The 60,948-nt window shown below is 37.2% G+C and overlaps 2 pseudogenes; one reads left to right on the plus strand and one right to left on the minus strand.

The window, feature by feature from the left end:
- Positions 1-31,630: 31,630 nt before the first annotated feature.
- LOC147582591 (transcription factor IIIA pseudogene) lies at positions 31,631-33,025 on the minus strand (annotated as a pseudogene).
- A 17,631-nt stretch (positions 33,026-50,656) lies between these two features.
- Positions 50,657-51,414, plus strand: LOC112869614 (general transcription factor 3C polypeptide 6 pseudogene; annotated as a pseudogene).
- Positions 51,415-60,948: the final 9,534 nt, after the last annotated feature.

Here is a 60,948-nt window from a genome sequence, read left to right on the forward strand (position 1 = left end):
GAAGAAAGGATCCATCTGCACTGTCAGTGATGCAGAAAGTGAAGAGAGAGGTACTAGAGTTAAGAAAAAAGGACAAAGTGAGGATTTAAATGTACTGAACCATTTTATTTCTTAAAAGGGGCATACTGAAGGAAATATGATAAAATATTAACATAAGATATAATCTAGATAGTACATTTGTAGATATATTATACAGTATTATATTATTTTGTATATTTCATACACTTTCTATGTGTATACAAATATGTAATATATGATTACTAAATTTTAACAGAAACTTGAAGTGAAAAAATTAAACTGCTGACTAGTTCGGGAAGTTAGAAGACATTAGCTACCCTATGAAAACACTTTCCACAAAAGGAGTAGACACACAAGTCAAGTCATGTTAGCTACAGGGAGATTGACAGTGGAGTAAGTGAGGACCAGAAAGACCAGTTATTCCAGAAATTTAGAAAGGTAGAAATGGTGGGGGTGATAGGATTGAAGTTTTTAGAACAGCGCACTAGTTTGTGGACTCCTGGCAGATGAAGAGAGGTGGAAGATTTAGTAGACAGAAGAAATTATTGATGAAGAATCATGGAGAAGATAGGCCCTCTTCAGATTAATAACTAAAGGCCACATGGAAAAATTTTAAATGCAGTATTCAAATAATCAATTACTGCTGCGTAACAGTTTGAAACTAGCACTGGTTTTCTTGGATACAGAATATATTCTAAATTGAGGCTTCCCACGCAAGCTTTACAAAATTACTTCCAGAGGACTCACTTTCAGAAAACACCGCCATTTGTCCTGGAGGTGAGCTGGAAGGGGCATGTTACACTGATGCTCCCCACATCTGGATGAGCAGTGGGGTGGGGGGGACACAGTTAACACTCAGATGCAATGTTCATCAATAAGTGTACTGGTGAGTATTCCTTGCTAAGCAGACCCTCAGAGAATACAGACATCTCAAATTCTCATGATCCCAGGAAAAAGAGAAGCAAAATAGATCTTCAAAACTTCCTTCAATTGCAGTTTCATCAACATGTGAAGTTTATGTTGTGTAAAATACAGTAAAAGGGATCTAGTTTCCATGATTTAGTTTTATTTGATTCACATTTTTTTGTATATTTGTCATAAAATTTTAGACTTATTCAAATAAAAGGAGTTCTATATAGTGTAGCATCCAGGGAAGATTATCTGTATCTTTCCTTTTAAGCATCTTCATTGACAAACATTTTTAAAACATCAGCTATATAGGAAGCAGTGAGTTAGGCATGCGAAAGATTATGATAATAAAAGGTGTGCCTTCAAGAAATCTGTATTCTAACAAAGCAGACCAGTGGTGCAGGGCCAAGAAAACCAGCAGGTGAAAACAACCAGAGCTGAGTGTGGGCTGAGCATGGAATTAACTTGTTTCAAAATGGACACATTGTATTAATTTTATATTTCAGCTCAATAGCAAGTAGGCAATTTTATCTAGGTGTAAATGTAAGAAAAAAGTAAGACTGTGTGGGTTACCTATAAATGTGAGCATAATCCTTGAGTTGAAGGGAAACAGGCATATGGTTAACATGTGGTGCTCACCACAGGAAGGGACTAAATGGCAATTGACATTTGGAGGGCCTGAATGACACCAGACTTGACACCAAGGATTTGAATTTGTGATTTGTGTCCTGCTTTGCCACTTACTACCCTATGTGAGTTTGGGGAAGAAATTTAATCTCTCCAAGTTTCTGCTTCCTCATCTGTAAGCAGGATAATGATTCTTATCTCTGAAATTATTCTAAAGATTAAATGAGATAATGTATCTTAAACTGTCTTATAAATATAAAGCTTTATGTAAATGTTAATTATACATAAACATTAAAGGAAGTTATAAAGAGACAAATGCTTTAAATATAAATAAGCTAATACATCTGTAGAGAATATGTGCTTTACATGAAAGTAAATTCTGTCTATGTTATTCAGAAATAAAAAATTCATTAGCTTAATAAAAGCAATGAAAATTATGTCCTAGGATTTCTCTCAGTATCCCCAGAAATGATGCATGACTTTGGATTTGGTAGGGTTCCACAGAGCAGACTTGTTTTTAATCTTCAGCTGCATTTTAAATTTTAGAGTTGGTTTACCAGGAGGCGGGGAAAGTGGGCTCTTTCCAATACATTTTACATTTTGATAAACCTGGACATAGCCAATAAAACTACAAACCTTCAAGCAAAGAAAACACATTTCCTCTCTGAGATCATAAAAATAAAATCCAAATTACATTGACTAGTTAAATTAACTCACAGTTCTAGGTTTAATCACATTTGGTGATTGTACGAATTATCATTTATTGTCTCTGTGCATTCCATTTCTTTCCTTCCTAAAAGTCATATATTTTCACGTTTCCATGTATCATTTCTGCGAAGAATCAACTGTTAGTTTAGCTATATTTTAAACAAGCCCCAGATTGTTTTCACAGGAAGGATAACACTATATGAAGCCACCCACAGTGTCAGAGACAAACTGAAGGATTCAAACCAGAATGGGCAAAACATAATTGGATAAATGGAAGACAGTTGTTCTCTGGGTGAGGCCACATGTCATTTGAATTAATGGCTAACTCATTTCTGCAGTTTAACAGGCTTGCTTTTTTTTTCCAGGGTTGAAATGTAAGGATTTGTTCCATATTACAATTGGAATAACTTAAAACATCTTAGAAAGTGTCTTTGGAATGCATACATTTGCTTTCCAGATCATAAAACCAACACGAATAATTTAGGTCAGATTGGAAAGACTATAACTCACTGATCACCAGCAAAGCCCAGTGCTAATCCATATTTTATGGAATGTACATATTTAATGAAGCAGGAACAGTTTTCCATTTCAGAATGAAATGAAATGTTGGTTGTTCTGTAATTAAAGGGAAGGGTGATGCCACCCACAGCTGCTTTTACTTTTCAGGATCCAGCTTCCTGGTGGGGACTCACCCCAGGGAAAGACCTGCTGTGGTCCCTTTCTGCCACAACTCTTTCCATCTTTTATTAAACTGCAGGGCAGGGGGCAGGAACTGTGTTTACTTCTTCACAATCAAACTTTGCACATACCTGTCGGCAAATATTTAAGGCTATTCCACGTGTGTTTGCCTTACTACCCCCAGGGAGACCACACCAGAAGCCCACATGGCTTTCTTCTCCAAGGGCCAATTTTGTATTCTTCTGTAGGTTTTGGCCCACATATGAGACAGAACTGGGTAAAGGTTTGCTAGGGCCTGAGTGTGGGAAGAAAGACAAGATCATTTCTGACAGAATGACTCACTTCTGGGTCTCAATGAGACATGTGAAACAATGGACTGAACCTGAGTTTTGGTAGAGAGATAGCAGATACACAGTCTCAGAAATTTGACTCAAAGGCCTTCCCCAGTGTCCAAAATGTCACCTTTAATGATTTGATCCTCTATGTAAAAATGCATGTGTATCCAGAAAGAACCCTGGAATGCACAAAACCTTTTAAAAGTCACCATATTTCAAAGCATGATGAGTCATTTATATCTCGGTATGTGTTTGTGATCAGGTTACTTACTGGATTACGGGTGAATGGAGCTACAGGACAAGTGGGTTCTTATGAGAAAACCTAGACAGATCCAGGTGTGGATCCAGGAGTGATGGGTGGGCATAACATGTATGCCGGGTATCCTAGTAACTAGAGTTCAACATTGAGCCACAATTTCTTGGAATAAGGGGTGGAAGGAGACCTGATCGAAGGGAACAGAGAGGAAAATTTGAAAATCAATTGTGCATTGATGTACATTTCTTTCCATATCTAACTGATGAGCCTCCTGTTATAATGCAGGAATCAAATGAATATGTCTACAGGACTCAAGTGCAATGCAGACTGAAATACTTTTATTGCGATGGGCAAAACTAGAGGTACCGGAATGAGACAGAAAGAGAGAGAGAGAGAGAGAGAGAGAGGGAGAAGGGGCTATTTCTGAAGAGAAATATCACCTACTTTAGATCCTTGCTTAAGGTCAACTAGTTACTGCATTTGGAATAAGTATAGTCCATACTACTCATTTGTTTGTTTTTCTTTTTTTCTTTTATTTATATTGAGAGAGACATAGAATGGGGGATGGACAGAGAGAGAAGGGTATAGAGGATCCCAAGCAAACTCCATGCCAATTGTGGGACTTGAACTCATGAACTGCATGATCATGACCTGAGCTGAAGTTGGACACTCCACTGACTGAGCCACTCAGGTGCTCCTGTTTATTTTTCTTTTTAAGGAATGGAGTCACCCTACTGTTTCCAAATACACATGTTGTCTTCAGAGAGTGGGGAGTGTGGGGGAAGGGACAGATTGACAGACTTGGCCAAACATCAAGGGTGCTTGATCTCAGATGCCAACTCTTAATGGCCAACTGAATTGAGATCACTTTCTTTTCAAAAATATACTCAGTCATCCAATCCCCAAAAAGGATACGGGGAACCATGTTTAACTGGCAGGTTACCATATTATATAATATTGTGAGTGCACAGAAACTGTATTTATGTTTTCATTCCTTATGATGTTCATGGCTGTTCATTGACTTCAAAACTTTTAAAATATTATTCTGCAGTCTATAAGCAAGACAAAATTTGGGGCAGTAATAAGGAAGTGATTTCATTAGGATATTTCCAACAAAAATTGAAGGAAAAGCTGAAGAAAAAAAAATAGTGTGAATGCCTTTAATTAACATAAAAATAGAAGGCATCAAATTCAATCAGTAATCAGCTCCTAGCCCATGGATGCATTGACTGAATTATCCATAGTAAGTTTATCCTCAAAATAAGGGTGTAGAAAAACAAGTATCTTAATTTGCTTCACCATTAGATTTGACATTTGGACCCTAGTTGTTTTTAGGAAAATATGGAACACTAGCCTAAATAGGTATTTAGTTTTCTATGTAATTTCTGGCCTTGCTTCTTTGAAACCTTTTCCTCTATCCCCCTCTAGTGAGTCAAAAGCAATAAAACAGAAGAAACACAAGAAACTCATTCTGGTAAAAGTTTAAATTGTGGGAAAAAATAATAAAAACAGAGAACCCTCAGGACCCTTATGCTAAAGGTCAAGGTAACTTGTTTTTAAGCCTGCATTGTTCTCAGTTTGGATATTAACTCTATTTTTGTGGGGATTATTTCAGAATAGCAATGATGAGATCTTTAAAGTAATGCTATCTAGTAAGTCAGGACAAGGTAAGCTTCACTGATACAGAGCAGGCTTTGTCAGAACCAGATGGTGTCCATACAGGTAACATATTTCAAGTACCAAGGCAGATAGGTCAGAACGGAAGACGTGCAGTTGGATCCACCATCTAAATCATCAAGAAAACACAGAGAAGAGACCATGCAAAATCAGTTAGATAATCATGGCCCCAGATTTCTACCAAGCTCCTCAGAACCTGACAAGTCATGAGAACAAATCCACCAAAGGAGAGGAAGTGGAAAAATTTAATTCCATAAGTTCTTAGAAAGGATAAATGGAATAGAAAATGACTTGTGTTATATCTGTGGTTGCTGAACTGTGTGACTGAGAAGGCTATGAAAACACTTTCACTTTAACTGTGGGGTTTGTTCTCAGAGGATGTGGAGGCTTGAGTTACAAGCAAGGCTGGGATGGACTTCTTCCCACTCTCTGAGTCTGACTTTGGGGTCCTCTTGGTGGCTTATTAAGAAAACTGGTAACTCTAGCTGTTCCCAGCTAACACTGAGCAAAGAGAATAAATAGAAGTATATAAATCAAATAAATAAAATAGAAGTGTCTAGTGATATAAATACGGTTTTCATAAGCATATATCTTAACTTTAAAAAAGCAAAAGAAAAAAAAATAGATCTGCAGTATTTTAAAACCTTGGGATCTGCTAAGCCCTCTGTTGCTATGAGTCTCTAACCTTATCTGATGCTGAAAGCTTGGGTATGTTCTTCACATCTTTTAAACCAATGTTAAGTAGAAGCCATGACTGCTGATCCATCAAGCCAAACCACATGATTGAAGACATAATGGGAAAGCCTTCTCCTCCCACTGATACTCAAAAATGCCAACTCAGGTATCTGTTTATGGGAGGTCAACTTGCTGTCATGAAAGCTAGACTATAAAACAGCTCCACAACTAAGTTTAGAATAAAGATAGTAAACAGATAAAATTTGAAATTTTATTTTTTAAAAAATTTTAACATGTACTCATTTTTGAGAGACAGAGCATGAGTGAGGGAGGGGCAGAGAGAGAGGGAGACACAGAATCTGAAGCAGGCTCCAGACTCTGAGCTGTCAACACAGAACCTGACACAGGACTCAAACTTAAGAGCCGTGAGATCAAGACCTGAGCCAAAGGCAGACACTTAACCAACTGAGACACACAGGTGCCCCTGAAATTATCTTGCTATCATTAAGTGGGACCACCATCAACTTTGATTCAGTAAATGGCAACAAATAAAATTTCATTTTAGATATCACCAAGATGGTGACCTAGGAGGCTCATAAATTTTCCTTCTGCCACAGATATGCCAAATGTAGAGCTACACACAGGGCAATTTCCTCTGAAAGAAATCTGGGAACTGGTTGAATGATTCCTATACCTCAGATGACTGAGAAAATACCCACACTGAAATGAGTAGGAAAGGCTGAGACACACTATTGTTATCAACCCAATACCTGGCACAGCACCTTACAACGGGGAGGGACCCTCCAACTCCCTGCTTCTCCCTGAGGAACAAAAGTTTTGGGCCTTACATCAGGTGTCCCAACTTTTAAGGTTGCATCCTGATGGATAGGTGTCCACATCATGTAGTTCTGAAAGCCAGCAGGGCTTGTGGTCACAAGTACCACATAAGTATAGCAAACAAAGGGCAGTTGTTAATGGGTACATGAGCACTCACCACAGCTATCCTCTCAGGGTCCTATACAGAAGGAGCATGCATCTAGGTACTATCTGCAATCATCCTGGGAGCCAGAAAAATCAGTGGCTCTTCTGGGTGGGCTCTTCTGCCACCTGGGCCATTCTAACAATAAAACCAAACTTCCAGCTTCATCTTAGAAGATTGTCCATACATCTGGTGCCCCAACTTTTATGACTGCCATTAAAGGGATGGGTCCCCAAATTACCTATCCCTGATAAACAATGGTGATTACATTAATGAGTCTGACAGGACTATAGCAAACAAAGTAGTTGTTAAACGGGAACACAAGCTTTGTGTACCTCATAGCTGTTCCCCTGGGATCAGCACAGGAAGAACGGGAAAAAATGCCCATCTCCAAGTTTCTCCCCAAAAGGTATTTGAGTGCATACATTCCTAACGACTTCCTGAGGTTCTGGCTTCTACTCGATTTGCAGGTGGGAGCTGCCTACATTCCCCCAAGAAACCTATTAGAGCTAGTGGGCACATCCTCTGCTGCTTCCCTTTATCTTGCTCCAATAGTAAAACGAAGTCTCCAGCTTCTTCCTGGAAGGAGCTTGTCCACACATCTGTACTCTAATTATTATGGCTGCCAAGGAATAGGCTCCCAAGTTATCTAACTCTGAAAACTGATAAGGTTCAACATTCATAAGTCCCCTAGGATCACACAAAACAAAGACACAGTTCCATCTGGAAGGCCAGTAACTAGTCCCTCTAACTCAAAACAGTAAGTAAGCAAAAACACCCAGGTCTCAGTTTCACCCAAATAGGGGGTAGATAGACTACACATATACCTAACAGCTTCACTTTCCAATGTGCTGTCCCAAAGTGGATTAATAATTAGCCTGCATCAGGGAGCTGAAGGGACAGGCAATTTAGTCATGTTCCAGGAGCCTCAATAGGTGTATCTCCCACACCTTTGGGAGATCTTGACACATGCCCAATTACTGGGAACCACTAAAAAGAAAGATAATGGTTTGTACAAACACAAAAGTTTGAGTGGCAACCAGGAGCTTGGTCTCAGGCTGACTGATGAAGCTCATTTCCCTACCAGGAAGTCAAGATTGAGACAGGTGGCTCTTATATCTAATGTGCAGAAACCAACACAGAGACTCAAGGAAAATTAGGAAATATGGTAATAAGGCTCAAACAAAAGGAGAGGAATCTCAAAAAAAAACCCACAAAAACAAACAAACAAACAAACAAGCAAAAAACAGTGCTAGTGAAACAGAGATGAGTGTTTTGCCCAATAGAGTCATAATAATGGTCATAAGCATGCTCATTGAGGTCAGGAGAACAACGTGTGGACAAAGTGAGAATTTCAACAAAGAAAGAAAACATCAAAAGTGTCACACACAAATAATGCATCTGAGAAATAGAATAGCTAAACCGAAAAATTCAAATGAAGGTTCTATTACCAAACTAGATCAAATGGAAGAAAGGATCATGAACATCAACATGACACTGGAATTCATCTAACCAGAGGTGGAAAAAGAGAAAAAGAATGAAAAAGAATGGAGATAGCTTCAGGACTTGATAGACCACCATCCAGTGGACCAATATTCAAATTATAGAGAGGACAAGAGAAGACAAGAGAGATATAAAGGGCCAGAAACTTATTCAAAGAAATAATGCCAAAAACTTCCTTAACCTCAGGGAAAAAACAGATATCCAGATTCAGGAAACACAAAAGTACCAAAAAAGATTAATGTAAAGAGACCCACAACAAGGTACATTATAATTAAATTATCAAAAGTTAAAGACAAAGATACAAAGAGCACCTGAGTGGCTCAATCAGTTAAGCATCTGACTCTTGATTTTGGCTCAGACCATGATCTCACAGTTCATGGAATCAGGTCCTGCATCAGGTTCTGTGCTGACAGCATGAAACCTGCTTAGGATTCTCTCTCCCTTTCTCTCTGCCCCTCCCCTCCCCTCCCCTCCCCTCCTCTTCTCTTCTCTTCTCTTCTCTTCTCTTCTCTTCTCTTCTCTTCTCTTCTCTCTCTCTCTCTCTCTCTCTCTCTCTCTCTCTCTTTCTCAAATAAAGAAATACTTTTTACAAAGGCAAAAATGTGTGCCTGGATGGCTCAGTCAGTTAAGTGTCTGACTCTATTTTGGCTCAGGTCATGATCTCACGGCTTGTGGGATTGAATCTCACATCCAGCTTTGCACTGACAGCACGGAGCCTACTTGGGATTTTCTCTCCCTCTCTCTCTCTGTTCCTCTTCCTCCTCAAAATAAATAAATAAGCTTTAAAAAAAAAAAGACAATGAGACACAAAAGCATCAAGATAAATGCACCTTACTACACACAAGGGACCCCCACCCATAGGACTATTAAAGGTCTTTTCAGCATAAATCTTGCAGTCAGAAGGGAGTAAAATGATATATTCAAAGTGCTGAAAGAAAAAAAAAATGCCACTCAAGAACAGTCTACCCAGGAAAGCGGTGATTCAAATTGGAGAAAAGGTAAATAATTTCCCAAAGATAAATTGAAGGAGTTCATATCCATTAGACCAGTCTAAATGAAAAGTTAAAGGGAGTTCTTCCAGCTGAAATGAAAGGATGCTAATTAGTAATGGGGAACATACAAAATATAAAACTCACTATTAAATGTAAAGATAGTGTTAAATAGAACACTTTAATTTTTTTTAATTTTTTTTAATGTTTATTTATTTTTGAGACAGAGACAGACAGAGCATGAACAGGGGAGGGTCAGAGAGAGAAGGAGGCACAGAATCTGAAACAGGCTCCAGGCTCTGAGCTGTCAGCACAGAGCCCGACGCGGGGCTCTAACTCACAGACTGTGAGATCACAACCTGAGCCGAAGTCGGCCGCTTAACCGACTGAGCCACCCAGGCACCCCAGAACACTTTAATATTATAACAGTGATGGGCCAATCATCTATAACTCTAGTATAAAGTTTAAAAGACAAAAGTTTTAAAAATGAGTATAAATGCAATGTGTTGTTCATGGACACACAATATTATGAAATGTAAATTGTAACATCAAAAATATAAAATGTGGGAGACTGTAAAAATGTAGAGTTTTTTTGTATGTGTTCAAAGTAAAGTTGTTGGCAGCTTAAAATAGACTGTTATAGGGACATCTGGGTGGCTCAGTTGATTAAGGGACCAACTCTTGATTTCGGCTCAGATCATGATCTCACAGTTTGTGAGATTGAGTCCAGCATTGGGTTCCACGCTGACAGCATGGAGCCTTCTTGTGATTCTCTCTCTCCTTCTTTCTCTGCCCCTCCCCATCTCTCTCTCAAAAAAAATAAAACTTTAAAAAAATAGACTGTTATAACTATAATGTGCTTTCATGTAAACTTCATGGTAACTAGAAACAAAAACCTGTAGTGGATATACAAAAGATAGAGAGATAGGAGTCTGAACATACCACTACATAAAATCACCAAGTCACAAATGAAGAGAGTAAGAAAGAAAGCAAAGAACAAAGGAAACATAAAAAATCCAGAAGACAAATAACAAAATAGCAATTATAACTCCATATTGATCAATAAATACTTTGAATATAAATGGACTAAATTTCTCAATCAAACTGAGGATGGCTGGAGGGGTGATGGGCTAAATGGGTGATGGGCTTTAAGGAGGGCATTTGTTAGGATGAGCACTGGGTGTTATATGTAAGTGATGAATCACTAAACCCCACTCCTGAAACCATTATTACACTATATGGTAATAACTTGGATTTAAATAAAGTTTAAAAAACACACAGAGGGATGAATGGATAAAAAGTTAAAAAAAAAAAAAAAAGAATTCAACTGTATGCTTCCAATAAGACTAACTTAAGCTTTAAGGACACAAGTAGACTGGAAGAGAAGGGATGGAAAGAGATAATCCAGAAAACAGAATGAAACAGAAAGCAGTGGTAGCTACACTTACATCAAACAAAAGTAGAATTTAGCTAAAAACTATAACAAGATACAAATTAAATCATTATATAATGACAAAAAGCCCAATTCATCATAGTAATATAACAATTATAAATACTTATGCACCCACATTGGAGCACTTAAATATATAAAGTGAATATTAATAGGCACAAAGGAACGAATAGACATTTGTTCAATAATAGTAGGGAATTTTAAAACCCACTTTCACCAATGGATAGATTTTACAGGCAGAATATCAATGACATATTGGACTTAACTATACATTAGACCAGATGGACCCAACAGATATGTACAGAACACTCCAACCAACAGCGGCAGAACAAACATTCTCATCAAACATACATGGAACATTTTCTGGGATAAGTCATATGTTGGTCCATTAAACAAGTATTAATAAATCTGACAATACTGAAGTCTTGTAAGACATCTTTTTGGACCACAGTGACTAGGAATCAATTACAAGAAGATTGGAAAATTTACAAGGACGTGGAAATTAAACAACATGCTCCTAAACAACCAATGGGTAAAAAATAAAAAGGAAAATGAAAAAATATCTTGAAATAAATGAAAATATAAACACAATATATCAAAACTTGTGGGATGCCCACAAGCAGTTCTTAAAGAGAAATTAATAGCAATAAATGCATACTTAAAAAAAAGAAAGATCTAAAATAAAAAATCTAAATTTGCACTTCAAGAAAGTAGAAAAAGAGGAACAAATGGAGCCCAAAGTTAGTAAAAAGAAGGAAATAACAAGGATCAGAGTGGAAATAAATTAGATAGAGACTAAATGGACAATAGAAAAGATCAGTGAAACTAAGAGCTTAATTTTTGAAAAGGTAAACAAAATTCATAAACCTTTAGCTAGACTAAGAAACTAAGAGAAAGGACTCAAATAAAATCAGAAGTAAAAGAGAAAATATTACAAGTGATACCACAGAAATACAAAGGATCATAAGAGTCTACTTTGAACAACTATATACCAAAAAATTATATAACCTAAAAGAAATGGAAAAATTGGTAGAAACATACAACCTATCTGAAACAAATCATGAACAAACTGAAAATATGAACAGACCAATTACTGATAAGGAGATTGGATCAGTTCTCAGAAACATTTCCCTCCCCCTCGAAAAAAGTCTAAGACCAGATGGGTGGTGAATTCTACCAAACATTGAAAGAAAAATTAAGGTCAATCCTTCTCAAACTCTTCCAAAAATAGAAGGAACACTTCCAAATTAATTTTTCAAGGTCAGCACTACACTGGTACCAAGTAAGATGACACTACAAGAAAAGAAAACTGCAGGCTAATTAATATCTCAAATAAATATACGTGCAAAAATACTCATCAAAATATTAGAAAATCATTGGAGTGTCTAGATGGCTCAGTTGGTTGAGAGTCCAACTTCATCTCAAGTCATGATCTCATGGTTTGTGAGTTCAAGCCCCACATCAGGCTCTGTGCTGACAGCTTGGAGCCTGGAGCCTGCTTCAGATTCTGTGTCTCCCTGTCTCTCTGCCCCTTCCCTGCTCACACTCTGTCTCAATCTCAAATACAAATAAAGAATTTTTAAAAAAAATAAGAAAAATAGCAAATCAAATACAATAGCACCTTAAAAAGATCACAAATTATGATCAAGTGGAATTTATCCCTGGGATACAAGGATAGTTGAACATACGCAAGTCAATTAATGTGACAGACCACATTAACAAAAAGAATAACAAAACATATATATGATGGTCTGAACAGATTCAGAAAATGTAATTGACAAGATTCAACATCTTTTCATGATAAAATCACTCAACAAATTTTGTCTAGATATAATGTGCTTCAACATAATAACGGCCATATATAATGAGACTGCAGCTAGCATCATACTCAGTGGTAAAAAGCTGAAAACTTTTTTTCTAAGATCAGGAACAATATAAGGGTGTTCACTCATACCACTGTTATTCAACATAGTACTGGAAGTCGAAGTAAGAGCAATGAGGTAAGAAAAATAATTAAAAGGAATCCAAATCTGAAAGGGAAAAGTAAAATGGTATCTATTTGCAGATGACATGATCTTACACATATATAGAAAACCTTGGGGCGCCTGGGTGGCGCAGTCGGTTAAGCGTCCGACTTCAGCCAGGTCACGATCTCACGGTCCGTGAGTTCGAGCCCCGCATCAGGCTCTGGGCTGATGGCTCAGGGCCTGGAGCCTGTTTCCGATTCTGTGTCTCCCTCTCTCTCTGCCCCTCCCCCGTTCATGCTCTGTCTCTCTCTGTCCCAAAAATAAATTAAAAAGTTGAAAAAAAAAAAAAAAAAAAGAAAACCTTAAAGACCCCACCAAAACAACTGTTAGAGCTAATAAACCAATTTCAGGATTCAAAATCAACATACTAAAATCAGTTGTGGTTCTATACAGTAATAATAAACTATCAGAGAAATTAAGAAAACAATCCCATGGGGTGCCTGGGTGGCTCAGTCTGTTAAGCATCTGACTTCAGCTCAGGTCATGATCACATGACCTGATATTGAGTTCGAGCCCCACATCGGACTCTGCTGAAAGCTCAGAGCTTGGAGCCTGTGTCAGATTCTGTGTCTCCCTCTCTCACTGACCGTCTCCTGCTCACGCGTCTCTCTCTCTCCCAAAAATGATAAGCATTAAAATTTTTTAAAAAGAAAATCCCATTTACAGTAGCATCTAAAAGAATCAACTACTTAGGAATGAATTTAACCAAGGAGGTGAAAGAACTGGGCATTGAATACTAGAAGACATTAATGAGAGGAATTCAAAAAGAAAAACGGAAAGATATTTTGTGTTCATGAATCAGAAGAATTAATATTGCTAAAACATTCATACTACATGAAGTGATATACAGATTCAAAAGAACCCCTATCAAAATTCCAATGGCATTTTTCATAGAAATAGAAATGACAGTCCTAAAATTCATGCGAAACCACAGACTCCAAATAGCCAAAGCAATCTTGAGGAATAAAAAAATAATAATAGTAATTTTTTTTTTTTAAAGCTGGAGGCATCACTTTTCCTAATTCCAAACTATATTACAAACCATAATAATCTAAACAGTATGGTACTGGCACACAGATACAAAGATCAATAGAACAGAATAGAGAACCCAGTCCTCATATGAGTGAAGTCATATATTTGTCTTTCTCTAAGATCGTTTAGCATAATACCCTCTAGATCCACCCACATAGTTTAAATGGCAAGATTTCATTCTTTTTAATCGTTGAGTAATACTCCATTGTATATCCACATCTTCTTTATCCAATCATCCATCGATAGACATTTGGGCTCTTTCCATACTTTCACTATTGTTGATAGTGCTGCTATAAACATTGGGGTGTATGTGCCCCATCGAAACAGCATACCTGTGCCCATAGGAAATATCTAGTAGTGCAATTGCTGAGTCATAGGGTAGTTCTATTTTTAATTTTTGAGGAATCTGTTTACAGTTTTCCAGAGTGGCTGCACCAGTTTGTATTCCCACCAGCAGCACAAAAGAGATGTTCTTTCTCTGTATCCCCGCCAGCATCTGTTGTTGTTAATGTTAGCCATTCTGACAGGTGTGAGGTGGTATCTCATTGTGGTTTTGATTAGTATTGCCCAGATGATGAGTGACGCTGAGCATTTTTTCATGTGTCTGTTGGCCATCTGGATGTCCTCTTTGGAAAAGCGTCTATTCATGTCGTTTGCCCATTTCTTCACTGAATTATTTGTTTTGGGGCTTTTAGTTTGATAAGTTCTTTATAGATTTTGGATTCTAACCCTTTATTTGATATGTCGTTTGTAAATGTTTTCTCCCATTCCATCGATTGCCTTTTAGTTTTGCTGATTGTTTTCTTCGCAGTGCAGAAGCTTTTTATTTTGATGAGGTCCTAATAGTTCATTTTTGCTTTTGTTTCTTTTGCCTCTGGAGAAGTGTTGAGTAAGAAGTTGCTGTGGCCAAGATCAAAGAGGTTTTTTCCTGCTTTCTCCTCGAAGATTTTGATGGCTTTCTGTCTTACAATTAGGTCTTCCATTCATTTCGAGTTTATTTTTGTGTATGGTGTAAGAAAGGGGTCCATGTTCATTTTTCTGCATGTCGCTGTCCAGTTTTCCCAGTACCACTTGAAAAGACTGTATTTATTCCACTGAATATTCTTTCCTGCCTTGTCAAAGATTAGTTGGCCATACACTTGTGAATCCATTTCTGGGTTCTCTATTCTGTTCCATTGATCTGAGTGTCTGTTCTTGTGCCAGTACCATACTGTCTTGATGATTTCAGCTTTGTAATACAGCTCGAAGTATGGTATTGTGATGCCTCCTGCTTTGGTTTTCTTTTTCAAGATCACTTTTGCTATTCGGGGTCTTTTCTGTTTCCATACAAATTTTAGTATTATTTGTTCTAGCTCTGTGAAGAATGCTGGTGTTATTTTGATAGGTATTACATTGATATATAGATTGCTTTTGGTAGTATTGACATTTTAACAATATTTGTTCTTCCTATCCAGAAGCATGGAATATTTTTTCACTTTTTTGTGTGTCTTCTTCAATTTCTTTCATAAGCTTTCTATAATTTTCAGTGTATAGATTTTTCACCTATTTGTTAGATTTACTCCCAAGTATTTTATGGTTTTTGGTGCAAATGTAAATGGGATCGATTCCTTGATTTCTCTTTCTGTCACTTCACTGTTGGTGTATAGGAATGCAACAGATTTCTGTGCATTGATTTTATATCCTGCCATTTTGCTGAATTCATGAATCAGTTCTAGAAGTTTTTTGGTGGAATCTTTTGGGTTTTCCATATAGAGTATCATGTCATCTGCAAAGAGTGAAAGTTTGACCTCCTCCTGGCCGATTTGGATGCATTTTATTTCGTTGTGTTTTCTGATGGCTGAGGCTAAGACTTCCAATACTATGCTGAGTAACAGTGGCGAGAGCGGACATCACTGTCTTGTTCCTGACCTTAGGGGGAAAGCTCTCAGTTTTTCCCTATTGAGGATATTAGCATTGGGTCGTTCATATATGGCTTATATGATCTCAAGGTATGCTTCTTCTCTCCCTACTTTCTTGAGGGTTTTTATGAAGAAAGAATGCTGCATTATGTCAAATGCCTTTTCTGAATCTATTGAGAGGATCATGTGGTTCTTGTCCTGTCTTTTATTGATGTGATGGATCATATTGATTGTTTTGCGGATATGGAACCAGCCCTGTATCCCAGGTATAAATCCCATTTGGTCGTGTGAATAATTTTTAAATGTATTCTTGCATCTGGTTGGCTAATATCTTGTTGAGGATTTTGGCATCCGCGTTCATCAGGGAAATTGGTCTATAGTTCTCCTTTTCAGAGGTGTCTTTCTCTGGTTTGGAATCAAGGTAATTCTGGCTTTACCAGAAAAAGTTTGGAAGTTTTCCTTCCATTTCTATTTTTTGGAACAGATTCAAGAGAATAGGGCTTAAATCTTCCTTCAAATGTTTGGTACAATTCCCCTGGAAAGCCATCTGGCCCTGGACTCTTGTTTTTTGGGAGGTTTTTGATTACTAATTCGATTTCCTTACTGCTTATGGATCTTTACAAATTTTCTATTTCTTCCTGTTTCAATTTTGGTAGTGCAGATGTTTCTAGGAATTTGTCCATTTGTTCCAGATTGCCCATTTTTTTCGCATATAATTGCTCATAATAGTCCCTTATTATTGTTTTTATTTCTGCTGTGTTGGCTGTGATCTCTCCCCTTTCATTCTTGATTTTATTTATTTGGGTCCTTTCCTTTTTCTTTTTGATAAAACTGTCTAGGGGGTTACCAATTTTATTAATTCTTTCAAAGAACCAATTTTGGGTTTCATTGATCTTTTCTACTGTGTGGTTGTTGTTGTTGTTGTTGTTGTTGTTGCTGTTGTTTGTTTCAATAGCATTGATTTCTGTTCTAACCTTTATTATTTCCTGTTCTGCTCGTTTTAGGATTTATTTGCTGCTCTTTTTCCAGCTTTTTAAGGTGTAAGGTCAGGTTGTGTATCTGAAACACTTCTTCCTTCTTTAGGAAGGCCTGGATTGCTATATACTTCCCTTTTATGACCATCTTTGCTGCATCCCAGAGGTTTTGGGCTATGTTGTTATCATTTCCACTGGCTTTCATGTTATTTAAAGAAATTTAATGTTTATTTTTGAGAGAGGGAGAGAGAGAGAGAGACAAATACAAGCTGGGGAGGGACAGAGAGAGAGAGGGAGACACAGAATCCAAAGCAGGCTCCAGGCTGTGAGCCCTCAGCACAGAGCCCTATGTGGGGCTTGAACCCATGAACCGTGAGATCATGACCTGAGCCAATGTCAGATGCTTAACCAACTGAGCCACCAGACACCTGGCTTCCATGTACTTTTTAATTTCCTCTTTAACTGTTTGGGTAGACCATTCATTCTTTAGTAGAATGTTCTTTAGTCTCCAAGTATTTGTTATCTTTCCAAATGTTTTCTTGTAGTTTACTTTGAATTTCATAGCATTGTGGTCTGAAAATATGCATGGTATGATCTTGATCTTTTTGTAGTTCTTGAGGGCTGATTTGTGTCCCAGTATGTGATCTATTCTAGAGAACGTTCCATGTGCACTGGAGAAGAATGTATATTCTGCTGCTTTAGGATGAAATGTTCTGAATATATCTGTTAAGTCCATCTGGTCCAGTGTGTCATTCAAAGCCACTGTTTCCTTGTTGATTTGTTGATTAGATGATCTGTCCATTGCTCTAAGTCAGGTGTTGAAGTCCCCTACTATTATGGTATTATTATCAATGAGTTTATGTTTCTAATAAATTGATTTACATATTTGGGTGCTCCACATTTGGAGCATAAATATTTACAATTGTTAGGTCTTCTTGTTGGATAGACCCCTTAATTATGATATAAAGCCCTTCTTCATCTCTTGTGACAGTCTTTATTTTAAAGTCTAGATAGTCTGATATAAGTATGGCTACTCCAGCTTTCTTTTATTGACCATTAGCATGATAGATGGTCTCCATCCCCTTACTTTCAGTCTGAAGGTGTCTTTAGGTCCAAAGTGGATCTCTTGTAAACAGCATATAAATGGATCTTGTCTTTGCTTATCCATTCTGTTACCCTGTGTCTTTTGATAGGAGCATTTAGTCCATTGACATTTAGAGTGAGTACTGAAAGATATGAGTTTATTGCTATTATGTTTCTTGTAGAGTTGGAGTTTCTGGTGGTGTTCTACAGTCCTTTCTAGTCTTTGTTGCTTTTGGGGTTTTTTCCCATCTTTTCTCGCCTCAGAGAGTCCCCCTTAAAATTTCTTGCAGGGCTGGTTTAGTGGTCATGAACTCCTTTAATTTTTGTTTGCCTGGGAAACTTTTAATCTTTTCTTTTATTCTGAATGACAGCCATGCTGGATAAAGAATTCCTGGCTGCATATTTTTCTGATTCAGCACATTGAATATATCCTGCCACTCCTTTCTGGCTTGCCACGTTTCTGTGGACAGGTCTGCTGCAAACCTGATCTGTCTTCCCTTGTAGGTTAAGGACTGTTTTTTCCTTCTTGCTTTCATGATTCTTTCCTTGCCTGAGTATTTTGTGAATTTGACTATGATATGCCTTGTTGATGGTCTGTTTTGGTTGAATCTTAAGGAAGTCTTCTGTGTTTCCTGGATTTTGATGTCTGTGTCTTTCCCCATGTTAGGAAAGTTGTCTGCTATGATTCACTCACATATCCTTCTACCCCTTTTTCTCTCTCATCTTCTGTGCCCCCTATGATTCTGATGTCATTCCTTTTTAATGAGTCACTGATTTCTCTAATTGTTAAATTGCGCTCTTTTGTCTTAGTCTCCCTCTTTTTTTCTGCTTCATTATTCTCCATAAGTTTGTCCTCTATATTTGCCTCTATATATGCCTTGCCACCATGGCATCCCTTCAAGATTGCAGCTCAGTTATAGCATTTTTTTAAATTTCACTCTGACTAGCTTTTACTTCTATTATCTCTCAGAGAGAGATTCTAATCTATTTTCAACCCCAGCTCATATTCTTATTGTTGTGGTTCTAAATTGAGGTTCAGACATCTTGCTTGTTTCTGTGTTGATTAAATCCCTAGCTGCCGTTTCTTCCTGCTCTTTCTTTGGGGTGAATTTCTTCTTTTCATCATTTTGAAGGAAGAAAAGAAATTGACTAGGTAAAACAATTTAAATTAAAAAATTAAAAACAACACACACAGAAAAAACATCAAATAAATGATGCTAGATTCTAGGTGTGTTTTAGTCTGGTTATTGAAAGGAGCTTGATAGATTAGAAAAAAGAAAAAAAAAGAAAAAAGAAAAAATAAAAAAAAGGAAAATGTTTGAAATCTTGAGAAAATGAATGCAATGAAATAGAATAAAGTGAAATGATAGAAGTAAAATAGAATTTGAAAAATTTACAAAAAAAGTAAAAATCTAGTAGAAAAAATAAAGGAAAATATATTTAATAAAAATTGAAAATAAAAATAATTGTTTTCTCTTTCTGTATTCAAGGAAAAGAAATGAAAGAAAAAAGAAAAAAAATAAAATTGAATACATAGACCAGCGATCTGACGGAAGTATGACAGAAATCACATCTGTTTCCCCTAGAAGTCAAACTATGAAGCACTTTTAGTCCATAAAGTAAGCTGGCAGAGAGATTTGTGGTGTTCCTAAAAAGCGAGGTTGGCCCAGTTGGGTGTGGCTTAGCGTAACAACTCAATTCTTCACTAGATGTCACTGATTAGCTTACTGTGGTCCATCGTTGTGGAGCTTGTAGGTGTATATGTACGTGCATGGGAGGGTTGAAAATGTCATCTCCTAACTACCCAGTCTCTAGTATTGGAACTCTGTGCTCTTCCTGACCAGCAACCAAGCACTGTCCTTTATCTCTGGCTTCCATCCACTCCCTGCTTTTACACTGTGTGTGACCGAGCCGTCAGGTTGCCAGGAAGTACCTCCCTCCTGAGTTTATCTCAGATGTGGCTGTGTTTCCCAACCCCTCAGTTTTGAGGGACTGTGGCTTTGTCCCGCTCAGATCCTCTGGGGAGGATGTCACCGAGCAATGGCCAGGGGCCAGCTGCACCCAGTAATGTTTACAAGACCATGATGCTGCTTATGCCCAGAGACTATGGCTGGGCACTAGCCTACCACAGAAAAAGTTCACATGATCATGTACACAAGATTCCATGTACACACAACACACATCTGGCAGCAGGTTTCATCTTAATGACATTGTTCCAGCACCAGCGAATGTGGTTGTTCTCTGGGGTCTGCTGGGACCGAGTGTCTGCAGAGCTTCTACCAAATGTCCTTCCAGCAGTGGAACCGCTTCTCTCCATGTGGCCTGAAAACCTCCTGGACCCCACTCTGTTCCTGGGGATTTGTCCTTCCCACCAGAGCTCCAACAGGTGTTGAGCTTCAGAGTTTCAGACTCTGTGCTCCCCCTGTTTATAGAGTCTTAATAGAATGTAAACCATCTCCTTTCTCCTTTCTCCTTTCTCCAGTTTTAGTTCAGTGCTTGTGGCCGTTTCCACTTTTCTACTTTCTCTCCAGCTGCTTTTGGGGGAAGTGCTTTTCCTGAACTCTCCCCCCTTCTCAGTCCTCTCTCTGCAAGCAAGAACACTTCCTTGCCCTCTGCGGATTATCTCTCCCCCAGTTCACCTGTCTGCACCACGTACCTGCTGAATTCTGTAGTTCAGATTGTGCAGATTGTTGTGTTAATCCTCAAATCAGTTTTCTAGGTGTGAAGAATGGTTTAGTGTTGATCAGGCTGTGTTTCATGGTTGCAAGACTCAAAAAAAGAAAAAAAAAAACTTTCATGCTGCTCTGCCATCTTGGCTCCTCTGAACCTGACACTTGATTTGGGCTCATGTCATGATCTCTTAGTTCATGGGATTGAGCCCTGCCTTAGGCACTGTGTTGACAGCGTGAAGCCTGCCTGGGATTCTCTCTTTCCTCTCTCTGCCTCATCCCTGTTTGCATGTGCATGCATACTCTTTCTCTCTTAAAATAAATAAACTTAAAAAAAGGATGAAATCTTGCCATTTGTGAAAACATGGATGAAACTGAAGAGCATCATGCTAATTGAAGTAATCCAGACAAAGAAAGAAATACTGCATGGTATCACTTACATGACTAAATAAATAAATAAATAAAAGCAATAAAGAAAGAAAGAGAAAAGAAAAGAAAAGAAAAAAGAACTCATAGAAAAAAAGAGTGAAATGGTGATTGCCAGAGACTTGGGGTTGACTTTCAGTTATAAGATTAATAAGGTCTGAGACTTATACATTAAGTATAACATGGTGACTATAGTTGATTATACCGTATTGTATAATTGAAATTTGCTAAGAAAGTAGAACTTATATGTTCTTATCTTGCCAAAAAAAAAAAAAAGTGTATGTGAGGTGACAGATGGGTTAATGAAGTTGATGGTAGGCATCCTTTCACAACGTATATGTATATGGAGTTATCATGTTGAACGCTTTAAATATACCACAATTGTATTTGTCAATTATATCTTGGTAAAGCTGGAAAAAAAACCTATCAGTCTCACTGCATTTAATAGCTGAGCTTCCCATCCAGTTCTGTTTTCCACCCTACAGACCTGAAGTGTAAGCCTTTATGTTTCTGAGTCTTAATCTTCTAATTCTTTAAGAGTACTGGGTGTGTGGAAGGTAGGGGTGAAAAATGGAAGACCCCGCAAAAGGTTATTTTATTCTCCCAAAATCTTAACCTATTTTCATCCCTTATGTGGGTTCACCAGCAGAGGGCCCCCCAATACCTTTTTTCTTCTCCCCCAAAGCAAAACCATTTAAACAAGTGGTCTGAAAAATCAGAATCAATTTGATTATATCATATCGATCACTTACCATCCTTACAAGCAATCAGAGATGCTCTTCATGGCACAGAGTGCATGTGTATATCTTTCTGGAAACAGAGGCAAAGCTCAGTTTTATGGAGGACACACTGAGAAGTGGTAGGTAGCTTGTAGCTATTTCAGCAAATGCAACACATTTGAACTAGCCTGGTAAAGTCATGTAATTTAATATGAAAATTCTTGCAAATGATGTTTCAGAATTAACATGAAAATGCTTGTTTTTAAAAGGTTCTGATTTTTGCGTATGTCAACTGAGAATTTACTCTTCAATCAAGTTGGAGGATCCAAGATTATTTTTTTAATCTAAGCTAATCAGTTAAATGAATGTTATTGGCTTCCAGCCTACTTTTAATTGGTAAATTTAAACCTTATAAAAGCAGCATGTTATCCCACTGTCTCTTCTAGGAGCAAACTATTCTAAATCAGTAATCTACCTGATTTCCTGAGCAGGATTGTGTTTCTCAAAGCATTTAATGGTGATTAAGGACTTTATTTGCCTATTTCATTTTCCCTGGGAAAACCATGTGATCTCTGACTTTTAACTTACTTAAAATTCAGTTTTGTGTTCTATCTGACACTGTACAACAGAAAAAGTAAGCCCTAATATGAATTATGGACTTAAGTTAATAATAATATATCAATATTTGTTTATCAATTCTAACAAGTATACCGCACTGAGACAAGATAATAATAGGGGAAATAGAGTGATAGGAAGAGAGTATATACAGGAACTCTTTGTACTATCTGCCCATTTTCTCGGTAAACCTAAATCTGCTCTAAGATATAAAGTCTATTAATTTTTTTTTAAGATAGAGGAAGAAATAGAATAAGATTCTAGCACTGTTTGGTAATGCCTGTTCCCACTAGATTCTGGGTAGAGCCTTGGAGAGTGCGGCCTCAGATAATTTTCAGTCTACTGACTATTTTATTCAGTTGTTGACTTAGAAGGTTATTTATGGGGAGAGGGTACACAGGACAAGTTCTGAGATGATGTTTCAAATATGTCCAGGCAGAAGAGCCACCTCACAGAGATTTCTGCTGCATCACAGGGCAAGGAAGCCACAGACATTCCCTGACCCTCAAGCCAGGCAGTCCCCATGATTGGAAGGGCCAGGCCTGTCAGCACAAAACCATGAAACTGAAAAACAAACACCACAGTGGACAAAGAACGTCTCCATATCCCTGTGGGGACCAGTGATGCTAGGACCTGACATCTCTTGCTTCCCATGTTGGCACTTCAGAAATCCCCCAACCTGATTAACACAGCCTTGGGAAAGGGAGAGGGCCTCAGTTAAGATTATTGTCACTGCAGCTGAGTGAGGGCTTGAAAAAGAAATAAAGCTCAGTTACAGTAAAAATTATATTTGTTACACATACACATAAGATATTGAAGTTGTGGTAAATCCATTGTTTACCAAAACTAAGGAAAAAGGGAAAAAACTTTAAGCAATTAATAGAGAAATTCATTCCTCATCATTTGTGTTATAACATATATTAAAATAAATACTTTCGGGCGCCTTGGTGGCTCAGTCAGTTGAGCGTCCGTCTCTTGACTTAGGCTCAGATCATGATTCCAGAGTCTTGGGATTGAGCCCTGCATGGGGCTTCATGCTAAGCATGGAGCCTGCTTGGGATTCTCTCTCCCTCTCCCCCTCTACCCACTCTCTCTCTCTTTCTCTCTCTCTCTCTCATATATATATATATATATATATATATATATATATACACTTCAATGATTTCATACTTCTCAGGTTTGAAGAAACATATTTGTTTCATCATAAAGACTGGTACAAATTGATATTTATTTACAAATTTTGATATGCTTATCAATCAGAGACAATGTCATAAGATTCAGGATATAAACAAAAAAGCACCTGAAATTTGTTGATGGTCTATTTATAAACTCTTATATACAGGGTAAATAGTGATTACATCTTTACATACTAATTTTTTGTTATTACTCAAGAAAGAATTCCACTACTTCATTCTGATAATGCTGGCTAACATAATTCATTAGCCAGAACAGTTCAATTTTATCACAAGAGCAGAATTAAAAAACATCATTGCAATCTTAAGCCAGCATTGACAGGGCAATTGTACTCACAATTGCTAAAATTGTTTCTGACAGATATTCCACCTGCCAAACCCATAATCCTGGCACAACTGTAAAGGGGGGAGATGTAGGAAAGAATGAAAGCCCTAAGTTTATTTGAACATTTGCAGTGGATTTTATACAGTTGCTCCATTCAAATGGATATATGTACTTACTACTGTCCATTTTCTGGATGGCTGGATGTTTATCCCATGTGAGAAATAGAAGGTCTAGAGAAGACAGTTGACTTTTGGCAGGCATAAACATCCAGCCATCCAGAAAATGGACAGTAGTAAGTACATATATCCATTATTCACCTATTTGTATATTGACATATTTTGTAAATTTTACAGAGAAAGTAATGTGAAAGAGCTTTGTAAGACATGGCTCATCATATAGGAACTCCATTCTATTATCATCCTCAGTTATCAGAGAAAATTAAATGAGGAAATCACACCCTCAAATAATCCTACAAACTATCTGAAGTCTTACCGTAAAGTTTTATGCAGGCCACCTCAGTTTACAACCAACAGATACAGACAGATTTTTCTACACATGAAGTACAGGAACCTTTGTAAAAACTTCAGCTCAGAGACCTGGAAACATCACCAGTATCTGACTACCCTTGAACCTCATGGAACGAGATCACAGGTACTGTGGGGGAGGGGAGTATACTATGGTAAAGCCTATAGAATCAACCTCTGAGCTCACATTTCTCCATTAAACAGGTGTGACATAACCATATCTTGGACTCCATGCCTGTGGGATATGTAAACTAAGAATCTCTTGGGATTCTTGGCAAGCAGATTATAACTTGAAGGAGAAATATTTCCCAAGACTTTTCAAGACTGTTGGGTAAGAAAGGCTTCTACCCAGACATTGAATCAAGACTTGAGTACCAGGAGCCTGTAACCACACACCCCACCCCCTTTTCCTTCATTCTTTTCCTCCCCCTTCTAGCTGTCTTTCCCTCTCTATTAGTTTAACATTCATATTTGTTAAGTATCAAGGACGGGACTTTTATCTTTCTGATAATATCTTCCATTAATTCTGACGCTTTGGTTTTCAGGACTAATCCCCGGCATTTTGATACCTGCCTAATAGGCAGAGAACGTGAGCAAGTTTGGAGACTACAAACTACAGCACTCTCGGGGTGGACCTGGGATCTCAGACACAGGATAGGTTTTGCTTTTCTGGTTGGGACTAGAGAAAACAGGTGAGTGGAGGGGAGCATTTCATGTCACCTTGATTATATTATTTCTCACCTTTCTCTACATCACTAGGGGCAGGTGTACTCCTATTCTTCATCATTTTTTTTAGTCTGGAAAATTGAAAACAAAATGAAAAACAACATATCCATTTACTCTGATAATATTTCCAGGCTTCATCAATATCAGACCTCTTTTCAGAATGATGATTATGGCCTCACACTCAGGTTAATTCTGAAAAACAAAATCCAATAAATATTATGTTTGCACTTTTATTGTGTTTTCAGTCTTCAAGATATTTACTCAACTGAGCTTTTAGATGATGTGAAGTTTGTTGACTTCGAACTATTACCTTTTCTTCAATAAAATACTAGATTGCAAGAACACAGCTTTAAAGAGATAGAGAGAGAGGTCTCTCAAGCTTTGTGGTTTCCATAATAATAAACAATATCTATTGAGTCCCCACTGTGTACTAAACTCTATACCAAGGGCTCTACACTTATTATCTCATTGAATCTTCAAGTATTATCTTGTGGTAAGATAAGGACTTTGGGATTCAAAGAATTTAAGTAATTTGCCCTGTGTCAAGAGGTTAGTAAGGACCTATGAATGAGTGCCTATATATGAGGTTCTGTGTATGAATGGGATCTTTGTATGAGTTATTAAATATCACTGATGCTGAAAAATGTTTTTAAGATTTGTGCTTTGGGGCGCCTGGGTGGCTCAGTCAGTTGAGCGTCCAGCTTCGGCTCAGGTCATGATCTCACAGTCTGAGTTCAAGCCCTGCATCGGGCTCTGTGCTGATGGCTAAGAGCCTGGAGCCTGCTTTGGATTCTGTGTCCCTCCCTCTCTCTGCCCCTCCCCCACTCATGCTCTGTCTCTCTCTGTCTCAGAAATAAATAAACATTAAAAAAAAAAGATTCGTGCTTTGGTGAAGATGATACCCACAGTCCAAGCATCATTTATTCTACTGCCAAATTAGACTGTGAATCCAGAAATGTTTTGCTGCTGCTCAGAAGTCAACCAATACCTCTGCTGTAGATGCAAACACATAGCTTTTGTGAAGTTTCCCACTTAATGTAGAACTGAGTGGATCATGAGAAATCACTATAGTTTGAAAAGTTAAGTTGTCTCTGAGCAGGCTGTAAGGGCCACTGTCAATCATGTCTGTTTGGGGGTACAGTTCTGCTCACAAGCAGTTCTCCTACATTGTAAATGAATCTCCTTACTAAGTGAACAACCTCCATAAGCTTGCCCTGTCTCCCTAGTCTTAAGTGACCTTCTCCAGTTACATGAGAGGTTGGCAAGTTGCAGGTGCCCATTTCTTTGCACAATACTGTGTGCCTGCCCCAAACCAAGCCCTACACTTGGCATGGAACTCCCCACCAGACTACATGCTCATTCACAGTAGGGACTTTGTCCTTCTGCTTAAAGTCCTCAATTCCTAACTGGAGATGCTTACAATTTTTTTTAACCACTGAACAATGAAAATCTTCAAATGAATAAACTAAGAGTTTTGTCCATAGGTCTTCAATGACTAAATTCATAATCTAAACAAAACATATAGGGGCACCTGGATGGCTCAGTTGGATAAGTGTCTGACTCTTGATTTCAGCTCAGGTAATGATCTTATGGGTTCAAACCTGGTGTTGGGCTCTGTGCTGACAGCGCAGAACCTGCTTGGGATTCCCTTTCTCCCTCTCTGTCCTTCTCTCTCTCTCTCTCAAAATAGATAAATAAAATTTTTTAAAAAATATTAAAAACCCCAAATTATATAAATCTTTCTCCCAAGCTCCAAACTTATAACTTTATTCACTTTCATCATGGACATCAGGAGAAAGAAGAGACACATCCAGTAGGAAAAATCTCTGCTCCTCTTATACCCTCAAGTAAATTCTAAAAAAGGAAATATTTTGAGAACAGAAAGTAAAGTAACATAGTAAGTAAAAAATATGGAATAATAAAGGTAAAGATTTGATAAAGAAAAAGAAAACACCCTAAGGAGGGAGTAATACGAATGTACATGTAGGTGAAGAACCCATCTAACATTTACCATGTATGTTGCTCAAATGTTTGTTTAGGACATTCTGTCTTTAAATTTTTCTCTGTCTTACAGTGAAGTCATATTTATGTATGTTTATCATTGTTGAATGTGTGTGTGTGTGTGTGTGTGTTTGTGCTATATGCTTGTGTAGTAAGGATCCAAAAATTAATAAATTGTAGAAGGTAAGATTTATCAATATATCTGGTCAAAACTAATGGAGAACAAAAGTGTAGTGACTATCTTCTGTTTTCTACAATTCAGAATTCCCTTCCCTGTCTTTTTTTTATTTTCCACAGGAGAACCAGCTTATTCTCACTGTTTTGGTGGGACTCCCAGTCTTGGTGGGAACATTAATAATGGTACCCTCCCCACTTCTACCCAAGGTACAAGTGTCTGACCCAGCAAGTTCTATCTGACACTCTCTCAAGAGGTTTTAGCATTTTAATGAATCTGCACAGGATGGAAAATAATCTGCTTGAGTATTTCCAATGAGCATCCTGCAGAGGCTCACCCTCTGTTCTTACTACCTAGGTCTCCAGGACAATCCAACACTTCTTTTCCATTGATTGAATGAGCTACCTCAAACCTTTTCTTTTCACCTAAGTTAGAGGCAGATTCTGTTTCCCAAAATCAAAACATCCTAATGGACCCAAGAAAAGTCAGATAAAGTAGTCTGAGAACTATGAAGAGAGTTATTTTTTGGTTAAAGGGATTAGAAAAGACTCCATGGAGAGACTGGCACTTTAGTTAATCCCTGAAAAAGATAGCTAGGTTGAATTAAAAAAAAAAAAGAAGAAGAAGAAGGAAAGGGGTGCCTCGAATAGGATAGTTACGTGAACAAAGATATGTGGGTAAGAAACTGTGGAAGATTACAAAGGAAACTTCAAATAGTTTATTTGACAGAAACCATTTAAATGGAAAAACTAATAAGATTGAAAGATAAAGTAATACAATTGACTAAAAGTAAACTCAATGCACAAAACAAGGGCCTCAATTTCACAAGTTGGAAGTGATAGTAGTTGGAAGTAGACAACTTGTCTGTCAAGTGTGTCCTGTCACTATTTTCCACCCTTGTTCTAACTTTGTTATAATGAATACCTGGAAAGATAATGGACTCCTTATAGGGACCACTACATTATTTAAAATATTGTCCCCTTAAGACACCATTGAAACTCTATGGGGAAGACTTTAAAATCTTACTAAAGTGTGGCTGGTTCAGATTTGAATGCTAATATTAAAGAGAAAGTTTTTTATATGACAACAATGCCATAATGCCAAATGAGAAGATATAACTCTGTTCACAATAAGTGAAAATCAGAAAAACTAAAAATAATTCTGTAAAAACCCACAGGAAGAAAAGTTTTTAAAAAGCTAAATATTCAGTGAAAATAGAGAATTAAATTTATAGCTATTTCAATACTTCTCTGGTTTGTTTAGAAAACCTTACCCAAATTTACAGTTTTTGTCTTAAATAGAACTTTAATGATTCCAAGATTTATTTGAAAGAATAATATAGTCAAGAAGTTTTTTTGGAAAAATACCAAAATACTTTTAACAAAAAGGTATTAGCTGTATTTATATACAGTTATACAGAGTCAACAAAAATCCATGAGGCAAGAAATATATTCAAATGTATTCAAAGACACTATAGGGACAGAGGTTCAGAGCATGGACTTTGGAATCATGGAGAATTGTAACTGACTCTTGGTTCCAAGACTCATTTACCAGCTATGTGACTTCAGGCAAATTATTTACTCTCAAGAGAGCCTTAGTGGCCTCATCTGATACTATCTCATATTGCTTTAGGAAGATTAAAAAGATGAACTGATAAGTAGTCAATTCTTTCTTCTCATTCCTTCTGGGCAGCAGAACACTAAACGATACTCAGAAAGCTCAGTACTTGTGCTGGCTCATATCACTTGGGCAATTAGGCCATCATCCAATCCAGTAGTAATGATGATAAAATGGAATACATGGATATTCAAGAACATGCTGAGCCTTAAAAGGAGTTTTGTAATATTACTCATGGAGGAAAGAGTATGTGTATTAAGGAGTCCTGTCTTTGAGTACTGGTTAATCACTCAGCCATTAATATGACATTTTATTCAGGTGATACTTTTAGCTCATCACCCAGAAATCTAATAATTAATCTTGCTAATTCAGATAATGTTGCTGAAATGCAGATAATTCATACATGAACTGAGTATAAAGGAGAATTATTTGAAAGATCATTTGCTTGAAAAGAAGTACAAAGAAATTATTTCCTAATGTGGTTAGAGGCAGTTTGGGGAAAGGATTTTGCACAATAAATTAGGAAATCTTTATAAGACTTTTAATATTTGCCAATTTTAGACATGAGAAATGACATTTTAGTCATATTATTTTAAAAATTATTAACGTGATCTGAGTTCTAAAGACAAAAAGACTGTCAGCAATAAGAAGCAATCAGATCACAGTATTCTTTTCCTTCTGGGGGCATTAAGGACATCAGATTAAACATTTGCTTTTCTCAGATGTTCCTGAATTATTACAACTGTTTTGCTTTAACCATTTGCAAACAGGAAAAGTTTTAAGAGAGAGAAAAAAAAAAAAAGAGAAAGAAACAGGGATACAGCTGTGCTGTAGGGGAGGCAAATTTTTTATGGCTTTCCTAAGAATCTATCAACTTCCACTATTGTTACTCCATAGCTACTTTCCAAAGCAAGCCATAGGATTTTTTTTCTCAGCTTCACTCTGTTTCTCCATAATGGAGAGTCTCTAGCCTCACCTTTAATAGTGCATCAACCAACCTATAGTCGCCTCGAGGACTCTCAACTGGGCAATCACTTATAGCTTTAAATTGTAAGGGCATTAGCTAAAGCCACTGCCATTGTGACTTATGAATTGACTTCCCTCTGGTGGACCCTTTCCAGCAGATGGATTAGGAAATAGACACCATAATTTCGTGAACCCCCAGTGTGTAAAGTTAGTGATGGTGACACCTGCCTGAAATTATAGATGTTTGCCTTTTTTTACTTCCTGTCTCAAACAAGATTATAAATCCATTCATAGATCTGACTGATGCTCAAGTAATGACAGATGAATTGTTCTATTTTTCTTTGGAGGATATTCTCCTTTTCTCCAGGGAAACTTTATAATTCTTGCCAGGATTACTTTTTCCTCAGTAGAAATAATCTCCTCCTCAATAAATCAGTTATCAAATTTTTTTCACTGCACACTATCAATAAGTTTTGGGAAATTCTATAATTCTTGCCAGGATTACTTTTTCCTTAGTAGAAATAATCTTCTCCTCCTCAATAAATCAGTTATCAATTTTTTTTTTCGCTGTACACTATCAATAAGTTTTGGGAAATTTGTTTGCAGACTTAAATGGAGAGTATCTATGTAACATGTGAGTTTTTATTTTGGCTCCTATCTAAAGACTAGTATATATTTGTACTAACAGCTAATGACATAGGGAATTCAACTCTCGTTCAAGAGATTATCATGTAACACACAATAAAAGGAAGTACATTTTAAAGAAGTAAAATTAGTTAGGAAATAATTATTATGGACTTGCACGATAGTTGCCTGGACTATGCACTCCTTTATAATAATATGTCTCCCTCATTTCTGCAAAATCAGTTCCTAAATAAGTGCATAATATTTCATTCATTCAATGGCCACTGCATAGAATTTAGCTAATGAATACACATATGTACACAAGTGCATACTTGTTCAAAATAATGTTCAAGTATACTAGAGGTCACAAACAAGAATGTATGGGCTCCAGGCAAATAATACAATTAAGGGAGATAGAAATGGTGAAACAATTGACCCTCTCTATCTCTTATTTTCCTACTTTTGAAAGAGCCATTTTATTTTTCACCTTCACTCTGTAAAAGGCAAAATACATATGAAAAAATGAAGGCAAGATGATGTTTGCTCTTAGTCTGAGGAAAGTCAGAGCGGTCACTAAAGTCTATGGCTCCACATTTCAAGGGAGTAGTGATCATTCATCCATGCCTGCTATGAGATGAGAACTATGTCCTATGAGAACTAACAACCCGCCAGGTCAGACTTTCAACTTTCATGGGAAATCTGAATTTTTATGTGAAATCTGATTTCAAGATGTTCAGATAGGCCAAAACTATGTGGCTCAAACGAAGAAGATATTTAGATTGAATCCAGCTCATAGAACACCACTTTGTTGCCAGAAGAGCCATATGGAAACCAGGTTTTGCCAGAGAACTGAGTAAAGAAGAGTTGAAGCCTCAGTGAAGGTATGTCACTAATGCCAATAATAACATTAACAATAAACCTTGTATATTTCCATTTGTGTCAGAGATTTAGACTCACTTTACTAGTGATAATTACTGGGATGGAAAGAAAAAGAAAGTCCTATCCATTCCCCACCCCCCCAGGATTTTATTCCCCAGATATAATGACCTACATTGTAGAGGTAGAGAGAACAGGCAAGTGGGTCAAAACTGTTGCCTTAGGCACAGCCCAAGAGCATCTAATAAGTGAAAGAATTGTTACTATTTTTTTAATAAAAGACTCTTCTGTTTATAATACTGCCACGTTTATTTTCATTTGAAATATTTTCTTTTTGTTGTTGTGCATCAGTGATTTTAATCAGCAAAACTGTTTTTCTGGGATGAAATAACTGAGCCGGCCGGTCTACAGTCCTTTGAACAAAGCAATCTGATGTCTGGTTGGGGTATCACAACCGTCCAGGGCACCTTGTTTTCAGGACAGTTCAGTGACGCACCACGTTCAGGCGAGGATAAACCTTGTTCTTGTTTTGTGTTAGGAGGATTATATCCACTGAGACGAGGGGCCAAACCCCATTTTTCAAGGGAAGGTTTTACTTTGAGCTTCATTTTCTTCTTGCCATGGCCACGCACAACAGCATGCCCAGTGAGACTCTGTTCCATAGTAAACGTTTAGCCACAGCTGCCTGGTTCACCTGCAAGCGCGCGCCTTTCCTCCTGAGAAGAGAGAGTGTGGCTCTGCAGATGAGACGCAGCAGTGCACAGGTTGACTCACAGGGCTCTCTTGGCAGCTGCATGAGTTCCTTTCTGGGGCCTGGGTTTTCATATATTGCTTATGGGAATGTTTGTGTTCACGTGCTTTCTGGCATACTTTGCATTTTCTGTCCTCTTTATGGGTTTCGCTCGCATGTTTTAGAAGCTCTATCCACGTTTTTGCCACAAAGGAGCATTCTGTTGGACACACAGAGCCGTCGTGGCCTTCCCATGTGTCTTTTCGGCCTGCCAGGTGAGGCAAAGCGAGTGTCCCACCTTTCTTGCACGCATTTGCATGCGGTGCTGGCACCGATGGATTCGTAGCCGCTGGGATTTCTTAAAGGTTCTTCTCACAACCTTCGAAAGTAAATATATATCGTTTTTGCTGATTTTTATGTCTGCATTCACAATGCCCCTTCAAGTTTGGTTTTGTGTTGAATTTGTGATCACAGCCACTAGTTGTACAAACGGTTTTTCCCAGGACGGAGAATCAGGACATGACAGCTCAGAAGATAGTCCCCGACAAAGGTTTTGCCGCACCATTCGTGGTAACACACAGCGGGTCTCTCTCCCTGTGGGCTTGCAGAGGTGAGGGCCTAGCTTCTGCGCCTTGTTGTGATCTGAGCTGCAGTCAGGCAAGGAGCAGGTGAACCTCTGATAGGGTACAGGGGGGCAGTGGGGCGGGGCTCTCTGTCTCCTGGGGGAAGGGGTGTGGGGATGTTAGTTCTTGACCAAGTATCACCTTGACCTTGGCCTCTGGGCCTGGGCTCAGCTAAGCGCTGAGCTGCTACGCACAGCCAACTATCCCTCGGCTCTGGAAGTCCTTCCGCACGACTTGAAATACTTTGTAAAGTAGAAAATAAGTGTAGTGACAAGCCCTGGGCCAATCATTAGAAATGCACAGCTATGATGACATTCTATAGTCTTTGTTGCTGTCTACAAAAGAGTGATAATCTCTGGTTGAGCAAAGAAAAACACAAATGATGATACGTGCTTCATTTTGCTTACTCAGAATAACAGCAGAGTCTGAAGAAATACTTATTCCCAGAGGATCACAATAGCATGATTATATGCATCTTTAAATAAAGTTTTACTTTTATTATGCTACTTTTATGTCAAATGCAAAAAAAAAAATGTTTAAAAGCTGCATAAGTGCACATAAGCACATAAAAGTGCACATAAGCCTGGCACGTGGTAGGCGATATATATTTGTAGAAAGAATAAATGGATTATTTTACCAGCAGGAGAGTGTACATGTGTCTAAATCATCTATAACTAAAATTAACAGAAACATATAATTAGATCTGCTTATGTAACCACCTAAATGTAATTAATTACAGGCTAATTGCATGCAGCTAATAAAATTTAATCTGAATAGAAACGAAACATAAAAGTGTCTAAAATGGAATTTATAGTTCAAATAGGCCTAACTATTGTCTGAAACAAAATTAAATTCTTTGCATAAAGAATTAATTTCCTTTTAATAACCTAAGGTGTCTCTAAACTATTTTGCATTGGGAATATAGGTAGAATATCTATCCTTAGTGCAATTTGAAAATTTTCTATTCATTAATTTATTTAAGGGAGTTAGTGACATAAATGATTTCAGTATTAATTTCTATTAATTTTTGTATCAAATATCTTCTGAACACCCACACCCAACTAGTAAAGACAATGTTCATTTTTGTTTTCTTCCTTACTGAGCAGCAATGCTTAATGTCAAAAACATTTATTAACAGAATGTATTTAAATTCATCATGAACAGAGCAAACAGATTCTAATCATTAATTACAATATGAAGAACATGATGCAAAATCCAGATGATTCTGTGTAAGGAATGATTAATGTCTCTTACTGTTAGGAATTGGAGAAGACTCACCAAATAGCCCATTAGATGCACATTCACAGACTTCGTAAAATTGAATTAAGTGAGGCGTTAATGCTTATAGATGTTTTAATCTTTCAAATATCAAGACTAAATCAACAATCGTTAGGAAAAAATAAGCAAAGAGACCTGAGGTATGCCTATAGTTTCCAGCTTTTAAAATATTTATCTTTTAAAAATCTAGGATTCTGTAATTTGAAACATAAGAGTTCCCCAAAGGGGCTTCTGGGTGGCTCAGTCGGTTAAGTGTCCAACTTCAGCTCAGGTCATGATCTCACAGTTCGTGAGTTCAAGCCCTGCATCGGGCTCTCTATGCTGACAGCTCAGAGCCTAGAGCCTGCTTTGGATTCTGTGTCTCCCTCTCTTCCTGCCCCTCCCCTGTTCACACTCTTTATCTCTCTGTCTCTCAAAAATATCATAAAAAAAAAAAAACTTTTAAAAAAGAGTCCTTAAAAGAAAGATAGCATATATATTCTAGATGAAGTCAAGATGATGAGAATACAGGAAACTCTTTCATGGTTAAAGGGTAAGTATTTATGTCTGGTGGATTAAAGCAGGGCTTCTTCATTGTAATATTAAATTTCTCCCAACAGTAAATTGGGACATTAATTCTTTCTAGCCCCAAGAGTGATGGATGAGGAATTAGCTTATCTCTTTTCCTTTAATTACCTCTGTACTTCTAAGTAGCAAAAATTAATAATAATTCATTTGAATTAGAGACACAAAAAACTAAGGTTTACTTTCAATTATTCATTTTAACTGGATTTTAACTTCCTTAAATGCATAAAATAGTTCTTGTGGGTCCTTAGTACAGAGTCCTTTATCTTACTATAGAAAAATATACAAAGTTCAAGAATGGCCTTGGCTAACATTATTTTGTTTTATCATTAAAAAGTGATGTTGAAATTATGAAATGACTACACAAGTACACTGGAATTAAACAAGTAAGTAAGTTGATAGAAGATGACAGAAACCAGGTTTATCACCGTTCGAGTTAGGAGTTACAGGAAAGAGATAACAATGGAAAGAATGATGAAAGTGGTCCTGGATTTGAGTTGGAGACAACAGTATGAACTCATGTTTTAATATAAATATAGATGGGTATAGATGATAGATAGATAATAGAAATAAAAAGAAAGAAAGAAAGAAAGAAAGAAAGAAAGAAAGAAAGAAAGAGGGAGAGAAAAAAGAAAGAAAATGAAAGAAAGAAAGAAAGAAAGAAAGAAAGAAAGAAAGAAAGAAAAAGATATATGTAGAATACTTACAGATATATGTGTAAACATGGTTAGTATTCATACATATTTCCAAACTCTTATCTGAGATAAGTAGAAGCAATGATGTTTCAGAAACAAGGAGCACACCCAGAGACCATATCTTGTTTTGTAATACCATTCTCCATAAAAGGAACTAGAATTTCCTGAAAAAATCACTTATTCTACAACTGGGACAGGAAATGTATTAAATGAACTTGGACCATCTTGCAGTGGTAGAAGGTAAAGAAATGCTCACACACACACACACACACACACCAATGTCAGTATGGCAAAAGGACATGGCAAAAGATCCTAATTCCAAAGCTGGAATAATTTAAGCAACAAAATAAATAATTTGATTTTGGATCATAACCCCAGAGCATAAAATAAATATCCTTGAGACAATACCAATATAAATAAATGGCTAAACAAATAAATGAATAGATTGAAAAGAAGAGACAATTCTATCCTTCCATGTGGAAAAATATCAAGAAATTTATGTAGATATTCCCACCTCAAAGAGTGGAGTGTAAGTTTCTATCCCTTAAAAGTGGATTGCACATAGTAACTTCCTTCCAAAAAGTATAGTATGGAAAGAGGAAGGGGACAGGAGAGTAACTTTTCAGTGGAGATAAGTGAAAAACGCTATCTCAGCCAAGTGATCTAGGTCAACATCAGTGATGAGAAAATATGCTGATAACATGTATGCTTGATATGAAATGATGAGAATGATATCATACATCCCCCAATGGCCTACATCACCCAAGCCCATAATCACAGTCTAATTGTGAGAAAAACATCAAACCCAATTGAGGTACATTCTATAAAATACCTGACCAGTACTCCTTAAAACTGTTGAGGCCATCAAAAATAAGGAAAATCTGAGACACTGCCACAGTCTAGAGAAACATGAGGGGACATGATGACTCACTATAATATGGCATCCTGAATAGGGCTCTGGACAGAAAGGGACATTTGGTAAAAACTAAAGATGTCTGAATATATTATGGGTTTTAGTTAATAATAATAATATATCAATATTAGTTAATTGTGACAAATGTACCATACTAATGTAAGATACTAACAGTAAGAGAAATTGAGTGTGGTATATATCCTCTACTATCAGAGGTTTTCTGGAATTTAAAAGTATTTTAAAATAAAACTTCATTGAAAAAAACCATGATATTGATTTTTCTCCTATTGGAATAATGATAATTGTAGAGTTTTTATTTGATTGGTTTTATTTTACATTAGAGCTTGCTTTCTCTCCATATTCTTGGCATTTATAATCCCCTATTGACTTCAGTGTTATAATCCGGTTACCCAAATCCTTACTGATGATACCTGAAATATAGAGAGTGAATCTGCATTGTTTTAAATTATATTTGCAATAATAAGAAATCTGTTGTTTTTCAAGGTCAAGATATGGTATTGTTACTACAATCAAAAACCGGTTAAGACCAAATGTGCTCAGGTAGCTCATGGACTCATTTTGAAGTTGCTTTAGCAACAGTTTATTCAATTCATTTGACAGCCCATCCATCATATATCATGTTCCTATGTTCTTTGTAAATGGAAGGTTTTGCAATCAATGAAAAGCACCCATAATACTATTCTCTTAAAAGAGCATAATTTACATTTAATGGAAAACTTCTCAAAGGGATGCAGGAAAAATGTTACCGTAGTTTTGAAAAACAAAAGCCTTCTGCCTTTTAAGTAACATATAGCACAATAAAATACACATATAATTTCACATATATACGCAGAGAAAGAAATTATTATTAAGTATAACAGAAGCCTTTGTTTCCTGGTTGATAATTTCACAGAAAAAGTTTTTATGTCAAAAAACTAAGCAAATATAAAGGGGTGGAATGAAATGTAATTATATCCTCCTAAGAGTAAGTGGCATTGAAATTTATTAAAATTACCTTTTTTGCAAGAAGACTAGAAAAGATTTATAAAAGGAAAAGTTTCAAGTATCTAGCCTAAACATGAAATGCAAGTATACAATTTTAGTTTAATCACGTTTTCCTTCTTTTTATGTTAATCGTTTTTTTTTAATTTTATGTAAATCCAAGTTAGTTAACATATAGTGTAATAATAGTTTCAAGAGTAGAATTTAGTGATTCATCTCTTACACCTAGCACCCAGTGCTCATCCAAACAAGTACCCTCCTCAATGCCCATCACCCATTTCCCCCATCTCCTCCTCAACCCTCAGTTTGTTCTCTGTGTTTAAGAATCTCTCAAGGTTTGCCTCCTTCTTTGTTTTTATCATATTTGTCCTTCCTTCCCCTATGTTCATCTGTTTTGTTTCTTAAATTCCATATATCATATGTTTCTCTTTTTATTAAAGCCAATTACCTTAATAAATTTTTTGGTACTGGGCTACAACTTTTAATGAAAACAAACCATAAATCATTAAATAATTGACCCAAATGTTTATTCCAGATATCACATTCCAGGTGTCACTTCAATTCTGTAAATCAAACAGGCCCTAGAGCTGAAAACTATGATCAATTAGAGGATTCTGAAATTTTATCCTGTAGATCTCCAAGCCATTTGCTTCTCCGACAATCATCTTATTTCCATGGTTTATTTGGAATCTGAAATAGAAACAAAGACATGTGGTGGCAATCCTAACACTTCTTTTTAGATTTAAGTAACAGCACTGAACAAACCTCTGGTGATATTAACAATTTTGTAGAAAATTACAAGTTATTCTTTCTCAATAAAAAGGGGAAGGTTCCTACACTTACCAAATATATGAAAGAATATACTGGTCTTAGAGGAGAGGGAAGATGGTGGCGTAGGAGGACGCTGGGCTCACCGCGCGTCCTGCTGATCACTTAGATTCCACCTACACCTGCCTAAATAACCCAGAAAACCACCAGAGGATTAGCAGAACGGAGTCGCCGGAGCCAAGCGCAGACGAGAGGCCCACGGAAGAGGGTAGGAAGGGCGGCGAGGCGGTGCGCGCTCCACGGACTGGCGGGAGGGAGCCGGGGCGGAGGGGCGGCTCGACGGCCAAGCAGAGCCCCCGAGTCTGGCTTGCAAAAAGCGGAGGGGCCTGACGGACTGTGTTCCAAGAGCAAGCGCGACTTAGCGGCTGGGAGGTCATAAGTTAACAGCTCTGCTCAGAAAGCGGGAAGGCTGGAGGACAAAGGGAAGGAGAGCTGCTGAGCCCCCTGACGACAGAGCTCAGTTTGGTGGGGAACAAAGGCGCTCGCCACCAACATCTCCCCCGCCCATCCCCCAGCCAAAATCCCAAAGAGAACCAGTTCCTGCCAGGGAACTTGCTCGCTCCTCGCAAACACCCAACTCTGCGCTTCTGCGGAGCCAAACCTCCGGCAGCGGATCTGACTCCCTCCTGCTGCCACAGGGCCCCTCCTGAAGTGGATCACCTAAGGAGAAGCAAGCTAAGCCTGCCCCTCCTGCCCCTGTGCACCTTGCCTACCCACCCCAGCTAAGACGCCAGATCCCCAGCATCACAAGCCTGGCAGTGTGCAAGTAGCCCAGACAGGCCACCCCACCCCACAGTGAATCCCGCCCCTAGGAGAGGGGAAGAGAAGGCACGCACCAGTCTGACTGTGGCCCCAGCGGTGGGCTGGGGGCAGACATCAGGTCTGACTGCGGCTCTGCCCACCAACTCCAGTTATACACCACAGCACAGGGGAAGTGCCCTGCAGGTCCTCACCACGCCAGGGACTATCCAAAATGACCAAGCGGAAGAATTCCCCTCAGAAGAATCTCCAGGAAATAACAACAGCTAATGAACTGATCAAAAAGGATTTAAATAATATAACAGAAAGTGAATTTAGAATAATAGTCATAAAATTAATCGCTGGGCTTGAAAACAGTATAGCTGACAGCAAAGAATCTCTTGCTACAGAGATCAAGGGACTAAGGAACAGTCACGAGGAGCTGAAAAACGCTTTAAACGAAATGCATAACAAAATGGAAACCACCACGGCTCGGATTGAAGAGGCAGAGGAGAGAATAGGTGAACTAGAAGATAAAGTTATGGAAAAAGAGGAAGCTGAGAAAAAGAGAGATAAAAAAATCCAGGAGTATGAGGGGAAAATTAGAGAACTAAGTGATACACTAAAAAGAAATAATCTACGCATAATTGGTATCCCAGAGGAGGAAGAGAGAGGGAAAGGTGCTGAAGGGGTACTTGAAGAAATAATAGCTGAGAACTTCCCTGAACTGGGGAAGGAAAAAGGCATTGAAATCCAAGAGGCACAGAGAACTCCCTTCAGACGTAACTTGAATCCATCTTCTGCACGACATATCATAGTGAAACTGGCAAAATACAAGGATAAAGAGAAAATTCTGAAAGCAGCAAGGGGTAAACGTGCCCTCACATATAAAGGGAGACCTATAAGACTCGTGACTGATCTCTCTTTCGAAACTTGGCAGGCCAGAAAGAATTGGCACGAGATTTTCAGTGTGCTAGACAGAAAAAATATGCAGCCGAGAATCCTTTATCCAGCAAGTCTGTCATTTAGAATAGAAGGAGAGATAAAGGTCTTCCCAAACAAACAAAAACTGAAGGAATTTGTCACCACTAAACCAGCCCTACAAGAGATCCTAAGGGGGACCCGGTGAGACAAAGTACCAGAGACATCACTACAAGCATAAAACATACAGACATCACAATGACTCTAAACCCATATCTTTCTATAATAACACTGAATGTAAATGGATTAAATGCGCCAACCAAAAGACATAGGGTATCAGAATGGATAAAAAAACAAGACCCATCTATTTGCTGTCTACAAGAGACTCATTTTAGACCTGAGGACACCTGTAGATTGAGAGTGAGGGGATGGAGAACTATTTATCATGCTACTGGAAGCCAAAAGAAAGCTGGAGTAGCCATCCTTATATCAGACAAACTAGACTTTAAATTAAAGGCTGTAACAAGAGATGAAGAAGGACATTATATAATAGTGACAGGGTCTATCCATCAGGAAGAGCTAACAATTATAAATGTCTATGCGCCGAATACCGGAGCGCCCAAATATATAAAACAATTACTCATAAACATAAGCAACCTTATTGATAAGAATGTGGTAATTGCAGGGGACTTTAACACCCCACTTACAGAAATGGATAGATCATTTAGACACACGGTCAATAAAGAAACAAGGGCCCTGAATGAGACATTGGATCAGATGGACTTGACAGATATATTTAGAACTCTGCATCCCAAAGCAACAGAATATACTTTCTTCTCGAGTGCACATGGAACATTCTCCAAGATAGATCATATACTGGGTCACAAAACAGCCCTTCATAAGTTTACAAGAATTGAAATCATACCATGCATACTTTCAGACCACAATGCTATGAAGCTTGAAATCAACCACAGAAAAAAGTCTGGAAAACCTCCAAAAGCATGGAGGTTAAAGAACACCCTACTAACGAATGAGTGGGTCAACCAGGCAATTAGAGAAGAAATTAAAAAATATATGGAAACAAACGAAAATGAAAATACAACAATCCAAACGCTTTGGGACGCAGCAAAGGCAGTCCTGAGAGGAAAATACATTGCAATCCAGGCCTATCTCAAGAAACAAGAAAAATCCCAAATACAAAATCTAACAGCACACCTAAAGGAAATAGAAGCAGAACAGCAAAGGCAGCCTAAACCCAGCAGAAGAAGAGAAATAATAAAGATCAGAGCAGAAATAAACAATATAGAATCTAAAAAAACTGTAGAGCAGATCAACGAAACCAAGAGTTGTTTTTTTGAAAAAATAAACAAAATTGACAAACCTCTAGCCAGGCTTCTCAAAAAGAAAAGGGAGATGACCCAAATAGATAAAATCATGAATGAAAATGGAATGATTACAACCAATCCCTCAGAGATACAAACAATTATCAGGGAATACTATGAAAAATTATATGCCAACAAATTGGACAACCTGGAAGAAATGGACAAATTCCTGAACACCCACACTCTTCCAAAACTCAATCAGGAGGAAATAGAAAGCTTGAACAGACCCATCACCAGCGAAGAAATTGAATCAGTTATCAAAAATCTCCCAACAAATAAGAGTCCAGGACCAGATGGCTTCCCAGGGGAGTTCTACCAGACGTTTAAAGCAGAGATAATACCTATCCTTCTCAAGCTATTCCAAGAAATAGAAAGGGAAGGAAAACTTCCAGACTCATTCTATGAAGCCAGTATTACTTTGATTCCTAAACCAGACAGAGACCCAGTAAAAAAAGAGAACTATAGGCCAATATCCCTGATGAATATGGATGCAAAAATTCTCAATAAGATACTAGCAAATAGAATTCAACGGCATATAAAAAGAATTATTCACCATGATCAAGTGGGATTCATTCCTGGGATGCAGGGCTGGTTCAACATTCGCAAATCAATCAAGGTGATACATCACATTAACAAAAAAAAGGAGAAAAACCATATGATCCTGTCAATCGATGCAGAAAAGGCCTTTGACAAAATCCAGCACCCTTTCTTAATAAAAACCCTTGAGAAAGTCGGGATAGAAGGAACATACTTAAAGATCATAAAAGCCATTTATGAAAAGCCCACAGCTAACATCATCCTCAACGGGAAAAAACTGAGAGCTTTTTCCCTGAGATCAGGAAGACGACAGGGATGCCCACTCTCGCCACTGTTGTTTAACATAGTGCTGGAAGTTCTAGCATCAGCAATCAGACAACAAAAGGAAATCAAAGGCATCAAAGTTGGCAAAGATGAAGTCAAGCTTTCGCTTTTTGCAGATGACATGATATTATACATGGAAAATCCGATAGACTCCACCAAAAGTCTGCTAGAACTGATACATGAATTCATCAAAGTTGCAGGATACAAAATCAATGTACAGAAATCAGTTGCATTCTTATACACTAACAATGAAGCAACAGAAAGACAAATAAAGAAACTGATCCCATTCACAATTGCACCAAGAAGCATAAAATACCTAGGAATAAATCTAACCAAAGATGTAAAAGATCTGTATGCTGAAAACTATAGAAAGCTTATGAAGGTAATTGAAGAAGATTTAAAGAAATGGAAAGACATTCCCTGCTCATGGATTGGAAGAATAAATATTGTCAAAATGTCAATACTACCCAAAGCTATCTACACATTCAATGCAATCCCAATCAAAATTGTACCAGCATTCTTCTCGAAACTAGAACAAGCAATCCTAAAATTCATATGGAACCACAAAAGGCCCCGAATAGCCAAAGTAATTTTGAAGAAGACCAAAGCAGGAGGCATCACAATCCCAGACTTTAGCCTCTACTACAAAGCTGTCATCATCAAGACAGCATGGTATTAGCACAAAAACAGACACATAGACCAATGGAATAGAATAGAAACCCCAGAACTAGACCCACAAACGTATGGCCAACTCATCTTTGACAAAGCAGGAAAGAACATCCAATGGAAAAAAGACAGTCTCTTTAACAAATGGTGCTGGGAGAACTGGACAGCAACATGCAGAAGGTTGAAACTAGACCACTTGCTCACACCATTCACAAAAATAAACTCAAAATGGATAAAGGACCTGAATGTGAGACAGGAAACCATCAAAACCTTAGAGGAGAAAGCAGGAAAAGACCTCTCTGACCTCAGCCGTAGCAATCTCTTACTCGACACATCCCCAAAGGCAAGGGAATTAAAAGCAAAAGTGAATTCCTGGGACCTTATGAAGATAAAAAGCTTCTGCACAGCAAAGGAAACAACCAACAAAACTAAAAGGCAACCAACGGAATGGGAAAAGATATTTGCAAATGACATATCGGACAAAGGGCTAGTATCCAAAATCTATAAAGAGCTCACCAAACTCCACACCCGAAAAGCAAATAACCCAGTGAAGAAATGGGCAGAAAACATGAATAGACACTTCTCTAAAGAAGACATCCGGATGGCCAACAGGCACATGAAAAGATGTTCAGCGTCGCTCCTTATCAGGGAAATACAAATCAAAACCACACTCAGGTATCACCTCACGCCAGTCAGAGTGGCCAAAATGAACAAATCAGGAGACTATAGATGCTGGAGAGGATGTGGAGAAACGGGAACCCTCTTGCACTGTTGGTGGGAATGCAAATTGGTGCAGCCGCTCTGGAAAGCACTGTGGAGGTTCCTCAGAAAATTAAAAATAGACCTACCCTATGACCCAGCAATAGCACTGCTAGGAATTTATCCAAGGGACACAGGAGTACTGATGCATAGGGGCACTTGTACCCCAATGTTCATAGCAGCACTCTCAACAATAGCCAAATTATGGAAAGAGACTAAATGTCCATCAACTGATGAATGGATAAAGAAATTGTGGTTTATATACACAATGGAATACTACGTGGCAATGAGAAAAAATGAAATATGGCCTTTTGTAGCAATGTGGATGGAACTGGAGAGTGTGATGCTAAGTGAAATAAGCCATACAGAGAAAGACAGATACCATATGGTTTCACTCTTATGTGGATCCTGAGAAACTTAACAGAAACCCATGGGGGAGGGGAAGGAAAAAAAAAAAAAAAAGAGGTTAGAGTGGGAGAGAGCCAAAGCATAAGAGACTGTTGAGAACTGAGAACAAACTAAGGGTTGATGGGGGGTGGGAGGGAGGAGAGGGTGGGTGATGGATATTGAGGAGGGCACCTTTTGGGATGAGCACTGGGTGTTGTATGGAAACCAATTTGACAATAAATTTCATATATAAAAAAAATATATATATACTGGTCTTAAATATAATTGGCTTACGACCTTGACAAAATACTATTAGTTGGAGCAATACCTATTGTGTTATTTTTCCACATTATATCATGAGAATGTTTAAACATACAAATAAATGGAAAGCACTATATAGTAAACATGCACAGTCTCATCACCTAGATTCTGTAGTTAACATCTTGTGATTATTTGCAAATTTCACACATTTACTCATCCTTCCATCCATGAATCATTCTACCTTATTTTTTTCTGGATTTCAAAGTAAGTTGTAGACATATTTCACCCATAAGCATTTCATTATGAATATCAATATTTGTTTATGTTTTTTGAAGTAGAGTTTACAAAATGGAACATCTAAGTCTCAAGCATACATTTAAACAATTTTAGCAAATCTAGATACACAAACAACTAGCGAACTGCTGTCAAGATATCAAATACCACCATTGCACCAGAAGATTCCTTCACATTCTTTTCTAGCCAGCACCTACCCCACCCCAACAGAGGGAACTAGTGCTCTATGTTTCACCACAAATCAGTGCTGCCAGATTTCATGCAATTGCATTCATTTAATCTGTACTCTTCTCTGAAGGCATATTACATTCAACGAACTGATTTTGGAATTCATCCATGTTTCATATATCAGTGATTTTATAGCAGTTTTATTGAGGTATAATTTACATATCATGAATACATCCTTTTTTTATTCAAGTATAATTAGCATGCAGTGTTATATTAGTTTGTACAACATAATAATTCAACAATTCTATGCATTTCTCAGTGCTCATCAGGAGAAATGTACTGTTAATCCCCTTTATCGATTTCACCTCCACCCCCCTCCACCTCACCTGCGGCAACCACCTGTTTGTTCTCCGTATTTAAGAGAAATCCCTATTTTAAGTGTAATTCAGTGAATTTTTGTAAATATACAGAGTTGTGCAACAATACTGCATTTGAGTTTTAGAATATTTTCTTTAGCCCAAAAAAGTTTCCTCACGCCAGTATGAAATTAATTCCCTCTCTGCTCACCAGCCACAGGCAAATAATGATTTCCTTTCTGCCACTCAAGACTTATCATTGCATAGAATCACAAATATGCAGTCTTTTGAGTCTGGCATTCTTTCACTTACTATGTTTTTGAGATTCATACATATATTAGGTTGTATCAGTACTTCATTCCTTTTATTATTAAGTAGTATATTCCATTGTATTGTTATACCATGTATTGTTTATTCATTCACCAGTTTATGGATATTTGGAATACCTACTTTTAGACTAATATGAATAATGCTAATATGAACATTTACATATAAACCTTTATATTTACATATAAACTTTTGTGTGAATTCCTGTTTTAAGTTGCCTGAGGTTGCTGCATTGTATATTATGTTTATTATTTAAAGCTTTCAAAACTTGTCAAATTATTTTCTAAAGTGGTTGTATCATTTTATGTTTCTGCCACTAATGTGTGAGATACCAGTTTCTACACTTTCTTCTCAACACTTGCTGTTATCTTTTTTATTGCTGCCATGCTAGTAAGTATGTATCTCATTGAGGTTTTGACTTCCATTTAATATGCATTCCTCTAATGACAAATTATGTAGAGCATCTTTCCATATGCTCATTAGTCATTCTTCTTGGATACTTTGCCCATTTACAAAGTTGAGTTATTTGCCTTTTTTAGTATTGAGTTGTGTAATAGTTAATTATATGTGTCGGTTTGACTGACCCACAGAATGCCCAGATATTTCTAGGGATGTCCGTGAGGGTGTTTCCAAAGATATTAGCTTTTGAACTGGTGAACTAAGTATATAGCAGATGGCCTTCCCCCAATGGGTAGGCATCATCCAATTCAGTAAGGACCTAAACAGAGAAAAAGACAGAGGAAGATTGGCTTTGTTTTCTGCATGACTGCAAGCTGGGATATACATCTATCATATATTTATAATATATTATAAATATATTATATATATATATCACATTCACACACACACACATATATATAATTTTGGCTCTGTTATATATATTTTGTATAATTTTATACATATTATATATTATATATAATTATATAAAATATGTCCTTTTTGTTCTCTTTCTCTCTTGGGACCTCTAATATGTAACAATTCTTTATATTCTGGACACAAGTCTTTCATCAGATGTATGATTTTTTTTTTTTAATTTTTTTTTTCAACGTTTTTTTTTTTTTATTTATTTTTGGGACAGAGAGAGACAGAGCATGAACGGGGGAGGGGCAGAGAGAGAGGGAGACACAGAATCGGAAACAGGCTCCAGGCTCTGAGCCATCAGCCCAGAGCCCGACGCGGGGCTCGAACCCACGGACCGAGAGATCGTGACCTGGCTGAAGTCGGACGCTTAACCGACTGCGCCACCCAGGCGCCCCATCAGATGTATGATTTACAAATGTTTTTACTATCTGGAGTGTCTTTTCTCCCCACCCCTCCAACACACACAAACAGGATAAATTTTTCAAGTGAAATTTTTATTGAGACAACTATACATTCATATGTAGTTATAAGAAATATTACTGATATGTAACATTTTTTCATTTACCCCAATGATATCTTGCAAAACTATAGTACATATACTACAGTACTACAATATCACAGCAATGATATTGACATTGATACCATCTATAACCTTATTCAGATTTTCCCATTTTCACTTGTACTTATTTGTGAATGTGTGTATTCATGCATATGCCATGTTATCACACGTATAGGTTCATGTACAGCATCCTTTATTTTCTTATACTTTGCTTTATTGAGCTTTGCAGATATTATATGTCTTACAAATCAAGGCTTGTGCCACCCTTGTGCTCAGTAAGTCTATCAGTACCAGTTTTCCAACAACATTTGCTCCCTTAATATCTTTGTGTCACATTTTGGTAATTATTATAATACTTCAAACTTCTTCATTATGATTATATTTATTATGGTGATCTGTGATCAGTGAGCTTAAAGTTACTATTGTAATTGTTTTGGGGTGCCATGAGGTGTACTTATATAAGGCAGTGAGCTTAATCAATAAATGTTATGTGTGTTATGACTGCTTCACTGACTGGCCATCTCTCACTCTCCTCAGGCCTCCCTATTCCCTGAGACAAAACAATATTGACATTAGACCAATTAATAATTTTACAACTGCCTCCAAGTGTTCAAGTGAAAGGAAGAGTCACACAACTCTCACTTTAAATCCAAAACTAGAAATGATTAAGCTCAGTGAGGAAGACTATTCAAAAGCAGAGATAAGCTGAAACCTAGGCCTCTGGCACCAAATAGCCAAGTTGTAAATGCAAAGGGAAAGTTATTGAAGAAAATTAAAAGTGTTTCTAATGAACATTGGATAAGTGCAGTTTATGATAGGAATGTGAAGCAGCCTTATTGCTGATATGGAGACAGTGTTAGTGGTCTGGATACAAAATCAAACAGCCAAAACATTCCCTTAAGCCACAGCCTAATCCAGAGCAAGACCCCAACTCAATTCTTTGAAGGCTGAGAGAAGTGAGGAAGCTGAAGAAGTAAGGTTTGAAGCTAGCAAATGTTTGTTCATAAGATTTAAGGAAAGAAGCTTCCTCCATAACAGATAAGTGCAAGGCGAAGCAGCAAGTGCTGATGTAGAAACTAGAGCAAGTTATCCAGAATATTTAGCTAAGGTAATGAACAAAGGTGGTTACACTAAACAATATAGTTTTAATGTAGATGAAACAGCCTTCTATTGGAAGAAGATGGACTAGGACTTTCATAGCTAGAGAGAAGTCAAGCTAGAGAGAAGAAGTCAATGCCTGGCTTCAAAGCTTCAAAGGACAGGCTGACTCTCTTGTTAGAGGCTAATGCAGCTGGTGACTTAAGTTGAAGCAAGGGCTCATGTACCATTACAAAAATCCTAGGGCCTTTAAGAAGTATGCTAAATCTACTCTGCCTGCGCTCTGTAAATGGAAAAACAAGGCTGTGTGACAGCACATATGTTTGCAACATGGTTTACCAAATATTTTAAGCTCACTGTTGAGACCTACTACTTAAGGGGAAAAAATTCCTTTTAAAATGTTTCTGGTCATTTACAATGCATCTGGTCACCCAATAGCTCTGATTGAGATGTACAGCAAGATGAATGTTGTTTTCATGCCTGCTAACACGACATCCATTCTATAGTTCATGGATCAAGGAGCCATTTTGACTTTCAAGTCTTATTTTTTAAGAAATATATTTTATAAGTCTATATACAGCTGCCATAGATGGTGATTCCTCTGATAGACCCAGGAAAAGTCCATTGAAAACCTTTCAGAAAGGATTCACCATTCTAGCTGCCATTTAGAATATTTGTGATTCATGGGAAGAGGTCAAAATATCAACAATAACAAAAGTTTGCAAGAATCTGATTCTAGTCCCCATGGATAACTGTTAGGGTTCAAGACTTCAGTGGAGGAAATAACTCAGAGATGGTGGAAATAGCAAGAGAACTACAATTAGAAGTGGGGCCTGAATATATGACTGATTTGGTGCAATCTCATAATAAAACTTGAACAGATGAGGAACTGCTTCTTATGGATGTGCAAAGAAAGTGGTTTCTTGAGATGGAATTTACTCTTGAAGATGCTGTGAAGATTGTTGAAATGACAACAAAGGATTTAGAATATTACATAAACTTAATTGATAAGACAGAAGCAGGTTTGAGAGGACTGACTCCAATTTTGAAAGAAGTTCCACTGTGAGTTTATAGAAAACATACTTCAACATAATAAAGACTATATAAGACAAACACACAGCTGACATCATACCTAATGGTGAAAAGTTTTCCAAGATCAAGAACAAAGAAAGATGTCCACTCTTAGCACCTTTTCTCAACATAGTACTGGAAGTCTTAGCCACAGCAATAAGACAATAAATAAATAAATAAATAAATAAATAAATAAATAAATAAATAAAAATAAAACAAAAGACATTCAAATTGTTAAGAAAGAAGTAAAACTGTCACTATTTGCAGATGATATGATACTACATATTGAAAACCATCAAGACTCCACTAAGGAGTTATTCGAATAAATAAATAAAGTTTCAGGATACAAAGCTGAGATGCAGAAATCAGTTGTGTTTCTATACACTAATAATGAACTATAAGAAAGAGAAATTAATAAAAACAATTCTATTTACAGTTGGATCAAAAGGAATAAAATACTTAGAAACAATTTTTTTAAATTTTTATAATGTTTATTTATTTCTGAAAGACAGAGAGAGACAGAGCATGAGTGGAGGAAGGGTATAGAGAGAAGGAAACACAGAATCTGAAGCAGATTCCAGGCTCTGAGCTGTCAGCACAGAGCCCCATGTGGGGCTTGAACCCATGAACAGTGAGATCATGACCTGAGCTGAAGTTGGACGTTTGACTGAGCCATCCAGGCACCCCTAAAATGGGAAAAGGAATAAATTTAACCAAGGAACTTAAAGACCTTTACTCTGGAAACTATAAGATATTGATGAAAGAAATTGAAGACAACACAAATGAATGGAAAGATATTCTGTTCCCACAGATTGGAAGAATTAATATTCTTAAAATGTCCATACTATCCAAAGCAACTTATATATTCAGTGAAATCCTTATTAAAATACCAATGGCACTTTTCACAGAACAGAACATATACTCCAAAAATTTCTATGGAACCGCAAAAGATCCCAAATAACCAAAGCAACGTTGAGAAAAAGAACAAAGCTGGAGATATCAAATCCTCTGATTTCAAACTATACTAGAAAGCAAGTAGTAAAACAATATGTACTGGCCTAAAAACAGACATACAGATCAATGGAACAAAATAAGAGCACAGAAATAAGCCCACACTTACATGATCAATTAATACATGACTAACGAGGCAAGAATACACAGTAGGAACAAGACCAGGGCATCTGGGTGGCTCAGTAGGTTAAGCATCCAACTCTTGATTTTGGCTCAGGTCATGATATCATATTTTGTGAGATCAAGCCCTACATCAGCACAGAGACTGCTTAGGATTCTCTCTCTCCATCCCCCCCCCCCACCCCTCTCCCCTCTATGCCTTTCTCTCTCTCTCTCTCTCTCTCTTGCTTTCAAAATAAATAAATAAACATTTAAATATATATTTTTAAAAAAGGGAAAAATACCATCTCTTCAATAAATGGTGTTGGCAAAACTAGACAGCTACATGCTAAAAAATGACACTGGGGCCACTTTCTTACACCATATACAAAAATAAATACAAAGTTAATTAAAGACCTAAATGTAAGACCTGAAACCATAAAACTCCTCACAGAAAATATAGACAATAAACTCTTAAACACTGGTATTGGCAATATTTTTCTGGATCTGTCTCCTCAAAGCAAAGGAAACAAAAGCAAAAAATAAGGAATTGGGACTACATCAAGCTAGAAAATTATTACATGGTGAAGGAAACCATCATCAAAATGAAAAAGCAACCAACAGAATGGGAAAAGATATTTGCAAATGATACATCAGATAAGAGGTTAATATTGAAAATATTTAAAGAACTCACAACTCAACACACATAAATACACACACACACACACACACACACACACACACACACACACAAACTAAAAAGTGAAAAAAAGACCTGAACAGACATTTTTCCAAAGAAGACATACAGATGACCAACAGGCACATTAAAATGTGCTCAACATCAGGGAAAATCCAAATCCAAACCACAAAGAGATATCACCTGACTCAGAATGGCTAGGATCAAAAACACAAGATAGGCCTCTACTCAAGATGGTAGCCCTGGAGAGCATGGCCACTGATTCAGAGGTCCCAAAGAGGTGCAGGATTAGGGTGGCCACTGATGAGAGGAGCTGGGAGGAGAAGGAAGAGGAAGAAGAAGAGGTAGAGCAGTTGGTTTTGGTGGAATTGTCTGGAATTATTGATTCAGACTTCCTATCAAAATGTGAAAATAAATGCAAAGTTCTAGGAATTGACACTGAGAGGCCCATTCTTCAAGTGGACAGCTATGAAGAATAGTATGGAGAGTATGAAGACACTCTTGGGACCTGGATTGTATCTGAAGAAAATGTTGAATATGATGATACAGAGGGCAATAAAAAAAAAAACAGTGCTAAGATAAAATGCCATACAATGAAGAAACTCAGCATGACAAGGACTCTTCTGACAGAAAAGAGAGAAGGAGAAGAAAACAGGTGATGTGGAGTGGCTACAAATCAAGGACAACGATTTCTTCTATAGACCCAACATGATTTTAGCTTTCTGCATGAAAATGAAGATAATGAGCCTTCAGCCTCAGACAAACCTTTGGAAGTGGAAGAGGAAGAGATTAAAATGAAAGATAATTCAAACCTGAGTTATGAACAGGGGAAACCACTGAACTTGGAAATAGAGAAGCCTGGTCCTCTTATTGATATCCCTTCTTCTGAGACAGAGGTTCTGTTTTTATGGAAACTCATAAACTCATAAAACTCACTTCTATTGCCTTAGAAATCACTCCTAGAAGAAATGTTTCTTATAACAACTACTAATGAACTTTTTGGAGTTTTTATATAAAATTATCGTGTAACTTTCAGTTTTTTACTATTTTACTAGTTTTGTTGGCTATACACACATTTCCAATATAGCACAGTTTAATATACCAGAATCATTAAGGATGAGATATGAGTTGAAAGTTTAAAATTTGGTATAAATGACTATAGGGACCCATCACTGATAAGTCCTTTAGATTGGAAGTTTTATTAAGGTAAGTGTAAAAGTTTTTTTGTTTTTGTTTTTGCTTTTGTTTTTCAGCCATCACAAATCACCATGAACTTAGTGGCTTAAAATGACAGAAGTGTATTATCTTGCAGCTTTGTAGGTCAGCCATCTGACATGGGCTGGGCTAAAATTAAAGTGTTGACAGGACTTCATTCTTTTCTGGAGGTTGGGAGTGGGGGATTATATTTCCTTGTTCATTCAGTTGCTGGCAGATTTCAATTCTTTTCAATTGAAGAATCAAGGTCCCATTTTCTTGCTGTCATCTGAGAACTGTGCCCAGCTTCTAGAGCCTGCCTACATTCCTTGGCTCTCTTCAAAACCACTAATGGTCAAGTCTCTCTCACTCTTTGACTGTCTCCTGTTTCTTCCATCATCCTATCTCTGACCCAACTTACTAATTACCTCACTCAATATCTGTTCTTTCTTTTTTGGGTTTGTAACAAAATCCCAGAATTATTCTGGTTAGCGATGTGTATATGTGGTCACATGGCTAAGTTCTGGCCAGTGACATGGAATTGTAAGTATTGAGTGATAAATGCTTCTGGAAAGCTGCCTTAAACTTTAAGGCATGAAGGGAAATGGGCCAGTTCATCTTCTCTTTCTTCTTGCTGAAACATGAACATGGTGGCTAGATATTCAGGAGGCTTTTTGGACTATAAAGTAACCTTGGAAATAGAAGCTATGAATGGCAGAGCAATAGATAGAATATTGGACTCTGTAGTACTTGGATGGCTCAGTCAATTCAGGGTCCAATTTTGATTTCAGGTCAGGTCATGATCCCAGGGTCATGGTATTGAGACTCACGTCAGACTCTGCACTAAGTATTCTCTCTCTCTCCTTTTGCCCCTGACTTCACTCTGTATCTCTGAAATTAAAAATAATAATAACAATAATAATAATAGTAATTAATAATAATAATGGATCTTGATATGATAGTGCCCTGTACTGACAAGAATAAAGAAGGTTAATAATAACCTTTAATAGATTAATAATAATCTTTTTCTTCCTGGTAAAATGACTTCAAGATTACCTTTTGGCATTGTTTTCTCTGGAAATCTACTAGATAAAATAACAATAGAATGTCAACTGCGATGTCAGGCAATAGTGTTTATAATTAAAAATATCCCCTTATTGGTAAACTGTATCTAGACCAAGAAGGCTATGACAACTCTGCCTATTGGAAAATATGGACTTTGGGCTTCTTTAAGTGCTGTGTTTCTTATTACAAAAATCCCTGGAAACTACACTCATGGATGTTACAAGAAATATTGGTTCTTGAGGAGACTGAAGTTTCTAAACCAGTGTGGCTTGTGCACCCACCCAAATCATCTTGTTCCCTTACACCTGAACTGACAATTGGGTGCCAGAGTAGAGCCTCCTATTGCAACAAGCCTCAAGCTGCTGTGCTGGTTCCTATGAAATTAAGTGAGCCTGGTGCTGGGTTCAGTCCCATGAAGCCTATTGGGTACTGTAAGCGTGAATACCATTACAAACCTGTGACTACTGCTGCTGTTCAGGTAGATAAGGCACTGCAACTACCTATTTCTGGCCTTTTATGTAAGAGAGAAGTAACTTTTCTCTTCTTTCAGTCACTCTGTATTAGCCACACATAACCCTACTTAATTCATTATGCATTTTGAAAAATAGAGAAAAGTCCAAGGAAGTAGAATGGAAGATTCTTGAGATTTGTAATCTTGCAAAAGGAACTGATCTAGACTGCAGTGTAGTTCTACCTTATTGGGGAGTAAGGTTAGGAATTCCCTGAGCCTGCACCAATGGCTTAACACAGTTTAGGATGAAAGCGTCCAAGAATAGACAAACAGAGAAAAATTGCCCCCAGCATAGAACAAAAGCAGAAAGCTGCTTCCACAGGATAAAAGCATCTGAGAAGTGGTAAACAGGGCAATAGACCACAGCAGACGGGTGAAATTGCCTGGAGCTAATTAGCAAAAGAAAAGTGCCTTCTTGACCCTGAGGTAGCATGCTCTATCTATCTTACCCCCTAGGCAAGTTAAGATAAACAGACAGGATGCCTGGTGCCTGCCATAAACAGCCATCTGCTCAACACCAGGGTTTTGTTTTGTATTGACCCAAACCCTTAACACCACATATCTTCAAAACCCCCTTTCTCTCACACACTGGAGTTAATGATCATTGTTTTATTGACTCTTTCTGAACATCCATCACATTTGTAAGCCTTCTGATCCTAATAAATAGGGAGCAAGGACCCATACTCGGGGTTCTTGTCTCCTCCCAGACATTAGCCTCTCTTATATTTAATTCTGCATCCGCTGTCTTGCTGGACAAGAGAGAATTCCATACTCAAAGTCTGCAACATACCTTACATTGAAGAAGTTAATAAAGTCTTATATTCTGAAGAAGAAGAAAAAAAAAAGACAAGATATAAGTGTTGGCAAAGATGTGGAGAAAAAGGAACAGTCATGCACTGTTGGTAGGAATGTAAATTGGTACAGCCACTGTGGGAAACAATGTGGAGGTTCCTTAACATATTAAAAATAGAGATACCATATGATCTAGTAATTCCACTTCTGGATGTTTATCCCAAGAAAAAAAAATGCTAATTTTAAAAGATATGTGCACCCCTGTGTTATTGCAGCATTATTTATAATATCCAGAGTATGGAAGAAATCTGTCTATTGATAGATGAATGGATAAAGAAGATTATATATATAAATATATTTATATATATATTTATATATATAATGTATATAATGGGATGTGTATACACACATATATACACATTACATTATATATATATATATATATATATATATATATATATGTATTCTGTTTAAAAAAACAGAAATAAAATCATAAATACAGAGAACAACCTGGTATTGACAGAGGGAAGGAGGGTGGGATGATGAACTAAATAGGTGAAAAGGATGAAGAGGGACAAACTCTCAGTTATAAAACAAATAATTCACAGAGATGTAAAGTGCAGCATAGGGGATGTAGGTAATATTGTAATAACTTTGTATGGCAAAAATGGTAACTACACTTGTGGCGAACATTTTATAATGTATATAATTGCCAAATCACTATGTTGCACATCTGAAACATAATATTGTAAGCTAACTATACTTCAATTAAAATTTAAAAATATGTTTTAAAAACAGAGAGACAAGTCCAGTATTTGGATATGAAAACATCATATATAGCAAAATTCTTTGGAAGAATATACCAAAATCCAAAATCTGTCATTCATATTATCCAGGATACAAACCAAACTACTCAACATAATTAATAATGAAAAAAAATGTGAAAAATTCCCAGTAGAAAAGATAGTAACAGGAAATAAACTGTAGGTGACCCAGATGCTGCCATTAGCAGACCAGGACACTAACATACCTATTTTTAACTATGTTTGACTACATAAAGAAAATATGTCATACTGGAAAGATAGGAAATTCAGCAGAGATAACAATTTAAAGGGAACAAGTAGAAATACCAGAACTATAAAATACAATGTGTGCATTTTTAAAAAAATATTGGATAGAGTAAAAGTACAATAGAGATGACCCCCCCCACACCAAAATTCCAAAAGTCAGTGAACTTAAATGTATCTCAATAAGAATGATCTATTCTGCAATACTAAGGGGATAAACTGAAAATACAACTAGAATCTTAAGAATCTGAGGAATAAATTTCAAAAATCTTTCATGGAGACACAGATGTGGAAAAAAGAGAGATTGGGGCAGAAAAAAATTTTAATAATGTAAAATTTCCTGATACCATACACAAAATTAATTTGAGATAGATTATAGAACTAAATGTAAAAGCTAAAATTGTAAAGCTTTTTAAAGAAAATATTAGAGAAGATTCTTTGGAGCTATAAAGTCTTAGAGGAACAAAAGAAACTAAACAAACTAGAAACTAAAAAAAACTACTCAACTACTTTAATAAAACTAAAGAGAAAAATTAGATTTGATCAGAATGAAAAACTCCTGATCTTCAATAAATAAATAGATATATAGGGGCACTTGGGTGGCTCAGTCTGTTAAGCATTTAACTCTTGATTTTGGCTCAGGTCATGATTTCACAGTTTGTGAGATCGAACCCAATGTCAAGCTCTGTGCTGACAGTGTGGAGCCTCCTTGGGATTTTCTTTCTCCCTGTCTCTCAGCCCTTCTCCCACTCATGCTCACGATCTTTCTCTATCTCTCTCAAAACAAATAAACAAACATTTTTAAAAAGGTAAAATAGATATATAAAGAAGGTCTACAACAAAATAATTTTTTTAAAAACAAGTAACTCATCACAAATGGAAACAAAATTGAATGTATATTTCACAAAAGAAGACATACTATTTTTTTTAAAAGATTTTCTTTTTTTAAAGTAATCTCTACCCCCAACATGGGACTGGAACTCACAACCCTGAGATCAAAAGTCACATTCTCTATTAACTGAGCCAGCACGTACCCCAAAAGAAGACATACTATTAATCATTAAGCACATCAGCAAAATGAAAAATAAAGTCACAATGACACATCTCTACATAAAGCCAGAATGGCGAAAATTAAAAGGAATTAAAAAAAAAAAAAAAAAAAAAATATATATATATATATATATATATATATAGGATATGAAGCAAAATCTTATACGTTGTTGGTGGGAGTGTAAAATGGTACCTCTACTTTGGGAAATGATCTGGCATTAAAACAAAATCTAAGTATACATTTTCTGTGACCCAGAAATACCACTTTTAGGCATTTACCCAAGAGGAATGAAAACCTGTACCCACAAAACTAGCTGTTCATAGCAGCTTTATCCATAATAATCAAAAATTGAACATACCCAGACGCCTATCAATAGATTATCAACTGTGATATATTCACACAATGGAAAATTACAGCAAAAAAGGAGCACATTGCTTATTCAGTCAGCAACGTTGATGAATCTCAAAAAAAAAAATATGCTGGATGGAAGTACATACGTTGTGGTTCCATTTACATGAAGTTTTAGAATAGGCAAAATTAATTCACAGTAGAAGAAAATTTAGAACTTCACTTGTCTTTTTGGAACAATGGCAAGGATTGATTCAGAAGGGGTATAGAGACTTTCTGGGGTGCAAAGTAATGTTTTATATCTTGATCAGGGCCTGGTTACACTGGTCTTTGCTTTTACCAAAAATCAGCTAATACACTCTCAAGATTCATGAATTTCAGTGCATGTAAATTTTACCTCCATAGGAAAGGAAACAACTGTAAACAATTGGTGAAATCTAGTTAATGATATGTTTGTTCAGGGGGAATTGTACTTATGTCATTTATTTTCAAATGCATCAAACAAATGAGATAAATTGATGAATAGGTAGAAGATAGATATGATAAAAAGAAATGTTCTGAAAGAATCTAAATTGTGGCTATACAAGTATTAACTTTGATATGTGTTTCAACTTTAATGTGTTTTTGAATATTTTCATAATATAATGTTGGGAAAAAAACATAAGGAAAAATGTCTTCTGCTACTACCAAGAATAACAATGGTTTCACAGAATGACTTTGACACCACCAATAGAGGAAGACCCTAAAATACATTACTCATCACTGTTATACTTTTAAAAACTATGATGAGGCTATACAATTATATAATTCCCATATAACTTCTTGTTTCAAATATATGAAGATTTAGTCATCATGTGCCATTTATCGTAAGGATAGAAGGAAAAAACTTGGCATTTGCTAGCAATTGCATTTGAATCTAATTGATTTGTTTCCAAGTGATTAATTTGAGTGTTATTGTCAGCACATGGAGGTCTATTCTAATGCACTCAGGTCTTCATTTACTTTGAGTCTCAATTTTCCTTCTGTAAAAGAATAAGGCAGTTCAGCTCAACTAAATTTTTGACTAGTAGTATTCCAGGCACAGTGCTAAGTATGACTAGATAAAATTTATGGAATGTGATCTTTCCCTTCACAGAGTCGACAGGCTAATAGAAAAATAAACATATGATCTGTTGACCATCAATAGGTAGCAGTAAGTGCCATGGGAAAACAGCCTGGAAGAGGGACATACCACTCTGGCTGCATGTAGACAAAGGATCATGGAAGTTTCTCTTGGATTCATGTCTGAGCTGGATCTAAATGAAAAGGGGTTAGCCTTATACAAGGTGACCAAGGTGAAGAGGGTTTCACTGAAAAGTTTCTGGGGACTGTTGGTGAGGACTGAGTGTCAGGAAGATGATGAAGTTGGATGTCTCTTCCACATGTATCTCTATGAAAGTGAATTTTTACCTGCCCTTCCAGCCCTACCTACAAAGGCATAAATTGGCTTTAGCTAAAAATGGATCAAGAAGTAGAATCTGCACCTTAGTCTATGATGTAGTGAAAGGGTGGGCCTACGCCAGCCGACTCCATCTTGTTCTGTGTCCTTCACCTTGACCACACCTCCTCCCCTTGAGTAACCCCCCCTCACCTGCCTAACAGGACTCGGACCCTTCCCCAGGACCCTTCCCCAGCCAATCGGCTGAGGCCATAGCCATTACCTCACCAACTGCCCCCAGGCCCCAATAAAACCTTTGTCCTTTTGAAACTCACTCTCTTTCCCTGGTATCTCACCGCTGCGTCGGTGCAGGTAGGGGATTGAGCTCGAGCTAGCTCGAATAAAGGCTCTTTGCTTTTGCATCGGACTCAGCTCCCTAGTGGTCTTTGGGGATCACGAATTCTGGGCATAACAGTAGTTCATGTAATATATGAGCTTCTGAAGCAGCCCTGAGGTTATTAGCAAAACATTTCTTCAACATTAGGTAAGGAAATGGTCAGGAACATTTATCCACCACAATAGTTGTGTAATTAACTGCTATCAGAGGCTGGAACATCAGCAGTTCAACAGTGAATCAAACAGCAATAACAGAAGTTACAGCTGAGGTAGCAATTACCTACTGTGTACTGATCACCAGTGGGAAAATATGTGTTGCACTTAGTGTTTTAAAAAATACTGTCCCAATCGTTACATTCTTATGAAATCAACAATAACCTTGCACATTTTTTATTTCCATTTTAGAGGAAAATAATTAAAACTCAAAAAAGGCAAAATAATTTTCTGAAGTTCCCATAACTAGCAAATATCATCTACAGTTGTGTGGTTTGACTTCAAAACTTTTTCTATCCTGAAAAGCAGTAGGATCCCCAACTTAACTGATTATCAAAATCACCAGGAAGCCTTCAAAAAAAAATTCTGCTTTCCTATATACCTATAAACACAATGAACAAGTGGAATCTGAAATTAAAATCACAATAACACATTAGTACCCCTAAAATAATACAGATATAATAAAAAAAAAAACATGTACAAAATCTATGGGATAAAAACTGTATAACTGATGAAAGAAGTAAGTAAATGGAGAGATATCCTATGTTCATGGATAAGAAAAGAAGACTCAATATTGTCAAGATGTCAGTTCTTCTCAATTTGATCTATACAGTCAATATAATTCCAGTCAAAATCCCAGAAGTTATTTTTGGGGATGTTGAGAAACTGATTCTCAAGTTTATATGGAGAGGCAAAAGACCCAGAAAAGCCAACACAATATTGCAGGAGAGAAACAAAGTTGGAGGACCTACACTACTCAACTTTATGACTTACTATAAAGCTACAGCAATGAGACCAAATGGTATTGGTGAAAGAATAAATACATTAATAGAAAAGAATAGGGAGCCCAGAAAAAGACCCACATAAATGTAATCAACTGATAACTGATCTTTGACAAAGGAGTAAAGGCAATGTAATTAAGCAAAGGTAGTCTTTTTAACAAATGGTCCTTGAACCCGCTCCCCCCCCCACACACACACATGAATTGTAGTCACAGACCTTACACTCTTCACAGAAATTAGCACAAAATGGATCCCAGGCCTATATGTAAGACACACAACTATAAAAGTCCTAGAAGATAACAGAGAAAATTTAGGTAACCTTGGCTATGAAGATGACTTTTTTATATACAACATCAAAGACACAATCCATGAAAGATATAATTGATAAGCTGTACTTTATTAAATTAAAATTTGCTGCCCTGCAAAAGACATTGTCTAGACAATTTAAAAAAAACACAGACTGGAAGAAAATTTTTATGAATATGTGGGGGGCCGGGCCCCGGTGCCAGGCTGAGACCGGGTTGAGCAATGTTCCCCTTTGACTCAAGCCAACCCGGTGGTTCCCCCTCCCATTCATGTGGGAGGCCGGGCCCCGGCGCCAGGCTGAGACCGGGTCGAGCAATGTTCCCTGTTGACTCAAGCCAACCCGGTGGTTCCCCCTCCCATTCCCCCATTTTCAAGGGCATACGAAAGCCTTGTCAAGGCTGAGAAAGTTAATTCCTGAAGACTGTGGTCTGCAGGTGTTGGCAGTAATGCTACCTCCCTTTTTCTACCCCAAGTCAGATAGAAACAAACATGGGAATTGTGTTTTGCTAGCAATCTTATCAACAGGGTCTTGTTGTGACCCATTTAGAAAATTCACAAGGAACAGAGAACTAAATGTTTTGGTTGGCAGCAATTATGTGAAACCTGTTTATTCTTAGAATGACCTAACCCATAAGAGTCTGGTTATAAAAGATTGTGTACAGCAACAATAAAGCCGTCACTTGGGCCATCAGCCCAGAGGACCCTCCTGTTCCCAAACTTTCTCTTCTCTCCTTTTTTTCTTGCATTCCCCTACCCTCAGGACCCTGACCTCAGTGTTTGTCGTGCCGGCCGCGACAGAATACATAGGTAATAAAGATACAGATACAGAGAACTCTTAAAATCCAACAAAAGATACAGAGAACTCTTAAAATCCAACAAGAAAATAACATTTAAAAATGGGCTAAAAGTCTTAAACAACACCTCATAAAGGAAGATATACAGATGGAAAATGAGAATATGAAAAGATTATCTGTGTCATATGTATCAAGGTAAATGCAAATTAAAATAAAAATATAATAGTACACATCTATTAGAAGGGCTAAACTTCAGAGCACTGACAACACCAAATACTGCTGGAAGTGTGGAGCAATAGGAACTCTCATTCATTGCTGATTGGAGTAAAAATTGGTGTAGACATTTTGGAAGATAGTTTAACAGTTTCTTACAAAACTGAACATACTCTTATCATGTGATCCTGCACTCATGCCCCTTGGTATTTACCCAAAGGAGTTGAAAACTTATGTCTACACAGAAAACTGCACATAGATGTTCATAGCAGCTTTACTCATAATTGCCCAAACTTGGAAGTAAAGAAGATGTTCTTCAGTAGGTTGATGGATAAAAAAAAAAAAAACTGATACAACCAGACAATGGAATACTATT

The sequence above is a fragment of the Puma concolor genome, chromosome A3, assembly GCF_028749965.1.
Source record: "Puma concolor isolate L17-30 chromosome A3, mPumCon1.1.hap2, whole genome shotgun sequence".
NCBI lineage: Eukaryota > Metazoa > Chordata > Mammalia > Carnivora > Felidae > Puma > Puma concolor.